The 72089-nt window shown below is 40.9% G+C and overlaps 2 protein-coding genes across 2 annotated transcripts; one reads left to right on the top strand and one right to left on the bottom strand.

The window, feature by feature from the left end:
- The first annotated feature begins 1354 nt into the window (after positions 1-1354).
- Positions 1355-2538, top strand: LOC147615821 (uncharacterized). The gene is made up of 2 exons (XM_086777976.1): positions 1355-2011; positions 2106-2538. The coding sequence occupies exons 1-2, from the start codon at positions 1464-1466 to the stop codon at positions 2254-2256; spliced, it is 699 nt and encodes a 232-aa protein (XP_086634102.1). The 5' UTR covers positions 1355-1463; the 3' UTR covers positions 2257-2538.
- A 52077-nt stretch (positions 2539-54615) lies between these two features.
- On the bottom strand, positions 54616-71431 carry LOC147615820 (uncharacterized protein At2g24330-like). The gene is made up of 6 exons (XM_086778434.1): positions 71228-71431; positions 56466-56735; positions 56188-56332; positions 55951-56060; positions 55308-55734; positions 54616-55154 (listed from the first exon to the last, which is right to left on the bottom strand). The coding sequence occupies exons 2-6, from the start codon at positions 56733-56735 to the stop codon at positions 54904-54906; spliced, it is 1203 nt and encodes a 400-aa protein (XP_086634560.1). The 5' UTR covers positions 71228-71431; the 3' UTR covers positions 54616-54903.
- Between the last annotated feature and the right edge of the window lie 658 nt (positions 71432-72089).

The following is a 72089-nucleotide window of genomic DNA, read 5'->3' as shown; positions in this document are numbered from 1 at the left end:
ATGATTTTGTAGGCTATTTTTCAACCCGATCATATTGATCCAAGATGGTGGTATGTGATTCAAATCACCCCACAATCCACCCACATATTTTAACATGAAGAAGTGGAGGAGAAAGTGGATGACAATGTATTGTATGATGAGGATCATGAAAACCATGACAATATGGAGGGTGTAGATCAAAGAGAGCAAATTGAATACCAACACATGGAGGAAGGTGTACATCAAAGAGATGGAGATGAAATAGGGCTTGAAAATGGTGATGATGTAGACGTAGACCCTGAGATTGATGGTGGCTTGGATCTTTTTATTGATCTCTCACTTGAGCTAAACATTGATCCTGCTAATCAAGTCGATTTGCTACAAGATGGGATTGATGTAACATACTAAATACATTTGGCATCATTCCAAAATTTTATTTGCCTCCTTATTTTTGGATTTTTCAAGCTATTTATACAAGATGAAGTTGGTTGTGTGCTTTGTATGTGTTGGTGAGAGAGAGAGAGAGAGAGAGAGAGAGAGAGAGAAATTGTGCCAACGATCATTGTTTAGCAAAACACACTAGCATTTTTCACAAGTAGGCCTCTATTCCCTTGTATGGAATTTTAGAGAACATACTAAGGATGTATGTGAGTGAAAAGCAAACCAATTGAAATTAATTTCTTGCCTTCATTAAATACAACAAATCTTGGTGTTCTTCCTTACACCTAGTTTTTCTCAATTTAAGCCCTGAAAGTCACCCTAAAGGATGGTTTCTTTTTTTTTTCTCAAAGTCTTGGTGCAGGTATTAATTGGTGTAGGCATCCAGGAAAACCCAAGGCCTATCTGTTATTATATTATGTTTATATCTTGGTGCAGTTTCAAAAATAAACTTTTTTTCTTATGACCAGTGAAAAAAAGGACAACCTTGAAGCCCAACTGGTTTTTATTTGAAAAATGCATAGATTAGTCGGTTTTATAATTGAAACCTCAAAAATTCAAATTGAGCCCTGAAAGCAAATTAAGCCCTGAAAGCTGTATACACTAAAGGAACTTTTTTTTTTCCCCCCCCTGTGAAAGTCTTGGTGTAGGCATCCAGGAAACCGGGGCTACTTTATTTTGGTGCTTTGAAGCTTTCAACATTGTTACATTATTTTGGTGTAGGCATCCAGGAAACCGGGGCTACTTTATTTTGGTGCTTTGAAGCTTTCAACATTGTTACATTATCTTTGTAATAATATATAAAAGGTTGCGTGTGTGTGTGTATATGTGGCGGCTATGATTGCTTGACCTGGTCGAATTGCGCGTCCGGAGATCTCCTGCAGAGCCTATAAAAACCTTTTGATTCATTAAAAAAAAACATCCTTCAAATTCTGATCTTCCCACTAATATCGCAATCCATAATTAAGCTCAATCTCAGCCAATCTACTACCGCAAAATACATAATTAAGTCTTTTAACGAGTTCGTAATTAGCCTGCAAGGAGGGATGAACATGCGCTGCACGACAATCTGCGAAAGATCTCCGGTAGCCTGCCGTACTGCACCTGCTGTTCGATTGCTTTGGCCCGTTCTTCTTCTTCTTGTGATTGCAGGCGGCGTTGACGTCGTGGCCTCTGCTCGTGTACTGAGTCCACGTACTCTTCTGCAATCTGATCAATCACAGCTCCTGGAATCCGGTATCATTATCCCGACCGCCATCTCCGTGCCGTCCGGCAACACGCTGCACCTGGCGTTGCGAGCGGTGGGCCAGCAGCACTACGCCTTCAACGGCACCAACTGGGTGCTCTATAACGCCACCGCCAAGCTCTACGTCGATGGTACTAGCGCCAACGATTCTCTGGTAGGCGCTGTTGTGGGCAGTCACTTCTTCTTGGCCCAGCCGGATGCCAGCGGCGGGCAGCCCTCATGGCAGACCTTCGACCAGCTGGGCACTGAAGTCAGCCGAGTCACCGCCAAGACCCTGGCGTCCATCACCGTCGACCAGGAGAGCATCCCTTGGAGTCTTCTCCAAGCAACCAGCTACAGCGGTAGCAAGTGAGTACTACTACTCTTATTCTTAGAAACCTCCGATCGACGTTTAATGAGTTACGGCAGATATTGACACAAGCTTGTTTGTTGGATATTGTAGGGAATCGTTGGGTGATGTGAGCTACGTTCAACGCCTCGAAACCCTGCATGGCCTGCCGCCCTCCAGCAGCACCGCCGGAGCCACAGTGGGCGACACCTACTCCTCCGAGTACTCAGCGCTCTACGCCTACTACGTCAAGAACTATGCTTGAGCTGTCTCCTTATACTATGAGGAATTCGGCTTGCTGGTCTGATCCCTTGCCTTGCTGAGGCTCCAATATCAACAAGCGGCTCCAGGCCCCCAGACAGACATTTGTCCATGTCATTGAGCTATCATATATGTATACCTAGAATGAAATATGGGAGAAAAAACGTTGTACAAATATGGAAGAATATATGATGTGTCCATATGTGGTATAATTCCACATGAGTATATTAATCATTAAGCTCCCAAATCAATCATTAAGCTCTCAGATATGTATACAACTATGGGATATTCTGTACACAATTCAAAATCTATTACAAATGCTAGAAGTCTTTGTGGGACATATATCTAATTAATTAGTCCTTATTCTCTATATGACGTACCCATATTCTGTTCTATGTTATAAAACAAAATTTCTCAAATCTTACAGAAAAATCAGTCATACTGCAGAAAAAACGAAGAGATTTTCAAGAAATCATATTCGTTTATAAATCCAAAGAAACAATAATATTCGTCAATACGAAAATCTCAAAAATCAGAGAGATAATCGCCAACAAAAGATCTAGCCAATAGGGAGAAAAGCTCAAGGTAAAATACCAAAAGAAAACGAAAGGCTGCAAGGCATAAGGTATCTCTCTATCTAGGAATTTTTAAAATCTATAAAGTATAAGGAAGGGACCTAGAAGGCTATGTCTACTAGCCTTGGCTATGCTTGTATGCATGTCTTCATCATCTCAAGGGATTTAAGCAAGGCCAAAAAGAACACAAAACTATGGAGATTTCATTGGTAGCAAAGCGAGCACATCTTGATGGTGAGCAGATGATGACATACAAAAATCAAATCCAACCGGATAAGAAAAGAAGAAAGATTTAAACCATATGAATAAGGGTTTTTTTTAAAGCTTACACAAAGGGTAATTCCTATGCAGAGAGGGAGCAAGAGGTTCTGTCTTATTTACTACAGGAAAACTGACATTATGACCATTATGGTACATTTCTCAATGAGATTGTGATTCTTCAAGATTCTCATAATCACTTCAAGAAGACAACATCTTCACAAGCAGACAACACTCAACTGATCACTTGGATGTATTAAATGAGAGCAACAATAGTCAACTTCCAAGCAAAACCAAGCGGGAAATTCAAGTCTAAAGTGGAGACTGATAACTCAAACAAAGCTGCAAATTTTGATTATTTGAGTCAAAGATAAATTGTTTCCTTTTATGTATTTTATTTTGTCACTCTTTTCTATTGCACAATCCTACATTGTTTTTAATCATCCAACTTCTTTTAAGCGTTACTCGATGCACTTGGTTGATGCATAAAAAGAAATCATTCTTTTGTGCATTTTGAAATTTTGGAAGATATGTTCTAGTCTACATGTATTTCAAGACTAGCCATGCAATGATTCATCAACATGAAACTCAAGTTTCAACTCACTAAGTTTTCTAAGAACTTTTTCAATTCGTCTTCTACGAAAACTTAATGATTTGTTTTTGTTCATAAGGTTAGTTGTAGTGTTTCTAATCATAAGGTTACTAGAGTGTTGACACATAGTCCTATTCTAAATTCAAACAACTTTCTATGTGTCAAACTTCCAGGAGTCAACCAACAACCGATTTAAGAACAATTAAATAGACTTTGCTCATGCCCGATTCAAAAGCAATTAAATAGAGTTTGTGGCATGAACAAGGGGCATCCATATGTCTTTTTGTTTGACATTAATTCCTTAGGAGATTTGAGGTTACATTTTCACTTATTTTTTGTTATAATTCAATTGATCTTTTATCAAACTCAAAGTTATTTTTGTGTTGGTCTCAAGAAACATACGGGGTCTATACATATAATAAAATGGATTGATCAGCAAGGTATTCAACATTTTTTAAATTTGTAGTGGAATGTGCAAGGGGCTTCTTATCCCTTCCTTGTTGGTTATCTTGGCTCTTATCTAGCTAGTCTTGTGAAAGACCAACTAAATATGAACATGCTAGTAGGTGCTTATTGAGGAAAGGTTTCTTTCACATATTTTGAACACCCAATAGATCTTACTTTTCTATAGACAAGACTAAGCCCATGAGTGTTTGCAATCTAAATTTGTCTTGTCCACCACTGATCCAAGGTCATATTAATAAGGTATAAATTTATGCATATATTGATCATGTAGTAAAAAAATAAATATCATTATTTGTCTCATATATTTCTCTTTATATACGAAAAAGAAATTGTATAAATGCATGTACAAATACATACATGCATATACACATGTATTCATACATATATATGTCGATGAGACAAATCTACCTTACTAATTTCGCAAGCATGCCTAGTGTGAAGGGACTCAACCCTAATCAACCCAACCAAATTTGAATGTACATATTTCAATATGTGTAGACCTACTAATTAAGAACATTTGTATGAATCACTACAGACATATGTAGACACACATGGAATTAAGTATGAAGATTAAACAATGTGCACATGTATGGTAGAAATATGGTACAATCCCATATGAGTGTATATATCATGAAGCTCCCATATGAGTGTATATGTCATCAAGCTCTCATATATGTATACCTAGAATGAAGTATTGGAGAAAAAATAATGTACACATATATGGTACAAATATGGGAGAATGTACAATGTGACCAATGTGGTACAAGTTTGTATAAATATGTTAATCATTAAGCTCTGAGATAAATCATTAAGCTCTTGATATCTATACAACTATGGGACATTCTATACGCAATTCAATATCTATTCCAAATGCTAGAAGGTTATATCACTAATTCCATGCACGTTTTGGGTCATATATCTAATTATGAATCATTAGATTATACACTTACATACATGAAAGGTTATATCACTCTCTAGATATTGAAGATCAACCAATATGAAGCGATATATACATCTCTACCTAGTCCTTACGTATGCCAGTTTTAGTAATCGATTTGGTTTTATGCCTTACTTTGGCTAATTAGGTTGGGCATTGTAATACATCACATGTGATAGTATTTTTATTTTTGGGGTGCTAAAGTAATGAGCTAAGTTTTTGTTATAAAGATAAAATCTAATTTTTGAGGATGAGGGTATTATTGGCTTTAAGGGGTTTAGAAGCAAAAATGAACTTGCATAGCCACCATGGGATACAAGCACACTAACATGATTTAGGGGGTAATTATAACTTTTTTTACAAGTCCTAGGCTTTGAGTGCGAACCATTGGGAGTTGTCCTATTGGTTTTTTATTGCTTTCAAGATGCTTCACTTGTAGGGTTGTTTTTGCCGTTTTTGAGGACCCTTACCCATGATCTTTGGCTTTTATATAGATCATGCATACATATGATTTTAGTGAGGAATATTTCAAGGAAGATGAACAAAAACAAGAAATAATGGTAAAACTGCTTACTCTCGAGTTGACCAAGAGATACGCTATGCCTTCGCTTTTGGCCCTTATTCATAAAAAGACTTCCCAATGTCATGTCCTATTCTTCCTTCTTGTCGGCTCTGCAGAGTCTACAAAAATATCCTCACCCACATTGGTGGGATCTTGCTCAAAAGCCAGATCCCCTTGCAACGTCTCAATGTCTTTCCTATTCTTTAGTCACCCCATAATTCACAATCTCATGTTAGTACATTCCATAGTGGTTGCTTTCACAAATTCTAAGATCATGACTGGTGCATACCATTGTTAGAGTTATCCTTTGGAAACATGAGGTCATCATCCTCCACTGCTCTATTCTCTTTTTGTGAGGAACCTGCTTGAGAGAATTGATTCTCTACAAGTACAAAATAAATTGCACTTGTATTTAAAAATTCAAGATCACATAAAAGGTGTGTATCTATCGAGCTACCTTCAAATGTAGTTGATGTGGGGAAGTCCGACTTAACATGTAATGGAGTCGACATTCTTGCACTTGGACTCCCCCCTGCACACACGGTGGGTTAAAAATTCAGTAATTTTCTACTTTTAATAATATATAGTCATTACCGACCATTGTTATACAATGCACTAATTAGTTCACATTCACTATATACAGCTCACTACTAGTTAGTGCACTAGTTCACTTGCAGTACTGCAGTAGTTAGTGTCCAATGTTACTAGTTAATGCACACAATTAATAGTTAATGCACAAGGTCAACACTTAGTGACCATGGTCCCTAGTTACTGGGGCACAAACTAGTGATGTGTGCAATAGTTAGTGCACCCAGATCAGTAGGTAGTGCTGCATAGAGTCACTAGTTACTAGTCCGAAGTAACTACCTAGTCAAGAAATATGCACTAAATAGTGTAAGTAGAGCACTAGTTAGTGCTCCCAAGCCACCACCTAGTGTAAATGTGCACTACTTAGTGTAGGTAGGTCACTAGTTAATGTGGAAGCTCACTATCTTAGTGGGGTTTGGTCACTAATTAGTAGTAGAAAGTGCACCTCTATCACTAGTCTCACTATCTAGTGGAAATGTGCAAGGCTTAGTGTAGGTAAGTCACTAGGTAGTGCATTGACTCCCTAGATTGTGCACCTAGGTTACTAATTAGAATTAGTAAGTGCACATATGTCACTTATTATTAGTGAGCCGCCCCACTCACTAGTTACTACACCCAAGTCACTAGTTGGTGCACTCAGGTTATTAGTTGGTGAGCCCCAACCACTAGTTAGTGCACCCAGGTCATTAGTTGCTACACTCCGTTTATTATTTAGTGACCCCTAGTCAATAGGATGTGCACCTAGATCACTAGTTATAGTGATTGTGTGCACCAGGTCACTAGTTAGTGACCCGCTAGTCACACTAGTTAGTGCACCTAGGTCAGTGGGTTATGTAGTGGGGTGCACCCAAGACACTAGTTAGTGACTCGAGTGCACCCAAGATATTAACTAGTGATTGGAGGTCACCACAGGCGAGCAAGGAGGATTTTGAGAGGAAGCTACAATATCTTTACAAAGAGGAGGTGACAGTTCATACACGCATGAAATGACGCTCTCAAACATGGAGAAAACTAGCACGGGGTGTTATGGTCTATTCAGTCATCATGGAGGTTCTCCCTTTTCCTAAGCAACAAAGAAGAATTGTTTTACACACTCTTGAAGTTTGACTAAACTGTGCTATTTTCTCATGCTCTACTGATATATCAAAAGCACAGTCAAATAAAGCTGGTTTGTTGAACTTCTTGGGTGTAGCTTTTGATCCTAGGAATTGCATGATTGCAACAAAAGTACTTGAGTTATCATGGAAAATGAGGGCCCTTCGGGTTCTTCCAATGTTTGTGTTTCCAGTCTTGCCACTTTGGTGTACTCAACTTTGGCAAGCTACTACAGGATGCGTAAGGGCATAGGAGCTGGAGCTATTTATACAAGATGAAGTTGGTTGTGTGCTTTGTGTGTGTTGGTGTTAGAGAGAGAGAGAGAGAGAGAGAGAGAGAGAGAGGATGTGTGTGCCAGTCTTATATTCTTTGCAATCTTGGTGATTTCTTGATGTATTACCCATGCATAGGCCATAAAAAAGACAAAATGAAGGTCTGAAACCAAAATGCTAGTATGTCCAGTGCTCTTACCAGCAAACAAGTATGGCTCAATACCATTAATTTTTTCACTGGTATCCAAGAATTGTACCAACGATCAGTGTTTAGAAGACAACACTAGTATTTTTCACCAGTAGGCCTTTATTACCTTATATGGAATTTTAGAGAACATGTTAAGGATGTATGTGAGTGAAAAGCAAACAAATTGAAATCAATTTCTTGCCTTCATTAAATACTACAAATCTTGGCATTCTTTCTTGTAACCGGTTTTTCTCAACTTGAGCCCTGAAAGTTACACTAAAGGATAGTTTTTTCTTCTTCTGAAAGTCTTAGTGTAGGCATCCAGGAAAACCCAGGGCCTACTCATTTTGTTGTTATTACATTATCTGTATATCTTTGTGTAGTGTTAGAAATAAACTTTTTTTAAACCAGTGAGAGAAAAAGGACAACCTTCAACCCCACCGTCCTAAAAAATTGGAATGTTGAAATTAAAGGCTAAGCAAAATTACAACCTGTTTTTGTCAAGTTGAGTTGTGAAAGTCACACTAAAAGATGGTTATATATATATATATATATGAAAGTCTTGGTGTAGGTATTAATTGGTGTAGGCATCTAGGAAAACCCAAGCTCTGCTCATTTTGTTGTTATTACATTATCTTTATATCTTTGTGCAGTATCAGAAATAAACTTTTTTTCTAACCAGTGAGAAAAAGGACAATCTTCAAGTCCAACCATCGTCAAAAATTCAAATGTTGAAATTAAAGGGTTAGAAAATTTACAATCGATTTTTCTTAAATTGATCCCGGAAAGTCACACTAAAGGACAATTTTTTTTTCTTGTGAAAGTCTTGGTGTAGGTATTAATTGGTGTAGGCATCCATGAAATCCCAAGGCCTGTTATTAAATCATTCTTATATCTTGGTGCAGTGTCAAAAATAAACGTTTTTTCTTATAACCAGTGAAAAGAAGTACAACCTTGAAGCCCAACTGGTGTTTATTAAAAAAATGCATAGATTAGTCGATTTTATAACTAAAACCTCAAAAATACTCAGCAAGGACATGGCCTTCTGCCTCCTACAACATGTCCAAATAAATACATCAAAGTTCTGTAAACACCATTCTAGAAAAGCATTTGCATCCTGTTGCACACCAACAACTGGCCACCTCTCAGGTGGAGATTCCACTCTTCTCAGCTTAATAAAGTGTATTGGGATGGGGTCTCATGCCTTGTGTCCACAGAGCTGAGCAGCAAGCCATTCATATCTATTATCAAATCCCTTCTTTCTTCCGAGAAGGACTTCCATGGTTTGTATTGCTGCTCCACTTGGTCCTTCATGATTCGTTTGTCCTCTATTGGCTGTGACATGGTTGTTTTGTCCTCTATTTATGCTTTTTCATTTGTCTCTTTAGCATGTTACATGACCTCTTTATTGTTAACTACTTAGAAGGTTCTCCTCTTTCTCCAGGATTTGTACATCTTTTTCCTCTACTAGCTATGACATTGTCACTTTGTCCTCTATTTGTGCCTTTTCGTCTATCTCTTTATAGCATGTGAGATGACCCCTTTATTGTCCACCCACTGGCATTTTCTCCTCTTCTCCTCAATTCGTACATCTTCCTCCTTCTCCTTGATTGGTACATCATCCTCTTTCTACTGATCCTATACAACTTCCTGTTCAGGGTGAATAAAAGCAGCAACATATGTAGGGCTAGGTCCTAAAGCATCATCCTCCAATGCTTCACTCACATGCATGTCATCAACAACGCCTTCATACAATGTCTTGTATGTAGAAATCTCCTCCTCTTTAACAATAATCTCCTCCTCTTGAACATGATTTACATGCTTTCTCACCCTATCATGTACAGTATAAAGACAACAGATTTAGTAATCTACTGCTCTTCATGTTCTATGTGCTTTCCTTCCCCATAATATGTGCACTAGGAAGATAACCAGATGCAGTAATCTCCTCCTTTTCAACATTTTCTACATGATTTCCCACCCTATCATGTGCACGATGAAGACGACTAGATTGCCTTTTGGTGGTAAGGGAGGGAGACCATGCTTCCTATTTTTACAAACTGGATAACATGCACAACAAAGACATGGAAATACAAGTGTCACAATTAGGATTCCATTAATAGACCATTATAGATACCATTATATCCACACCTAGTGACATTAATTGATATTTTCTCATTGTAAGTGAACAAGTGTGAAATTGGGCCACACAGAGATAATAATTTGCTCAAGATTCCATTACATTTGAGTGAACGCAACCATTAAATGAAAAGTTTAGAAGCAAAAACATGCTTGCATAGCCACCATGGGATACAAGCACACTAACATGCTTTAGGGGGTAATTATAACTTTTATACAAGCCCCAGGCATTGAGTGCGAACCATTGGGAGTTGTCCCATTGGTTTTCTATTCCTCTCGAGGTGCTTCACTTGTAGGGGTTTTTTGCCATTTTTTAGGACCCTTACCTATCATCTTTGGCTCTTCTACAAATCGAGTATAGATCATGCATACATATGATTTTAGTAAGGAATATTTCGAGGAAGAAGAGCAACAACAATACATAAGGGTAGAACTACTTACTCTCAAGTTGACTGAGAGATATGATTTTAGTAAGGAATATTTCGAGGAAGAAGAGCAACAACAATACATAAGGGTAGAACTACTTACTCTCAAGTTGACTGAGAGATAAGCTATGCCTTTGATTTTTTCCCTTCTTCATAATAAAAAGACTTCCCAATGTCATGTCCCATTCTTCCTTCATGTCGGCTCTGTAGAGTCTACATAAATATGGTCACCCACATTGGTGAGATCTTTCTCAGAAGAAGCCACATCCTCTTGCAATGTCTCAATGTCTTTCATGTTCTTTAGTCACCATAATTCACAATCTCATGTTAGTACATTCCATAGTGGTTTCTTTCACAAATTTTAAAATCATGATTGGTGCATACGATTGTTAGAGTTATCTTTCGGCAACATGAGGTCATCATCCTCCACTTCTCTGCTTTACTTTTGTGAGGAACTTTCCTGGGAGAATTGATTGTCTACAATTACAAAATAAATTGCACTTGTATTTAAAAATTCAAGATCATATAAAAGGTGTGTATCTATCGAGCTACCTTGAAATGTAGTTGATGTGGAGAAGTCAGACTTAACATGTAATGGAGTCGACATTCTTGCACTTGAAATCCCCCCTGCACACACAATTGGTTAAGAATTCAATAATTTTCTACTTAATATAATGATAGAGTCATTACTGCTGATAATTTTTATATAGTGCACTAATTAGTGCACATTCACTATATACATCTCACTAGTCAGTGCACTAGTTCACTTGCAGTACTGCACTAGTTAGTGGCCAATGTTACTATAGTTAATGCACACGGTTAATAGTTAATGCACAAGGTCAGCACTTAGAGACCATGGTCCCTAGTTACTCGGCCACAAACTAGTGATCTGTGTAATAGTTAGTGTACCTAGATTAGTAGGTAGTGCATATAGTCAGTAGTTAGTGCACTAATTAGTGCACATTCACTATATACATCTCACTAGTCAGTGCACTAGTTCACTTGCAGTACTGCACTAGTTAGTGGCCAATGTTACTATAGTTAATGCACACACGGTTAATAGTTAATGCACAAGGTCAGCACTTATAGTGACCATGGTCCCTAGTTACTGGGCCACAAACTAGTGATCTGTGCAATAGTTAGTGTACCTAGATTAGTAGTAGTGCATAGAGTCAGTAGGTTACTGGTCCCAAGTCACTACCTAGTCAGAATAATGCACTAGTTAGGGCTTCCAAGTCACCTCCTAGTGCAAATGTGCACTAACTAGTGTAGGTAGGCCACTAGTTAATGTGGAATCTCACTAGCTTAGTGTGGTTTGGTCACTAATTAGTAGTAGAAAGTGCACCTCTATCACTAGTCACTATCTAGTGGAAATGTGCAAGGCTTAGTGTAGGTAAGTCACAAGGTAGTGCATTGACTCCCTAGTAGGTAGTGCACCTAGGTAACTAATTAGAATTAGTAAGTGCACCTATGTCACTTATTAGTGAGCCCCACTCAGTAGTTAGTGCACCCAAGTCACTAGTTGATGCACTCGGGTTATTAGTTAGTGAGTCCCATCCACTAGTTAGTGCACCCATGTCACTAGTCGGTACACTCAATTTATTATTTAGTGACCCCTAGTCTAGTAAGTGCACCTAGATCACTAGTTATAGTGATTAGGTGCACCAGGTCACTAGTTAGTGACCCACCAGTCACTAGTTAGTGCACCTAGGTCAGTGGGTTATGTAGTGGGGTGCACCCAAGACACTAGTTAGTGACTGGAGTGCACCCAAGTAACTAGTTGGTGACCTCCAATCACTAGTTAGTATCTTGGGTGCACCCCAGTCACTACTTAGTGGCCCCTTATCACTAGTTAATGCACCCAAGTCACTAGTTTGTGACTGAGGTACCCAGGTCACTAGTTAGTGACCCCCAACCACTAGATAACTAGGGTGGACCTAAGCTACTAGTTAGTGATTGCACCCAGGTCACTAGTAATGATTCCCAATCACTAGTTGTGATCCCTAGTAAGTAGTTGTGATCCCTAGTAAGTAGTTAGTGCACTGATGTTACTCTTTTTTTCACCCCAATCACTAGTTAGTGCCTCCCAGTAACTAGTTAGTGCACCCACGTTACTATTTGGTTTACCCCAATCACTAGTTAGCGCCTCCCAGTCACTAGTTAGTGCACCACTTGTTAGGGTGCTTGCTAGTGGGACATGCCACTAGTTAGTGCCCCCATTAAAATATGGAAAGGAATAATTGCCAATTGGTACATTAATAAAATCATAAGCACACGACCATTTCTATTTGACTAGAAATATTTATACTATGGAGCTATAGAAACACATTAACACACTTCATCTTAGTTTTGATTGTCAACATTGAACCCATCACCATTGACTTTGTAGCATTGGAGATTACGTGGTTGCATGATGGTTCTAGGCATCATCCTGTATGAAACCAAATCCACATCCTTGGCATTCATTGTCCATCATGTCTTTGATGTCGCTAATAGGGAGCTTCATACAAGAGGAAGGAATCCGATGCATTGCCTACTATCACTGAGTCTCAAGATGTCTATAATCAAGGGAATAGGTCGTCTACTCCAATTCAGGTACATGTAGAGGTCATGATATGGGTACCTTAGTCACAAACTAGTGACTTGGGTGCACTACCTAGTGATTGGGAGTCATTAACTAGTGAGACTAGGGTGCACCCAAGACACTAACTAGTGATTGGGGGTCACTAACTAGTGACTTGGGTACACTGCAGTCACTAACTAGTGACTTGGGTACACTGCAGTCACTAACTAGTGTCTTGGGTTCACCCCAGTACATAACCACTAGGTTGGGTGCATTAACTAGTGATTCATGGGTAGCTATTGACCTAGTGCACCCAATGACTAATGATTTGGGTGCACTTACTAGTGAATTGAGGTTACTAAATAATAACATGAGTGCACACGCTATTGACCAGGGTGCACTATAGACTAGTGGCTGTGCTGGGGCTCATTAATTAATAACCCGAGTGCAACAACTTGTGACCTGGGTGCACTAACTAGTGAGTGGGGTTCACTAACTAGTGATTGGGTGGTGTCACTAATAAGTGACATAGGTGCACTTACTAATTCTAATTAGTGATCGAAGTGCACTACCTAGAGAGTCAATGCACTACCGAGTGACTTACCTACACTAAGTCTTGCACATTTCCACTAGATAGTGACTAGTGATAGAGGTGCACTTTCTACTACTAATGAATGACCAAACTACAGTAGCTAGTGAGCTTCCACATTAATTAGTGACCAACCTACACTAACTAGTGCAGTAGGTAGTACTAACTAGTGTTCTACTTGCACTAACTAGTGCATATTTTTAACTAGGTAGTGACTTAGGACCAGTAACTAGTGACTCTATACATTATATCTACTAATCTGGGTGCACTCACTATTGCACAGATCACTAGTTTATGACCCAATAACTAGGGACCATGCCATTGATGAATGTTGAGCTTGTGTATTAACTATTAACCATGTGCATTAGCTGTAACGTTGGCCACTAACTAGTACAGTGCTGCAAGTGAACTAGTGCACTAACTACTAAGCTGTATGTAGTGAATGTGCACTATCTAACAATGATAATGACTAAATATTATCAAGTAGAAAATTATTGAATTTTTAACTGACCATTTATGTAGGAGGGACATGTTAAGTTGAACTTCCCCACGTGAACTACATTTGAAGGTAACTCGATAGATACACACCTTTTTTATGCAATCTTGAATTTTTAAATATAAGTTCACTGTCTTTTATACTTACAGACAATCAATTGTCTCAGGTAGGTTCTCCACAGAAGGAAAATAGGGTAGTGGAAGATGATAGCCTCGTATTGCAAAGGACAACTCTAACAAAGGTGTGCACCAATCATGATCTTAGAATTTGTGAAAGCAACCACCATGGAATGTACTAATGAGATTGTGAATTGTGGTGACCAAAGAATAGGAAATCCATTGTCACTCAATGAGAAATTATCAATCAATGTCCCTAGTTGTTGATGTCATCGTGTCTTTAGTGACCTCTATTAATGGAATCCAAATTGTGCCACTTGTAATTCCATGTCTACGTTGTGCATGTTATGCAGTTCATAAAAATAGGAAGCATGGTCTCCCTCCCTTACCACCAAAATGGCAATCTACTCGTCGTCATTATCATGCACAAGATTGGGGTAGGAAATCACGTAGAAAATGTTAAATAGGAGGAGATTACTACATCTGCTAGTCTTCCTAGTGCACATGACGGGGTGGGAAAGTATGTAGAACATGTTGAAGAGGAGATTACTACATGTGATGGTCTTCCTAGTGCACGTGATGGGGTGGGAAAGCACATAGAGCATGTTCAAGAGGAGGAAATTACTATTAAAGAGGGGGAGATTTCTACATATGGGGGATTATATGATGGAGTTGTTGATGACATGCATGTGAGTGAAGCATTGCAGGATGATGCTATGGGACCTAGCCCTACAGATGATGGTGCTTTTGTTCACCCTGAAAATGAAGTTGTACACGATGAGCAGAAAGAGGATGATGTACCGATCAACAAGGAGAAAGAGGAAGATGTACCGATCGAGGAGAAAATGGCCTATTTACAAATTCTTTTATGATTTTGTAGGTTATTTTTCAACCCGATCCTATTGATCCAAGATGGTGGTATGTGATTGAAATCACCCCACGAGCCACCCACATATTTTAATATGAAGAAGTGGAGGAGAAAGTGGATGATAACATAGTGGATGATGAGAATCATGAAAACCATGACAATATAATGGAGGGTGTAGATCAAAGAGAGAAAATTGAAGACCAACATATTGAGGAAGGTGTACATCAAAGAGATGAAGATGAAATAGGACTCGATAATGGTGATGATGTAGATGTAGACCTTGAGATTGATGGTGGCTTGGATCTTTTTATTGATCTCTCACTTGAGCTAGACATTGATCTTGATAAAAAGATGTGCTACAAGATGGGATTTATAAAACATACTTGGCGCTGGTAGTTGTGAAACAGGATGAGTTTTACTACCACTTACCACATTTCAAAGGCCTTTAGTAACCAGTACATGCCTCATCATATAGGACCATAATGGGTAGTTAGTCCCATCAAGTTTTTCCTTTCAGCAGACAACATGTTGAATACATCACTAATACTGCCAGCCATGACTTTCTACCAAATGCAAAATCTTTCAACACACTACAAGTACTCAGTATTCATTGGATGCAACCTTGGATGGCTGCCAATTGATTGAATCACTTGCAAAGTGTATGAAAAATAACACAGAGTAGAGAATAGAGTGTTACTGGAAAAAGTATGATGGTCGATGTTGTTGAAGACACTATAGATGCTGCTACACACCAAATCTTTGCCACTACACAGTCCAAACACACAAAATCGAGCAGAACCAATCGAAAATGACGCCTCTCCAAAATGTCTGTATAAATCTTGTGGTGCCCGAAACGTCCCGTAGACCCTACAAACTTTGTATACTTTGTATGTATACTTTGTATACAACACACTACAGTATACACCTTCTTCTCATAAGAGGGTATCTCAATTGGAGACAAAAAAATAGGGTCGTGAGGAGGGAGGAAGAGTACTAGATCAAGTGTCAAGGAAGCTAGCTGTGATACCAATTGTTGGAATAAGGGTTAGGGTTTCAACAATGCACACACACAAGATAGAGAAGCTTGAGAGCACACAAACTCACTAGAATAGAATTAACAAATGTGTGCCAGATACAAAAGATAAGTACACATCCCAAAATGAGTAGATAAGAGGGTGTACATACGCACGGGGGAAAAAACCTCCTAGTGAGGGAAAAAATGCCGCGGCGGTCCTAAGTGTGTTCACACACATCACTACCATATAATGCTACAGTTCATAGATATTCTCGATGAAAATCTAAATGCATCTTACCAGACATTCGTTTAGGAGAGAAGAGAGAGCTTCAGCTCTTCTTCTTCTCACTACTCGAAAGAGGTCTACAAAAGAAAAGTGCAAACCCAACATAAGTGTTAGAGTACTATATGTAGAATCCCCAAATAATAATTTAAGGGCTCCAAATCTGACATCTCAAACGATGACTGCAAAATCAGCCTTAAAGAATGAAATTTGATCTATATTGGGTCCCATGAGCAGCATGTCATCAACGTATAGAACGATGACCAAAAATGTGTGCTTATTCATCCTAACATAGAGGGTACTCTCTGTTGGACTGTTGCAAAAATCATTTGCAAACCAAGTATGCATGAATCTTCTCATACCGTGCTCTAGGAGCCTGCTTAAGGCCATAAACAGCCCTTTTCAACCTGCATACTTTAGACTCTTCCCCTTCTTTGACATCAAAACCAAGAGCCTACGATACATACACCTCCTCGTGTAAATCACCATTCAAGAATGCGGTCTTAATGTCCAACTGATGTACATTCCACCCATGATGTGCTGCCAAAGCAATGAGACACCTAATGGTATTCATATGAGATGTGGGTGCAGAGGTCTCATCATAATCAATCCCCTTTTGCTAGGCATACCCATGATGTGCTGCCAAAGCAATGAGACACCTAATGGTATTCATATGAGATGTGGGTGCAGAGGTCTCATCATAATCAATCCCCTTTTGCTAGGCATACCCCAACAAGTCTAGCCTTGTAGCAATCAATGCTACCATCTGCTTTGCGTTTTAACTTGCAAACCCACTTAGTACCAATGGCCTCATAGGACCACATACATTACTATGTATAAGCTATGATTTTTCCCAATAAAGATATCCCCCAGTAGAGATATACACCAATAGAGATTTCCCCCACCAGTAGAGATATCCACCAATAGATGGTGTCCTCATAGCTTATACATCACTATGTATAAGCTGTAATTTCCACCAATAGATGGTGTCCTCATAGCTTATACATCACTATGTATAAGCTGTAATTTCTTAACAGCTCTCATAGATCCATCCTTTGGAATTGATACCCGATGCATTTTACCAAGAATACACCTCTCACATACATGTCTAGTAGGGGTATCAAGAGTTGGCCAACTGAGACACCATATCATGCCTTTGAAGGTGTAACAAACTGCCATAATTTAGATGGCCAAATTGTGCATGCCATAATTTTGCATCACTCATAGCACTAGTCATAGAGACTGAGTAAGCATCATGCTGCAACTTCTCAAATACATCCATCTTATATAGGCCATGAAACAAGGTACCTGAGGCAATGATAGAATAACCATCATTTCTATCCTGAAGTGTACATCTGTCATCCACAAATTTCACCCTTAACCTGACAAGGTTAAGGGTGAAACTGATAGCAAGTTCTTCTTAATGCCTAGCACATATAAAACTTTCAAAAGAGTAAATGCGCCCCCATTTGCACAGTAGTAGTGAGCACAACTCTACCAACTCCTTGACAAGATATGAGGAACCATTTGCACATGTGACAATTCCTGCACTTGGGAGATAGATTCTAGAGATGAGAACAAACCTTTTTGTGAAGTAATGTGCTTACTAGCACCACTGTCAAAGTACCAAGCATCCGATTCTGCTCTGCTGACATGCATACATCATGAACAGAAGGGTCATAACTGCAATGTACATTCCATGCCCAATCATCTTGAGCAAAACTTGTAGATTCCTTCTTCTTTGCACTTGGTGTAGATGCATCAGCCATATCCATGTCTGATTCTTTCTTTTTCTCCTTCTCTAGCCTTTTCTTGCACTCATGTATGTAGTGCCCTCGTTTCTTGCAAAATAGTGACACTTACCCTTCTTTTTAGGCTTATCACCTTCTTTCTCTGCATCCTTACCTGAGGATTATGATTTTGCCTTATAGCCACCATGCGAAGAAGCTTTACCTTTGCCTTTTTGATTGGCAACAAAAGCATGGTCACCAACTCGCATAAAAACCAGCTCATCAAATGTAAGGGCATTTGGATTTCCCTTCATCATGAGTTTAAGATCAGAGGCAAAACTCTGATAAGAATCCGATAATGCATTGAGAATTGTGGGCACCAATGTACTATGAGAATTGTGGGCACCAATGTACTATGAGAATATATCTCATCCACACTAGCAAGCTGCTCCTTAAAATCTTTGATCTTGGTCAAGAAGCTATCCATTGACTCTCCCTCATTCATGTGCTCAGACTCCAACTATTTGTGCAGATATGCAACACGTGCTTCATTGCACACCTAGTTTAATGCAGCAAGTGCATCCCATGCCTGTTTTGAAGTCTCAAATGACCGAATATGAGGAATAATTCTTCGCTTCACAGAAAGTGCAAGCAATGCATGTGCGTGTGTATCTCTTCCATCCCATCTCGTTTGAGCAGCAGTGGGAGGTACTGGTGGTGCATGTGGAGGAGCCACATCTGCATCAGTCAGGGATTTAATATTCACGTGATCACAAGATTTTTTGTGATAATAACACATGTGAACAAGTTATTCACATGTTCTCATGTTACCGTTCATAAAATAACAGGTCACTTGCCATTTGGGAACCCCTTAAAAGCATGGCTACACCTGGGAATAAGCTATTCACATGTTCTCATGTTACCATCTTCACATAATAGCAGGTCAGTGGCCACCTAAGAAGATTTTTTATGCCCGACAAAGATAAAAAAATTTAGGCCCTTGTGAAAGCTTTGTGAATATAACATGTGATCACAAGATTTTTTGTATTATTAACATATGTTATTAACATGTTCACATGTTCTCGTTTACGTCAATGAAATCCCTGGCATCAGTTTTTACTCCAGATATACCTACAACACCTGGTTACAGTGGTAGTTGTGAAACAGGATGAGTTTCACTACCACTGACCACATTCAAAAGGCCTTTTAGTAACCAGTACATGCCTCATCATATAGGACCATAATGGGTAGTTAGTCCCATCAAGTTTGTCCTCAGTAGACAACATGTTGAATACATCACTACTAATACTACCAGCCATGACTTTCTACCAAATGCATTCATTGAATGCAACCCTGGATGGCTGCCAAACTGATTGAATCACTTGCAAAGTGTATGAAAAATAACAGAGAGTAGAGAATAGAGTGTTACTGGCAAAAGTATGATGGTCGATGTTATTGAAGACACTGTAGATGCTGCTACACACCAAATCTTTGCCACTACACAGTCCAAACACACAAAATCGAGCAAAGCAACTTTGTATACAACACACTACAATATACACCTTCTTCTCCTAAGAGGGTCTCAATCGGAGACAGAAAAATAGGGTTGTGAGGAGGGAGGCAAACTACTAGATCAAGTGTCAAGGAAGCTAGCTCTGATACCAAGTGTTGGAATTAGGGTTAGGGTTTCAACAATGTACACACACAAGATAAGAAGCTTGAGAGCACACAAGCTCACTAGAATAGAATTAACAAATGTGTGCCAGATACAAAAGATAAGTACACACCCCAAAATGAGTAGATAAGAGGGTGTACATATGCACGGGGGGAAAAACCTCCTAGTGAGGGAAAAAATGCCGCGGCGGTCCTAAGTGTGTTCACACACATCACTACCATATAATGCTATAGTTCATAGATTTTCTCCATGAAAGTCTAAATGCATCTTACCAGACATTCGATTGGGAGAGAAGAGAGAGCTTGAGCTCTTCTTCTTCTCACTACTCGAAAGAGGTCTACAAAAGAAAAGTGCAAACCCAACATAAGTATTAGAGTACTATGTAGAAGCAGTCCATAATGTGAATATGCTAAGTAGGTGAGGTGGCAAGATAAGTATGCCGTAAATCGGCGGGTGAACTATGCAGGTGTAGTCTAGCTATAGAATCACTGGGGCAAGATGCACCATGTCGGCTAACGTGTTAGTGATGTAAATGTGAACAAATCACCTAGGCACACCCCTTGAGTTAAAGCTCGAGTTGAGCTTGACATCTCAACACTGCCCCTCAAGTTCAACTCCATATCTCCAAGACTCCAAACATGCTAGAAAATTTGTGAAGCTTCTCAGCTCCCAAGGCCTTGGTGAAAATATCAGCAACCTAATCCTCTCTGTGTTGACGTACACGAGATCCTACCAAGACCTTCTCTCTGAAGTGATAGTGGACCTCTATATGTTTGGTCCACATATGAAACATTAGGTTGCAACCTTTATGCTATTAAGGTTGTCATAATAAATGACAACCTGTTTATCCATATGCAACTTCAAATCTCCAAGACTTAGTAGTTTGCGTAACCAAGCTATCTCACATGCTGCCATCACGTCACCCATGTACTTTGCCTCTATACTTGACAAGGCAATTGTCACTTTTTGCTGCTCCAAGTAATAGCACCACTCCCAAAGGATAACATAAATCCGCTAGTTAAAGACCGTATTAGGTAAAGTGGGAAAAATCCCATTCCCACATTGAAAAATTTAATGCATTTAATCTAGAATCTACCTTTTTCAACCTATACAAAATTTAAAAATGGTTTGCTTTATCAAGTGATGCTAGATCGAACCTAGCTTGATCTTAGAAAAGATTTTTTAGATCCACCACTTGTACATTTTACAATTGAAGAGGATTTTTAGATCCACCACTTGGCCATTCTACAGTCCATAAGAACCCAAGATCAGATTCTACCATTTGGTCAATCTAGACCCCCAATTAAAAACAATGGTACAAGAGATTGTATATTGAGAGTCCCCTTAGAGTAGGATGCACTCTTCAATTTAAGACTTCATTGTAATGAACAAGACTAAATGAACAAGAATTTTAAAAATTGACATGGTGAAGGTATCCTTACATACACAACCACTACAAATTAACATTATTAAGGATAGAAAGAGTCTCCTTGGAGTAGGATGCACTTTGTCAAAATTACGATTATAAGATTTCATTTTGATGAAGCTTATTCTACTAAAGAAATAATAAAACTTTTGCATTAACAACCAAAAGATAAAAGGATAAAAGGAGTCCCCTTAAAGTAGGATGCACTTTGTGGATGCATAAGAGGAGTCTCCTTAGACTAGGATGCACTCCATCTATGAATTTATTTATTGTGTTAAAAATTGTTCAATGCATTGCAAAGATACACAATTGAACAGTATGCTCCCAAAGATGGCCAAATTGCAAAGACCCTCTATATTCTGTTATAATAGAGACCATTTACAAAGACCATTTACATTCAATTATAGAAGGGAGTAACAAAATGTGCTAGTATCATGGGAGCGTAATTTTGATTTTAAGGGGTTCTAGCTCCACCACATGGTAGAGCTAGAATTTTGAGCTAGCTCTACCATGTGGAGCTACAACACATTGAGGAGGATTTAAAGATTTTTAGATCCACCACTTGGCCATTCTACAGTCCATAAGAAACCAAGATATACCATTTGATTGATCTAGACCTCCAATTACAAACATCAATACAAGAGATTGTATATTGAGAGTCCCCTTAGAGTAGGATGCACTCTCCAATTTTAAAGCTTCATTGTAATTAACAAGACAAAATGAACAAGATTTTATAAATTGAGGTGGTGAAGGTATACTTATATATACAATCACTACAGATTAACATTATTAAAGATAGAAAGAGTCTCCTGGACTAGGATGCACTTTGTCAAAATCACGGTTAAAAGATTTCATTTTGATGAAGCTTATTCTACTAAAGAGTCTCCTTAAAGTATGATGCACTTTGTCAATAGATAAAAGGAGTCTCCTTAGAGTAGGATGCACTCCATCTACGACTCCATTTTATAATAAAACATTGTAAATGAAAATGAATTTATTTTTTGTATTAAAATATGTTCAATGCCTTGCAAAAGGCACACAATTGAACAGCACGCTCCTGAAGATGGCCAGATTACAAAGACCCTTTATATTTTATTATAATAGAGACCATTTACAAAGACCATTTACATTCAATTACAAAAGCGAGTAACAAAATGTGCTAGTGTCATGGGGGTGTATTGGTTGCATGAGGTATTGAGCTTCTTTTTAAGCATGTTCATTTTGTGTACTCACAAGATCACACACTTAGATTATTCTCTCAATTATTATCTTGATTGTTGAACACATTGTAGTAGCTATCATCGAGTTTCAATGTATTCTTGTTGTTGTACAAAACATGGAGACCCCAAAAGAAAGGAACTTTTTTGAAGAAAACTCGTGTAGTTATTTGTCTGAAATGGACAATGTAGCGAGATATTTGCCTTGTTGCTCATATTGAGGTGTCTAGCATGGCTAGCAGTCCAACGTCAATCACTTTCTCTCTTCACTTTAGATCTAGCACTTGTCCATTATAGAGCTGAAAAGGATTTCTTGATCCATGACTTATCCATTCTAGATCCAGTTCCACCACTTGGACATTATAGAGCTAGACTTCAGTGGATGCAAGCTCCACCAAACGGTAGATCTAGACTCAAAATTCTAGTCGTATTGTATGACTTCCATTAGTTTAGGTCTACCACACATGGATACTAGCTCCACCATGTGGTAAGGCCAAAATTCCATGAAGAGACCATGGCTGCTACCTCCACCACATGGTGGAGCTAGAGCTCAATAAGATACCACATGGTGAAGCTAGCTAGCTCCATGAAATTATACAGCTAGACTTCAATGGATGTAGCTCCACCACACGGTAGATCTAGACATAGAATTCTAGCTCTACCATCCCATATGGTGGAGTTTGATTTTAAGGTATTCTAGCTCTACCACATGGTAGAGCTAGAATTCTGAGCTAGCTCTACCACGTGGAGCAAGAACGCATTGAAAGAACCAAGATCTACCATTTGTTCAATCCAGACCCCCAAGTAAAAACATTGATACAAGAGATTGTATATTGAGAGTCCCCTTAGAGTAGGATGCACTCTTCAATTTTAAGACTGCATTGTAATAAACAAAGACTAAATAAACAAGAATTGATAATTTGACATGGTGAAAGTATCCTTATATACACAACTACTACAAATTAACATTAAAGATAGAAAGAGTCTCCTTGCAGTAGGATGCTCTTTGTCAAAATGATAGTTAAAAGTCTTCACCTACTCTACTAAAAAAATATTAATTTGCAAAGTTTGACCAAAAGATAAAAGGATAAAAGGAGTCCCCTTAGAGAAGGATGCACTCCATTTATGACTCAATTATAATAAGACATTGTAAATGAACATGAATTTATTGCTTGTGCTAGAATTTGTTCAATGCTTTGCAAAGGCAAACATTTGAACAGTATGCTCCATAAGAGGCCTGATTACAATATCATATTTCAATATATGGACTTTTATTACATTAAAAAAAAGGCCAAATTACTTGCACCCTCTACATTTGATTATAATAGGGACAAACAAAATGAGCTTCATGGTGGTGTATTACTTTCATGATGCCTCCTCTTGCTGCTTTGCTTGATTTTCACTCTCTGCTTGCCTCTCTGCCTCAGCTTCAACCTCCTCTCGTTGCTTTCTTTGAATTTCAAGTTGTTCGTGCCTCTCTGCTGCCTCAGCATCAGCCTCCTGCTGTCACTTCCACACCTCTACCTTTTTCCTATTCCCTACTTCCAATTTCTCTTCTTCAAGCCATTTCTTCATCACATCATCTGAGAATTGGTTAGGCATTATCCCATGTATAATCTTGCCGTTCATTCTGTAGCCATAAAAACAACCAATTTCTTAAATCTTCTGTCAAAAAACTATACCTTTCCTTGGAAGGTTGATGGTACAATCCTGGGACTATTAACCAGGTTCCTCGCTCATTCTTAAACACCTTATAGTAGCTATCATCAATTATCAATGTATTTTTCTTGTTGTACAAAGGATGGAGACCCCAAAAGGTCTCAAGCTTTTTAAAGAAAACTTGTCTATTCTGCACAACCCATGTGGCTTTTGAACAATGCTCTTGTGAGAGAACACCTGCAAACTTGGGCTCTTGTTGTGGAAATACTGTGTCAATTTTTCCAGAGAGCTTAGTTCTCCTACATGCACTCCAAATAAAAACATGAAAGAATTGAATACACCAATCTAAGAACTCACGTGCATCCTTGTGACATAGGACATAACGATATTGGTTAATTAGGTATTTTACCAACTCGTTGCTATAAGGAGGATCCTTCTCGTCATATTGGGTTTCGACAACATGGCACAACAAACCATTGAGGTTTAGAATAATAGCCCTCCTATCATCCTCTTTGCGTAGGGGTACGCATATTGGGTCTGACAAATACCATGTCAGTATGATAACCCCCTCAGAGGGATGCACAAAGCGCAACCTTGCATCAATTTCCCATAGACGGTCAAGATGGCGCTGAACCAACTGTCTTTGTACACTCTGGATTTTCTTGGACATGTGACGTACTAATGCTCTGTGTGACGAAGAACCTCTGCCATTTAGAATCAATTACATGACCTGGAAAAATATGAGCATGCTTAATGATAAAGGTGGGCATGTGGGGGGAAGGCATGTTACAACTACTCGTATGCAAAGATAGATTTTAAACAATTACAAAACAAATGTGACTATGCACGCTAACATTAAACTATATACTATTCCAAAATGTTGACTTTAGTTGCATTACAAAATGACCCAAGATGCAATGACTCTTTCCATTTGATTCTAAAAAGACGCGATAAAATAATGTGCTATAGCAGGTATCAGAATGTGGTGAAATTAGAATGCATTGATCTAGCTCAACCACGTGGTAGAGCTAAAATGCACTGTTCTAGCTCTACCATCATGTGGTAGGGCTAGAATATTTTTAAATCTAGTTCTACCATGTGATAGAGCTATATCAAAGTATTCTAGCTCGATTCCATGGCAAAATTAGAAATATTTGAAGTCCAGCTATAGCACGTGGTAGAGCTGTATCAAAATATTTTAGCTAAACCCCATGGTAGAACTAGAATGGTTTGAAGTCCAACTCAACCATGTGGTGACATGGAAGAGCTAGAATGCATTGATCTAGCTCTACCATATGGTAGAGCTAGAACGCTTTCAAGTCTAGCTCTACCATATCGTGGAGCTAGAATGCTTTGAAGTCTAGCTCTACCATGTGGTGGAGCTAGAAGGCATTGATCTAGCTGTACCATAGTCCAAATATGTAGGAATTAAAATCATAAGACAAAGATCAAGCTTCCATACATTTTCAAATTAGGAGGCCCCTTATAGTAGAGTGCACTCCAACATTTATAAAATTATCTAAAGAGTAATACATTTGCCACTACTTTAAAAATAGGACAAAATTTCTTGTCAATTCATGATTACAAAAAGATAAAATTCCTCCCAAAAAAATATAATCCTTGTGACAAATGGCTTCTTTAAGTGAATACTCCTTGGAACAATATCCTTGAAATAAATCTGCAAGAAACCATCATAAATTAAGTTTCTTCATTGTGAATACAAAATTGTTGTATAAAATCATGTATTTGGTTATAATTATCGTTTATGTTGGGTAGTACCTTAGTTATTTCTATCCCGTTGGAGAAGATTGTACTCATTTAACACCTTGTTTTTGAAAGCCCTTGCATTGGCTGTCTTCAATTGCGTTGTGGTAGAACCCAATTTTCTAGCTAGAGAAATCACTTGTGGTTCCCTCATGCTAGCAATACTGACTCGTTCTTTTGCCATAATTTCTTTTATCTCTTCTGAGACTCTTTTGTTTTCATATTGTCTCGCTAATACCTCTTGATCGTCTGACAAACTTTTGTATAATCTCTGATAGTGGTAGCCTATCTGTGTAGATTGTCTTCTGTGTGACCAATTTAAATTGCGCTTTTTTTTAAAAACTACCACACCTCTGTATTCATATTCATTGGATACTAGAGGTTGTCCGTAGTGATTAGAGCCAATGATCTCACGCACATCTTCACTCTCATCAAGCTACAATAAGTAAGGGAGCAGCCCATCAATGAGAATATTGTCGACCATCTTTTCTTCATCAAACTTTGCAGGATATCTACAATTATTATCAGGAGAAGCACATCCCTTGTATGGAGAGTCATCAGTAAGAACCGTTCTATGAGCATCACAATCAAAACATGAAGAGATTTTTGATAATGGCTTGAACATTGCCTGAACTGTTGGATTATCAGGTCTAGCTATTTTACCACTTTTATCCTTCTCGCAAGCCTCTTGAGCCCAAACTTCAAAAAAAGGCAATATCTCTCCTGCTCTGTCTTGTAATATTCTCAATATTTGAAGAACATTACTCTCTGTCGTCGCTGTTGACCAGATCCCAACATTAATATTTTTTAATAAAATCTTCAAGAATTGGATACATCCTGGCCTTAGTACAATATATCTTTTTGAATCCATTTGAATAGATTCATATATTGAAGATGGTTGTTGTTGACAACGTTTCAGTAATAGACCATTCAGGTCCAACACAATTGTCAACACTGATTTCCTGGAGATAGCAGTGTCGGTACTTCTTGGTACTTCTTCTTCAAGCTAGAAACTCTCACCCATTGCTTCATTGAATTTGTCAATGAACATGTTAGGATCCATAACTTGGTGATTCTAGATTCCAAATCCCAATTTGGAGAGAGCTACAAAAATAATAAAAGCATTGTATAAAATAAAAAGAACTAAATACTACTAAAAAATGAACCAAGGATATAACAAGTCAAAACATCACCAAATCAAAGTATTGAAGATACTAGGAAAGCCCATTAAGAAGCTACATACTGTCTTCAAAATCCAAAAAATCTCAAGCTGAACGAGCTTCACCATGTCTCGATCTTTCCGTGGTATTCCTTTGATTGTTAGTAATAGGCGGAACTGGTTGCTCATTTCTTGACTTTGCAAAGTCAAGAAGCCTTGTTCCCATCTTTCTTTGATCTTCAATACTCTCCACTAGGCAAATCACTTCCTTATTCATTATCTATATCAAGAAGTCCAATATCCAATATTGTCGCTTGTGTACCTGGGGATCAGGAACATCTGCTAGTCCTTCAAAGGAATCTCCCTTTCTGAAAAACACTAAGGATGTGAAGAACTCTATTGCACCAATTTATCGGTTGTCACGTCGAAAATGCAATGCCCCATTATACTGTTCCTTTGCTATGCCACTCAAATTTTTTAAAGCATTTTGCAAGTGAATAAAATCTGTTACAGTAATATTTAAAAAGATAAGCAACACATATTGGGATGGCAAAGATCTACCTGTAATGATCATAATGCCGTAAGATTGCAAAATGATTCCATATCCCAATGCATATTTCTTCCCAAATCTTCAGTGTTATCCAGAACACATAACCCAATGGAAGTTGGATTGTTGAGGTGGCACTTCAAGTAGTAACTCCCGTCAAATGGAAGACTCAGAGCATAAATACACCAAGGAAGATCCAAGGACAAGGTTGAACTTTCTTTGCTAAGGCTGATATTCCACTCCACATATTGCCTTGCTTCTACTGGAAAATCAATCTTCTTTGATCCAACCTGTAGCTTTGACTTTATATACACATCACATAACTTCAAAAGAACTGAGTATACAACCTCATTGATGCTATAGGTGATAGTCAATTCTGACCAATCTTGACATTGTTTGTCCTTGTTCACAGTGTTGAACTCTACAAACAATGCATCTTGAATAATTTTATCTTGCTTGAGCTGCTTGATACGCTCTGGCATGTCAATTACATCTACATCCTTAGTACCCTTTGAAAGAATAATTTGTCCAGACCTGATTTCTGATTGTATTTGTTTGACTTCTTAATTATAGTTATTTTATTCTTACACTTTAAAAAAAAAACTTAAAATATCATATTCAAAAATCACAATATATATCCATGAAAACACTGTGGAGGAGATGAAGAGTATTTCTGCTACAATTGCATTCGATCTACCTCTACCATGTGGTGGAGCTAGAATGCATCGATCTAACTAAGTACCATGCAGATCAACAAAATCAATTACTCCAAGAAGAGATCTACTTCACATGACAAGAACCAAGAAGCTAGAATTGCATTTGATCTAGCTCTACCACGTGGTAGAGCTGTATCCAACCTAGACCACATCGTAGAGCTAGAATGCTTTGAGGTCTAGCTCCACCATAGCTCCACCATGTGGTGGAGCTAGAATTGCATTTGAGGTCTACCTCTACCATGTGTAGAGCTAGAATGCATTGATCTAGCTGTGTACCATGCAAATCAACAAAACCAATTACTCCAAGAAGAGACCATGACCGTAACCAAGGAGATAAACAAGACTTAGTGTGTTGGCGCTGGGACCCAACTTTGACGCACTGGGAGAAGTGATTGCGATGCCCAAATCCATGCACGGAGTGATGTGGACATAGAGCAACTTCCCTAGCACAAGTCCATGTGGTATGTTCTCTGATGGGGTCCCGGATCCTCATCTTCTAACTGTCCGAATCCAAGTTCTCGAAATAGATGCACGAGCGTGGCAAATGGTAGAAATTTCCAACCGTGGCCCAAACGGCGCCGAAGAGCATGACATTCGAATCATGTATGGACAAATGTGTGGCAAGAAACCCGGATCTTTCTTATTGTGTTCAGATGCGATTCGGACTCATTTCGGACCCGAAACTCTGTTATGGCCATTTTGCACTATCTTCGCCGGGACCAAACTTTGACGTGCTGGGAGAACTGATTGCGATGCCCAAATCCATGCACGGAGTGATGTGGACATAGAGCAACTTCCCTAGCACAAGTCCGTGTGGTCCGTTCTCTGATGGGGTCCCGGATCCTCAACTTCTAACTGTCCGAATCCGGGTTCTCGAAAAAGATGCACGAGCGTAGCAAATGGCGGAAATTTCCAACAGTGGCCCAAACGGCGCCGAAGAGGCATGAAATTTGAATCATGCATGGACAAATGTGTGGCAAGCAACCCGGATCTTTCTTGTTGTGTTCAGATGCGATTCAGACTCATTTCGGATCTGAAACTCTGTTATGGCGATTTTGCACTATCTTCGCCGGGACCCAACTTTGACGCGCTGGGAGAAGTGATTGCAATGCCCAAATCCATGCACGGAGCGATGTGGACATAGAGCAACTTACCTAGCACAAGTCCGTGTGGTCCGTTCTCTGATGGGGTCCCGGTTCCTCAACTTCTAACTATCCGAATCCGGGTTCTCGAGACGAAAAAGATGCACAACCGGCAAATGGCGAAAATTTCCAACAGTGGCCCAAACGGCGCCGAAGAGGCATGAAGTTCAAATCATGCATGGGCAAATGTGTGGCAAGCAACCCCGATCTTTCTTGTTGTGTTCAGATGCGATTCGGACTCATTTCGGATCCGAAACTCTGTTATTGCAATTTTGCACTATCTTCGCCCCGCGACCCAACTTTGACGCACTGGTGGGAGAAATGATTGTGATGCCTAAATCCATGCACGGAGTGATCTGGACATAGAGCAACTTTCCTAGCACAAGTCACTGTGGTCCGCGCTCTGATGGGGTCCCAGATCCTCAACTTCTAGCTGTCCGAATCCGGGTTCTCGAAAAAGATGCACGAGCGTGCCAAATGGCGAAAATTTTCAACCGTGGCCCAAACGGCGCCGAAGACGCATGAAATTCGGATCAGGCATAGACAAATATATGGCAAGCAACTCGGATCTTTCTTGTTGTGTTTAGATGCGATTCGGGCTCATTTCAGATCTGAAACTCTGTTATGGATTTTGCACTATCTTCGCCGGGACCCAACTTTGAAGCGCTGGGAGAAGTGATTGGGATGCCCAAATCCATGCACGGAGTGATGTGGACATAGAGCAACTTCCTTAGCACAAGTCTGTGTGGTCCGTTCTCTGATGGGGTCCCGGATCCTCAACTTCTAACTGTCCGAATCTGAGTTCTCGAAAAAGATGCACGAGCGTGGCAAATGGCAGAAATTTCCAACCGTAGCCCAAACGGCGCCGAAGAGGCATGAAATTCGAATCATGCATGGATAAATGTGTGGCAAGCAACCCAAATCTTTCTTGTTGTTTTCAGATGCGATTCAGACTCATTTCGGATCCGAAACTCTGTTATGGCGATTTTGCATTATCTTCACCGGGACCCAACTTTGACGCGTTGGGAGAACTGATTGCGATGTCCAAATCCATGCACAGAGTGATGTGGACATAGAGCAACTTCCCTAGCACAAGTCCGTGTGGTCCGTTCTCTGATGGGGTCCCGGATCCTCAACTTCTAACTGTCCGAATCCGGGTTCTCGAAAAAGATGCACGAGCGTGGCAAATGGCCGAAATTTCCAACAGTGGCCCAAACGATGCCGAAGAGGCATGAAATTCGAATCATGCATGGACAAATGTGTGGCAAGCAACCCGGATCTTTCTTGTTGTGTTCAGATGCGATTCGGACTCATTTCGGATCCGAAACTCTGTTATGGCAATTTTGCACTATCTTCGCCGGGACCCAACTTTGACGCGCTGGGAGAAGTGATTGCGATGCCCAAATCCATGCACGGAGTGATGTGGACATAGAGCAACTTACCTAGCACAAGTCCGTATGGTCCGTTCTCTGATGGGGTCCCGGTTCCTCAACTTCTAACTGTCCGAATCCGGGTTCTCAAAAAAGATGCACGAGCATGGCAAATGGCGGAAATTTCCAACAGTGGCCCAAACGGTGCCGAAGAGGCATGAAATTCAAATCATGCATGGACAAATGTGTGGCAAGCAACCCTGATCTTTCTTGTTGTGTTCAGATGTGATTCGGACTCGTTTCTTGTTTTGAAGCTCCCTATTAGCGACATCAAAGCCATGATGGACAATGAATGCTAAGGATGTGGATTTGCTTTCATACAGGATGATGCCTAGAACCATCATGCAACCACGTAATCTTCAATGCTACAAAGTCAATGGTGATGGGTTTAATATCGGCAATCAAAACTAAGATGAAGTGTGTTAATGTGTTTCTATAGCTCCATAGTATAAATATTTCTAGTCAAATAGAAATGGTCATGTGCTTATGATTTTATTAATGTACCAATTGGCAATTATTCCTTTCCATATTTTAATGGGGACACTAACTAGTGGCATGTCCCACTTGCAAGCACCCTAACACGTGGTGCACTAACTAGTGAGACTGGAGGCTGTGAGATCCCTCTGCCCCCTCCGTGCATCGGCGGACTCCCGGTAGTAGCTGACAGCGAAAGCAGCCCCCTCATACGTGGGGCAGGGTTTCTCACTCGGAGCCTCGCCCACGAATGTCCGGGCACGAGATTAGGCTTGTCACTCCGAGAACCGAATCCGAGAAAATTTCCCATGCCCGAAAAGCGGGGACGATTCCACCTTTTTGAAATTTCTTAACGAATTTTTCTAACGTGATCAATTCTAAGCTATCCTTCAACTGAATAAACCAGATAGAAGGAAACTATCACTGATATAATTTGATCATTTTAGTAAATTCAACGCTTTTTTCCTGATCAAGATCAGGCACAGTCGTTGATCCACTCATTTGAGAAATTTATCAGGGAATTGACTAGCTACTCGAATCCTAGCGTAATCCTAAGATTTTTCAGTTTGATTATTAAAACTCCACTGATTCCAGTCTAACCCCATCCGGCCCATGGGTTAGCCACCACCCTACCACTGGAATCGGTGGAACCGAACAAGTACTCACCCATCCATAATTGAAATGCCATTCTTAACTTTAGCTTTAGAAAACAGATACGCACACACTCCTCTTTAAAACTTTAATCTATAAAACAATCCATTGATAAACAATTTACTGGTTACACATGTCATACTTCAAAATTTCCATTGAGTCTTTGTTTCTTCCCAACACAAAATAGTATCACTCTGGACTCTGCGTTGAGACCAGTGAGTCAACAACAAGATCCAGTGATAGATTATAATAAACATAGGTCCATCATATAATATCTTCCTCGACATACGCATGGATGTCCTCGACACCGCGAGCCCATGCATCTCCTAGTCAGAACCCTACAGGATCCTCCTTAGGTGTCCTGGAACTTCACTCAGGGAACTGCTTCGTCGGCCCTCATCCATCGTACCGGAAGCGCACCATTTTAACCATACCGAGGCTGGTCAAGACCTGGGCAGGCTTTGCCGCGTGAGCTATCCCTTGAACACTCCCCGCCAGCTGTTGCAACCGAACTTCCCTTAGATAAACATATATGCCAAATACTCCCTCTAGCATTCTAGCGTAAGACAGTCCTTTAAGAAAACAGGGTTTCTATGCAAGTTTTTAGTTTTGATTTTGTTTGAATACCATGAATAAATCTTAAATCCGAATCCCAATACTTCTAGATCCAGGTCTGAATTCCAAACAGAATTCCTCGAATTTTGTTAACTTGATTCTCAGATCAAAATCAAGTCTTAACTAGTTTCAGATTTGGTGGGTGTTTTGAGTACATTTTTCCTGAACTGATCACATCGTCATTGATGAAGGAATTAGGTCTTGGTCAATAGTCTGAATCAGAGTTTAGGTCTGGAAAGGTTCTTCCTAAACTATCTTTCTCGAAAGGTACTATTTCAATTTCTCGTTTCCTAAATTTTGTTCGATGAATATTTGCTTACAGATTTCTAAAACATGGATTTCTTAAGAGGAATCAAATAATCATTTATCTCGATCTCCGACTTCGATAGTTTAATTGAATTTTCTCACTACCATCTTAGTGAATATGAAATGGTAGAATTTCCTCACATATTATCTACCTATTTATTTTTCTAATTTTTACGAAAATTAACGAAAGATTAAAGAGAACCCTTATTTAATTATAAAGATTCTATATGCATCTAATTATGCATAAAATCCAATTTTGATGAAAGTCACACTTTTTATCATCATAAAAATCATTTATGATGGAAATCACTCTTTTAACATGAAAGAATTTCTTGCATACAAATCATTTATGATAAAAAATATATCTTCTATGCATATGTTTATGCATAAAAATCTTTTATGATGAAAATCATACTTTTAATATAAAAAAATATCTTCTATGCATATGTTTATGCATAAAAATCTTTTATGATGAAAATCACATTTTTAATAAAAAAATATATCTTTTATGCATAAAAATCATTTATAATAAAAGTAACACTTTTATAATTAAAAAATCTTTTATACATACTTTTATGCATGAAAATCAATTATGATAAAAGTAACACTTTTATAATAAAAATTAATCTTTTATGCATACTTTTATGCATGAAAATCAATTATGATAAAAGTAACAGTTTTATTAATAAAAAATAATCTTTTATGCATACTTTTATGCATGAAAATCAATTATGATAAAAGTAACACTTTTATAATAAAAAAATACTCTTTTATGCATAAAAATCTATTTTGATGAAAGTAACACTTTCATAATAAAGAAAATTAATCCTTTATGCATAAAGATCTATTTTGATGAAAGTAACACTTTCACAATAAAAGAAAGTTATTCCTTTATGCATAAAAATCTATTTTGATGAAAGTAACACTTTCATAATAAAAAGAAAATTATTCCTTTATGCATAAAAATATATTTTGATGAAAGTAACACTTTCATAATAAAAAGAAAATTATTCCTTTATGCATAAAAATCTATTTTGATGAAGTAAAAGTTTCATAATAAAAAGATTATTCTTTTATGCATAAAATAATAATAATAATCAATATGCATCTTCTATGCATGAAAATGACACTTTTAGAGTATAGAATTGATAGGAATTACTCTTTTAGCATAATAAAAGATAATTATTATTTCTAAAAATTTTGCCATAACCTCCTTTGTATGGCTGACCATTTTTCAAATTTTCCTACTTAATTTTGTCTTAAAAATCAACTCTAATTGATAATAAACAATATGCATCTTCTATGCATGAAAATGACACTTTTAGAGTATAGAAATGGTAGGGAATACTCTTTTAGCATAATAAAAGATAATACTTATTTCCAAAAAAATCTCCATAACCTCCTTTGTATGGTGGACCATTTTTCAAATTTTTCTACTTAATTTGTCTTAAAAATTAACTCTAATTGATTTTAAGTAATCTATACTAATCAAAATTCACTTATAAAAGAGAAAACATTATAAAAAGTTTAATTCCAACAATTATCACTTAACTAGGATAAAGAAGGGTTGATTCTAAGAAGAGAGAGGGGAGAAGCCTTTCGATCAAGGCATAGCATCCATTTATCACTTCAAACAATCATAAACATTAGAAAAACATAAAATCAATAAAGAAAATTATAAGAATCTCTACTTACATAATTTCTTGGAGCTTTCCTTTGGCTTGATGGTTTGAGGGTTCAACTCTTGTTTGTAACAAGAGTGGCCACCAATCTTTGGAAGAGGGAAATGTCAAAAACTAGTGAATTATTAATAAATTCATAGTTCTTGGTTTGGGAGGAGTAGAGTAACAGTGCATAAACACTATTGTTTTTCAACAAAGGGGGAGAAAAAATTGAGTTCCTAACCAACCAAACTAATTCTAGAATTTTCCAAATCAGTTTGGTCAATTTTTGACCATTTTTAGGTTAGTTGAGCTAACTTTTTGGAACTAGACTTGAATTAGGAGAGAGGAGAGATGAAATATCTCAATTTTTGAAGATTTAAAACTCAATTGCACATGTGAAGTAGGCACCTCATTCATGAGGGGGGAACCCCCCATGCAGAGGTGTCAAAAATGCATCATTACTTCTAAATATCTCCCCTTTTTAACTATTAACCTTGTCCTTAGTCAACTCTTCATCTTATGTGAGTATTTACTCGTTTTTGGGAAATTTTTCTTTTATTTCTTTATTTATCTCCTCCCTACATTTGGATGACTCTTATTGGTCCATAGGAACCTTAATTTAAAATTTTGAAAAAATCTTCACCCCCAGGATAATGCCTCTTGAACAGATTATACTTAATTTCTAATGCACCTTCTGAAAATCTTTTTGAATTTCTGTTTCAAGGAAACTTATTTTAATAAGGAGAGTTATTTTTCCATCCAAAAATATTCAAAATCTGAATATTCTCTCTCTAGAATATTTTCTCTCTCTAGGCTAAAACAGTTAGAATTAAGATCTTTTATATTTCTTAAGAGAGAATTGATTACAAGGGAAGATGCTGGAAATCTTGAGAGGCTGGGGAAGAATCTTACATTCTCTCCCACTTGAAAAATGCGAGATGTCCTCATCTCGTAAACTGGGGGTAATCTCGCAACAGATCGGCTTCTTTCTCCCAGGTGGCATCTTCAAAAGGATAGAACTTCCATTTGACCAATAATTCTCTCAGAATTCTGTTCCTGAGAATCTTTTCTCGAACATCAAGGATTTCTTCAGGTTGGAGTTCCATCTGCCCTTGGTTGAAGAAGTTAAGATTTCATCATCAAGCACATGATTCGGGCTTGGTATATACTTTTTAAGAAGGCTGACATGAAATACATTATGTACTTTGAGATGAGGAGGCAGAAGAAGCTCGTAGGCTAAGTCACCTACTTTCTTTGTAATCAGATATGGCCCACAATATCTGGGGGATAACTTCTTGTACTTCCCAAGAGATGGAGAACTTCTTTTGGGGTGTACTCGAATGAAGACCATATCTGCTTCTTCGAATTCTCTGTGTGTCCTCTTCTTATCTGCATACTGCTTCTATCTATCCTGGGCAGCTTTTATATCTTTACAAATTGACTGTATCTGCTGCTCCATGTCGTCAAGCATCTGTCTGGACTTCTCGACCCTAATCAATGGGTCGAACCAAGTTAATGGAGTTAAGCAATCTTGTCCATACAGAGCTTTAAAAGGGCTCATCCCGATACTTCGGTAATAAGAAGCATTGTAGGCGAACTCGACTAAGTGCAGATAGCTTAGCCACTTCTTGGGTTCCCTGTGCTGAGATCCAAGAAAGTTCCCACTGCTTCAAAAAATGCAGTCCAGAACCTTGAAGTAAACTTGGGATCTCGATCACTTACTATTCTCCTCGGTAGGCCATGCAATCTGAAGATTTCTTTGAGGAACACTCTGGCCACATCCACTGCAGTGTAGGTTTCTTTTACTGGAATCAGATGGGCAACTTTGGTTAGTCGGTCAACTACCACGAAGATGGAGTTGTAACCTGATTGCACTGAAGGTAATCCAGTAATGAAGTCCATACTGATACATTCCCACTTCATCTGGGGATGTCCAATGGATGTAACTTCCCAGGCATTTTTACTCTTTCAGCTTTGACTTTCTGGCATGTTAGACATTGGCGTACATAATTCTGTACATCCTTTTTTCAGACAAGGCCAAAAGAAGCTTTTCTTTACAGACTTGTAGGTTTTGATGAAACCTGGATGTCCTGCAATAAGGCTGTCATGGGCTTCATTCAAAATTTATCCTTTGGTTCCCTCATCATTGGGAATGCATAGCCTGCGATTATAATACACAATTCCATCATCCAGGCTGTACCCTTGAACTCGGTTCAACTCCTGTGGAGTTTTGCTTTCCTGCATAAGTAGGGTAGCAATAGGGTCGAAGAATCTATCCTGCATGATCTTTTCTCTTGCTTCAATAATCAAAGGATTTGACACTACAGTAATTGCAAGCAAGGAGGCTTTCCTGCTGAGGACATCTGTTACCACATTTTCTTTGCCTGGGCGATACTTGATTTCAAAATCAAATTACTGCAGGGTCTGCATCCACCTTCTTTGGCGCATGTTGAGATCCTTCTGAGGAAGATCCACTTTAAGCTCTGATGATCAGTCATCAAAGTGAATCTTTGACCCAGTAGGTAATGTCTCCACAATTTTCAGAGCATATACTACTGAAAGTAGTTCCAAGTCGTGGACAGCATAATTCCTTTCATGCGTTCTGAGTTTTCGGGATTCATAGGCCACTGCATGACCTTCCTGTATGAGTGCACCTCCCAGGGCAAAACCACTAGCATCAGTTACTACCTCAAAGGGTAGAGAGAAATCTGGTAGCTTCAGAATGAGATTGGTTACCAAGGCAGTTTTTAGCTTATCAAAAGCACTCTAGCACCTGGCAGACCATTGAAACGGGATATTCTTCTTGAGAAGATTAGTCAGGGGGAAGCTATGAGAGCATACTTTGGTATAAAAATTCTATACCAACTAGTCAATCCAAAGAATCCTCTGACTTCTTTCACTGTCTTTGGTTCAGGCCAATCTATGACTGTTTGGACTTTTGTGGAATCTAGAGAAATTCTATCTTTTGATATCATAAAGCCCAAGTATTCAACATGGTCGGCATAGAAAGTGCATTTGCTCTTTTTGGCAAAGAGTTGGTGCTTCCTTAGAATCTCAAGAACTTTTGTGACATGAGCCGCCATGGTCAGCTACATTCTCTGAGTAAATCAGAATATCATCAAAGAAAACAAGAACAAAATCATCCAAGTATTCTCTGAGAATGTCCTGCATTAAGAAATTGAATGTAGCTGGGGCATTTGTCAATCCAAACGGCATGATAGTGAATTCATAATGCCCATACCGAGTATTGATGGCTGTCTTCGGGATATCTTGCTCATTAATCCTGATCTGATAATACCCTGATTTGAGATCTATCTTTGTGAAGATCTGGGCTCCACTTAGCCTATCCAGAAGCTCATCAATTCTGGGGATAGGATACTTATTCTTAACTGTCAGTTGATTTAGACCTGTGTAGTCCACACAGAGTCTTAGTGTTCCATCTTTCTTTTTCTGAAAGAGAACTGGCGCTCCCCAAGGTGAAACACTGGGCCTTACAAACCCTTGATCCAACAGCTGTCTAAGCTGTTCCTTGAGTTTGATGGCTTCAGGAACTGGCATTTTGTATGTGTGCAGGGATACTTGGCTGAGCTCCTAGGGTCAATTCTATCACATGATCTACTTCCCGAATTGGAGGCATCTCTGTTAGCTCTGTTGGGAATAATCATCATATTCACTTAACCAATCAGGCTCTTTAGCTTTTAACTTTGAGTTTACCGGATTCATTTTGACAAGATAAATGCGTTGCTTCTTTCTAAGTCCTTTTAGTAACTTAGAAGCCTTTACTAACTGCAGACTTGGGGATCCTGAAATTCCGGTTTCTTGAACTTTGTTTCCGTGAAGGTCACGGAAGGAAATGGTTCCATTATGACAGTGAATGTCAGCTTGATTTTTGTGGAGCCAATCCATTCCAAGGATCCCGTCAAAAACTCCCAAAGGTATAACTCTGAACTGACAGTCAGTTAAATTTCCATCTAGAGTGAACTGCTAGAGTGAACTGAATACGATCTGTCTCAAGGTGAGTGAAAAGAATCTTCCCACTTGCCAATTCAACTTACATAGATTTCCCTGATTTCTGATCTAAGACTAGCTTACGCAAGCATCCAGGGGAAATGAAAGAACGAGTACTGCCTGAATCAATCAAGAGCTTAAAAGGCTTACCGTGATACTCAGCTGGAGTATTGATGACGTTGAATTGACGATTTGGCCCTTGATTTTCAATTGCTGCATAAATCTGGCCTCTTTCTTCTTCCACTACTTCTGCTATTGTGACTGCTCTGGCTAGTGCAATCTGAGGCGGAACTCTTTCTCTTTGGTTGCCCCAGTTATGGGAAGGATTTCTAAGGCTACTCTGGGGACAGAGGCAGATGGTTGAGCTGGAGTTCTCCTAGGATTTCCCTAATTTTTGCGCGGGGGACCCTGATTGGACTGATTAGAAGGAATCTATCTTTGAATTCTGGGACCCTGGCTTCCTTGGCCCACAGAAGGAGATGGACAGTCCTTGAGCTGGTGCCCAAGGATCTGTTCTCGCTTCGAAGGTCTTCTCTTTGCATTTTGGAGAGAGCCGGAGTTCCGGAGAATGTACTTCGGGGGAAAGGTCTCCCTTCATTTCTAAAGCTTCCCGTCTTCACATTCTGGTTAGGACCTTGGAATCTCTTGGGAGGCAGAAAGTTGGAAGAACTTCCCAGTGTCTGAAATCTCTTGAAGGATGAGGGAGCTGGCTTTGGCGGAACTTTTACGGAACTTTTACGATGAAGGCTTTGGCAAAGTCCTTCGCCATTCTAACAACTTCAACCATGGACACTGGCTTGGCATTTTTGACCAATGTGTCCAAGGGTGCGTTCATTCCCCGAATGAACCTGGCCATGAGTTGCTCTTCATCTAGAGGTGGTGAATATTTGAGTAGAAGAGCGAAGGCCTGGTGATATTCCTCGATGGTTTTGCTCCCCTGCTTTAGCTCTAGGAATTCGTTCATTTTGGTTTCCAAAAATCCAGGGGACAAAATCTCTTTCTCAAATAGGTTTCTAGGTCGGTGAGTATTTCTGCTTAGACGGTTGGTGTCACAGTGGTTCCTCCATGCTACCCGGGCTATTTCCACTATTTTTAGCCTGGCAAGAGCCATTTTGCTCAGCTCGTTGTAGCCTGTGACATCAAAATATTCTTACATGGCTTCCACCCATTTCTCCACAGCCTCGCCCAAGTTCTCCCCTTCTCCTTTGAAGAGCCTTGCGAACATCAGGGTCAAGCTCGTCATCTTCAGAGAGAGGGTCTGGCTGACGACTACGGTTTCCTCGTATCATGATTCTGCCAAAAATTATATATTATTAAATTTTTATTTTGATATCGTCATTAGATCCTAAGACTTAAGAGGTTTGGAAAATAATTTCTTAAACAAGATAATGATCTTATTGGAGATCTATGACATATATCCAATAACAGATTTTTCTTTATCAGATAGTCCATAAACAATCACTTATACAACAGGAAATTTTTCTCCAGAAAACATTTCTTTAATTATATATAAGTTGCAATATGTACATAGAGCAGCTCGGCTCCAGAATTCAAAATCTCCTCGAGAGACGCATATGACGACGGTACTGGGGGGCCATAGCCATGCCCTGATATAAACGTCCACTTACTGACAAGGAAGCTATTATCTTCCACTTATAGGAATAAAGCAACTAAAGAGTCTGTAGGGCATGAAAGTCTGAAATTTCAAGGCGTTGAATGATATAGAATGACACCACGCACCATTTTCAGCTTTAACAGAATCATTGCTAATGAGAGGTTCTGCCTTAACATTGCACGCCGGTCACAAGAGGCGTGGACATACTGCCCTGCAAACCACTTATGCTATCGTCTCTCCGCACCGTCAGGAAAATATAATTCCTCGAAATGGCTTGCGAGTCTTGCTCGGCTTGTTCGAGTTGAAGCGGAAGAGATGAGATGCTCGAAGGCGAACGCAGTCATATCTTGTGACTGGGTGAGGTCGGGAATACCGGATAAGTATGGAACTTCCATCTATAATTTCTAATTCAATTTATAAGTTGTCAATTTTTTTGAAGTTTACTCAACATAATATTAGCAAGCAAAAAACATTATTTCTAAATTTTAAGCAATTTATGTTATTGTTACGTAAATTTTACAACAGCACTCTGATACCAACTGTGAGATCCCTCTGCCCCCTCCGCGCACCGGGGGGGCTCCTGGTAGCTGACAGCGAAAGCAGCCCCCTCATGCACGGGGCAGGGTTTCTTGTTGAGATATCGAGCTCATCTAGTGAGGCGGTGGACACTGATGACCCGCCTGGGGGATAGGCCCCGCACTTACACCACTGGCATGGTTGGTGAGATCTTGGGTGATATGCGGCAAGTGGGATGACAGGCTGTGTGACAGCCGTTCTAGAGACTGGCGTAGTTATAGCGCCAGCTCATTTAGTTGGGTTCACACTATAGAGAACCCGTGTATGTATTGGTTGAGTACCTTTCATATTATGAGTACTCTTATCTTGTATATGTGTGTTAAGTGTTGAGTGAAGAGTGAAGAAGAAGAAGATTTTCAGCCTCTCACCTTGTGTGTTCTCTATTAGGGTTTTGTGAGTGTGTGTGTGCTTGCAAGAGCTCAAGCTCTCTTTCCCCCTGCATCTTTTCATGGTATCACAGCCTGGTTCGTGCTAAGGGCTGAGCTGCAAGCAAGAGAACCACAGGAAGCGGTACAAGGGTAAGAGCTTCAACTACTCTTCCCTATTTGTGTTGGTGACTACACCCTTGTCGGGAGCTCTACGGGAGGCACCGACAAACGATCTCTGATTGAGGAGCTTTCTTCGCGGGAGTAAAGCTATAGGGCAACTATACAGTCCTATTGGATTGTCCTATATCGGACTGAATTGTTCTGGCCATAAAACGCGTTTCGGGCGCGTCTAGACCTCCGTTTTTCAGAAAGCAAGCGATTTCGAGCACTGCGGGTAAGTCATTGATTCCTTGCAGAACTCTGTTTTAAGAACTGCAAGAAGACAGATTGGTTGTGCAGACACTGTGGGTGCTGCAAAGAGATCAACATTTGCCATTGGGGTGTATGTATGCACATTGTGAGGTCACTGGGGTTGTGACATTTGAGTGTACTGCAGTACTGCAGAAAATATAGCAGTTTGTGCAGGAAAAACCAGAGTGCAGTTTCTGGTAAATTTGTGTATCTGGCAAGATGTCTAATGATGGCATAACACAAATTATTGCTGAGAAGCTTGATAAGAATAACTTCCATGCTTGGAGGTTCAGGTTGACGAATTTCCTGATGGGAAAGGGCTATTGGGACTACATAGAAGGTGAGCATGAAGAAGCACCAGAGATACCAGACATAAATCCGACTGCTGTAGATGTGAAAGAGTTTAAAGACTGGAACCAAGGCTCTCCATTAGTATACAAGACACCATGATTGGGCACATTCAGGATGCCAAGTCCCCCAAGGAGGCGTGGGACACCTTGGTAAAGCTCTATGAAACAAATACCAAGGCACGTAAGATACAGTTGAAGAATGAACTTCATACTGTGGAGAAAAAGAGCATGTCTGTGAATGACTATGCGCTGAAGATAAAGGGTATGGTGGAATCCCTTACATCTATTGGTGTGTCAGTAGATGATGATGACAAGGTGGAAGTCTGTCTACGTGGTCTTGGGCCACAATACAAGGCGTTCAAGATGTCTATTCAGACTCGGAAAAACATTCCCAACTTTACAGATTTGGTGTCTATGCTGATTATAGAAGAGAAGAGCTTGGGTGAAGATCAACAGTCTTCACAAAACAAAAACAGTTCAGAGCAACAGGCCTTCTACACAAGTTCAGGAAGAGGACGAGGTAGAGGAGGCAGTGGACGCGGTCAAGGAGGTGGCCGAACAGGTAATCAGAATTATGGCCAGTAGAGCAACAACAACAATAGTCCCAGAATTCACAACAACAACAACAACACGCAGGTGGAAGAGGCAAATTCAGAGGCAGGGGGAGTCAAAGAGGCCGTGGAAATTGGCAAAGGCAGTATAATGATGCACGTGAATGCTATTATTGTGGTAAGCCTGGACATGTGCAGGCAGAATGTTATAAGAAGCAGGCTGACATGCAAAATGGGAAAGTGCAGCAGAACAACTATGCATCCTCAAGCAGAAACAATGAGGATAATGAAAGGTTGTTTGTTATGCAGCATGTCGTGAATGCCATGTCTGAAAATGTTGAAGCAGCACAAAAAGATGATGTATGGTATGTGGATTCAGGTGCTTTGAACCACATGACAAGTCATGGGGAGTGGTTCAAGGAGATGAAAAACCCGGAAAGACCAGGTTTTGTGGAAACAGGGGATGACACTGCTCATCCAATTGCCCATGTTGGAGATGTGCCATTGTCTATGCAGGATGGCAAAGTGAAGTACCTTGCAGATGTACTTCACGTTCCAAACATAACAAAGAATCTGGTTTCAGTTGGCCAGATGATTGAGCAGGGTTTGCAGGTTAGGTTTAACCCTGATGGTTGTTATGTTAAAGACTTTAAAGACAAGTGCAGGTTGGTTGCAAAAGACAACAGAGTGGGCAGAATGTTTACGTTGAATGTAGACATGCCTGAGATGAGTGCTGCGATGTTTGCAAATGGTTCAGGAATTTTTGCACAGGGCTGCCAAAATTTAAAGTGGAAGGTATGCAGAAATATGTGAAGCATGCCAATTTGGGAAGCAAACAAAGCATGTGTTTCCACGTAACAGATATGTGAGCAGAAATGCACTAGATGTTGTGCATTCAGATGTATGGGGTCCTACGAAGACCATATCTATGGGAGGCTGCAGGTATTATGTGACATTTATTGATGACCACACAAGGAAAGTGTGGGTATACTTCATGAAGGAGAAGAGTGAGGTGTTCACTCACTTTCAGAATTTCAAAGTTATGGTTGAAAAGCAAACAGGAAAATATGTAAAGTGCCTAAGGTCAGATGGAGGGGGAGAGTACTTCTCCAATGAGTTCTCTGAATTTTTGAAGAAGAATGGAATTCGGAGACAATTTACATGCAGATACACTCCGCAGCAAAATGGAGTTGCTGAGCGGAAAAACAGGCACATTGCTGAGATTTCGCAAGCATTGATGGAAGAGAAGAATATGCCGCATAGCTATTGGACTGAGGCTGTTTCTACAGCAGTATACATCATGAACAGGACTCCAACTGCAGCCATACATGATGTAACTCCAGAGGAGAGGTTTACTGGCAGAAAACCTGATTTGTCTCATCTGAAAGTTTTTGAATGCATTGCATATGTGCATGTGCCAGATGAGCTGAGAACTAAGCTGGATCCAAAAGCTGAAAAATGTGTGTTTATTGGATATTCCCGTGAGTAAAAGGGATACATGAGTTATAACCCTGCTATACGTGAGTTGAGGGTAAGCAGGGATGTTGTTTTTGATGAGATGAGCAGTTGGTATGTTGCTAAAAAAGAACCTGTTGGGGCTGATGTGAGTGGAAGTGTGGTTGCACAGAATGCAGGTCAGCAATCACAGTCTTTGAGTGGACCAGGAGAGTCCTCATCTAGTGGGTCTGTTGATAGACCATGGAGTGGCAGGTTGCGTCATAATACCAGCCCTACAAATGTGATTAGTACATCACGTAAAGGAAAAGAGAAAGTGGTTGAGCCCCTTGGTATGCCTGACATTTCTGCAAGGCATTCTCATGTTGATGGAGAGTCTAGTGGCTTAGATATGAGCCTTGATGAGGAGCTTGGGATCCCAGATATGAGAACACCTGGTGTAAAGAAGGCTATGGAAGCCATGAATGAAAAGCTGCGAAGATCTGGTAGAGTGAAAAATCCTGTGCAGAGATTTACCTATGATGGTTATGTGGCACATCACTATGCATATATGGCAAAGGTTGTGCAGGTTGTTGAGCCCACATGCATTGATGAGGCTGTTGGAAATGTGTGTTGGGAGAAAGCTATGGATAAGGAGATGAATGCACTATATGGAAATGAAACTTGGGACAGTGCAATTTCCTGAAGGCAAGAAAGCCATTGGATGCAAGTGGGTGTACAAAGTAAAACATAATAGTGATGGAAGCATAAACAGGTATAAGGCTAGGTTGGTATCCAAAGGATATGCGCAAACATATGGCATTGATTATGAGGAAACTTTCAGCCCAGTTGCCAAGATGGCAACAGTGAGAGTTGTGATAGCAGTGGCTGCGTCAAAGCAATGGTCTTTACATCAGATGGATGTAAAGAATGCATTCTTGCATGGGGATTTGCAAGAAGAGGTGTATATGTTGCAGCCACCTGGTTATGAGGATGTGGGTCACCCCGAGCATGTTTGCAGGTTGAAGAAAGCCTTGTATGGCTTAAAACAAGCACCAAGAGCATGGTCTAACAAGATTTTTGAATATCTTGTCACTATTGGCTTTCATGTAGCCAATGCAGATTTCTTGCTGTATGTGAGACATAGTGATAGAGGGGTTGTGCTTGTTGTCATCTATGTAGATGACATGATCATTACGGGGGACCATGACGCAGAGATCTTTGATGTAAAGATCTTGCTTAGACAGAAGTTTGAGATGAAGGATCTGGGGGAGCTCAGATATTTCTTGGGCATTGAGGTGATTAGGTCACCACATGGTATTGGATTACTGCAGAGACAGTATGGCTTGGACATGTTATCCAAGTATGGTATGATAGGCTGTAAGCCCATCTCAGTGTGCCATTGGATCAGAATGGCAAGTTGAGTGCAGATTCAAGAGAGATCTTGGAGGATCCTACTATGTATAGGCGCATAGTAGGAAGCTTGATCTATATGACGATCACCGGACCAGATTTGAGCTATGCTGTTGGGTTGGTGAGTCAGTTTATGCAGGTTCCACGGAAACCGCATTTGGATGCATTGAGACGCATACTGAGGTATGTGAGGTCTACTTTGCATTGTGGACTATTCTATGAGACTGGGACAGAGATATGTGTACATGGGTACACAGATGCTGATTGGGCTGGTAGTATCTCAGATAGAAGATCTACCAGTGACTTCATGTTTTCTTTAGGGAGTGCTACGGTGACTTGGAGCAGCAAGAAGCAGCCTACGGTTGCTCTATCCAGTACTACAGAGGCCGAGTACAGAGGAGCTGCTATGGCAGCATGTGAGGTAGCTTGGTTGAGAAAGCTACTTACAGATTTGGGTCTATCAGTGGATAGACAAGTTGTCATTTTCTGTGACAACATTAGCAGTATACAGTTGGCCAAGAACGCAGTTTTTCATGCTCGTACGAAGCATATAGAGGTCCGCTACCATTTCGTCAGAGAGAAGGTCTTGGCAGGAGATCTTGACCTTGTTTATGTCAGCACCACAGAGGATCAGGTAGCTGACATCTTCACCAAAGCATTGGGTACAGAGAAGCTCCACAGATTCAGGGCTTCACTTGGTGTACATGAGATGGAGTTGAGCTCGAGGGGGAGTGTTGAGATATCGAGCTCATCTAGTGAGGCGGTGGACACTTGATGACCCGCCTGAGGGATAGGCCCCGCACTTACACCACTGGCATGGTTGGTGAGATCTTGGGTGATATGCGGCAAGTGGGATGATAGGCTGTGTGACAGCCATTCTAGATACTGGCATAGTTATAGCGCCAGCTCATTTAGTTGGGTTCACACTATAGAGAACCCGTGTATGTATTGGTTGAGTACCTTTCATATTATGAGTACTCTTATCTTGTATATGTGTGTTGAGTGTTGAGTGAAGAAGAAGAAGATTTTCAGTCTCTCACCTTGTGTGTTCTCGATTAGGGTTTTGTGAGTGTGTGTGTGCTTGCAAGAGCTCAAGCTCTCTTCCCCCCTGCATCTTTTCATTTCTCACTCGGGGCCTCGCCCACGAATGTCCGGGCATGAAACTAGGCTCTGTTGGTCACTCCGAGAACCGAAATCGGAAAAATTTCCCATGCCCGAAAAGCGAGGACGATTCCACCTTTTTGAATTTTCTAACGAATTTTTCTAACATGATCAATTCTAAGCTATCCTTCAACTGAATAAACCAGATAGAAGGAAACTATCACTGATATAATTTGATCATTTTAGTAAATTCAACGCTTCTTTCCTGATCAAGATCAGGCACAGCCATTGATCCACTCATTTGAGAAATTTATCAGGGAATTGACTAGCTACTCGAATCCTAGCGTAATCCTAAGATTTTTCAGTTTGATTATTAAAACTCCACTGATTCCAGCCTAACCCCATCCGCTAACCCCATCCGACCCATGGGTTAGCCACCACCCTACCATTGGAATCGGTGGAACCGAACAAGTACTCACCCACCCATAATTGAAATGCTATTCTTAACTTTAGCTTTAGAAAATAGATATGCACACACTCCTCTTTAAAACTTTAATCTATAAAACAATCCATTGACAAATAATTTACTGGTTACACATGTCATGCTTCAAAATTTCCATTGAGTCTTTGTTTCTCACAAAACAATATCACTCTGGACTCTCCGTTGAGACCAGCGAGTCAACAACGAGATCTAGTGATGGATTACAATAAACATAGGTCCATCATATAATATCTTCCTCGACATACGCATGGATGTCCTCGGCACTGCGAGCCCGTGCATCTCCTTGTCAGAACCCTCCAGGATCCTCCTTAGGTGTCCTGGCACTTCACTCAGGGACCGCTTCGTCGGCCCTCGTCCATCAATACTCCCTCCACCAACATTCTGGCGTAAGACAGTCCTTTAAGAAAACAGGGTTTCTATGCAAGTTTTTAGTTTTGATTTTGTAATACCATGAATAAATCTTAAATCCGTATCCCAATTATTCTAGATCCAGGTCTGAATTCCAAACAGAATTCCTTGAATTCTGTTAACTTGATCCTAAAATCATAATCAAAAGTCTTAACTAGTTTCAGATTCGGTGGGTGTTTTGAGTGCATTTTTCCTGAACTGATCACATCGTCAATGACGAAGGAATTAGGTCTTGGTCAATAGTCAGAATCAGAGTTTGGGTCTGGAAAGGTTCTTCTTAAAAACTCTTTCTCGAAAGGTACTATTTCAATTTCTCTTTTTCTAAATTTCGCTCGACGAATATTTGCTTACTAAAACATGGATTTTTTAAGAGGAATAAAATAATCATTTATCTCCGACTTCGATAGTTTAATTGAATTTTCTCATTACCATCTTAGTGAATATGAAATGGTAGAATTTCCTCTCACATATTATCTACCTATTTATTTTTCTAATTTTTACAAAAATTAACAGAAGATTAAAGAGAACCCTTATTTAATTATAAAGATTCTATATGCATCTAATTATGCATAAAATCCAATTCTGATGAAAGTCACACTTTTTATCATCATAAAAATCATTTATGATGGAAATCACTCTTTTAACATGAAAGAATTTCTTTTACGCATATATTTATGCATACAAATCATTTATGATGAAAATCACACTTTTAGTATATAAAAAATATCTTCTATGCATATGTTTATGCATAAAAATCTTTTATGATGAAAATCATACTTTTAATATATAAGAAAATATCTTCTATGCATATGCTTATGCATAAAAATCTTTTATGATGAAAATCACACTTTTAATTTAAAAAAATATCTTTTATGCACCCATTTATGCATAAAAATCATTTATGATAAAAGTAACACTTTTATAATAAAAATAATAATCTTTTATACATACTTTTATGCATGAAAATCAATTATGATAAAAGTAACACTTTTATAATAAAAATTATACTTTTATGCATGAAAATCAATTATAATAAAAGTAACACTTTTATAATAAAAAATAATCTTTTATGCATGAAAATCAATTATGATAAAAGTAACACTTTTATAATAAAAAATAATCTTTTATGCATGAAAATCAATTATGATAAAAGTAACACTTTTATAATTAAAAAAATATTCTTTTATGCATAAAAATCCATTTTGATGAAAGTAACACTTTCATAATAAAGAGAATTATTCCTTTATGCATAAAAATCTATTTTGATGAAAGTAACACTTTTATAATAAAAGAAAATTATTCCTTTATGCATAAAAATCTATTTTGATGAAAGTAACACTTTCATAATAAAAAGAAAATTATTCCTTTATGCATAAAAATATATTTTGATGAAAGTAACACTTTCATAATAAAAAGAAAATTATTCCTTTATGCATAAACATCTATTTTGATAAAGTAACACTTTCATAATAAAAAGATTATTCTTTTATGCATAAAAGAATAATAATGATCAATATGCATCTTCTATGCATGAAAATGACACTTTTAGAGTATAGAATTGATAAGAATTACTCTTTTAGCATAATAAAAGATAATTCTTATTTCCAAAAAATTTACCATAACCTCCTTTGTATGGCTGACCATTTTTCAAATTTTTCTACTTAATTTTGTTTTAAAAATCTACTCTAATTGTTAATAAACAATATGCATCTTCTATGCATGAAAATGATACTTTTAGAGTATAGAAATGACAGGGAATACTCTTTTAGCATAATAAAAGATAATAATTATTTCCAAAAAATTGCCATAACCTCCTTTGTATGGCGGACCATTTTTTAAAATTTTCTACTTAATTTGTCTTTAAAAATTAACTCTAATTAATTTAAAGTAATCTATACTGATCAAAATTCACTTATAAACGAGAAAACATTATAAAAAGTATAATTCTAATAATTATCACTTAACTATGATAAAGAAGGGTTGATTCTAAGAAGAGAGAGGGGAAAAGCCTTTCGATCAAGGCATAGCATCCATTTATCACTTCAAACAATCATAAACATTAGAAAAACATAAAATCAATAAAGAAAATTACAAGAATCTCTACTTACAAATTTCTTGGAGCTTTCCTTTGGCTTGATGGTTTGAGGGTTCAACTCTTGTTTGTAACAAGAGTGGCCACCAATCTTTGGAAGAGGGAAATGTCAAAAACTAGTGAATTATTAATAAATTCACAGTTCTTGGTTTGGGTGGAGTAGAGTAAGAGTGCATAAACACTATTATTTTTCAACAAAGGGGGAGGCTTCTATTTATAGGAAAAATTGAGTTCCTAACCAAACAAACTGATTCTAGAATTTTCCAAATCAGTTTGGTCAATTTTTGATCATTTTTAGTTCAGTTGAGCTAACTTTTTGGAACTAGACTTAAACTAGGGGAGAGGAGAGATGAAATATCTCAATTTTTGAAGATTTAAAACTCAATTGCACATGTGAAGTAGGCGCCTCATTCATGAGGGGGGAATCCCCCATGCAGAGGTGTCAAAAATGCATCATTACTTCTAAATATCTCCCCTTTTTAACTATTAACCTTGTCCTTAGTCAACTCTTCATCTTATGTGAGTATTTACTCATTTTTGGGAGATGTTTCTTTTATTTATTCATTTATCTCCTCCCTACATTTGGATGAATCTTATTGGTCCATAGGAACCTTAATTTAAAATTTCGAATAAATCTTCACCCCCAGGATAATGCCTCTTGAACAGATTATACTTAATTTCTAATGCACCTTCTGAAAATCTTTTTGAATTTCTGTTTTAGGGAAACTTATTTTAATAAAGAGAGTTATTTTTCTATCCAAAAATATTCAAAATTTGAATATTCTCTCTCTAGAATATTTTTTTCTCTCTAAGCTAAAACAGTTAGAAACAAGATCTTTTATATTTCTGAAGAAGGAATTGATTACAGGGGAAGATGCTGGACATCTTGAGAGGCTGGTGAGGAATCTTACAGAGGCACTAACTAGTGATTGGGGTGAACCAAATAGTAATATGGGTGCACTAACTAGTTACTGGGAGGCACTAACTAGTGATTGGGGTGAAAAAAATAGTAACGTCAATGTACTAACTACTTACTAGGGATCACTAGTGAGTGGGAATCATTACTAATGACCTGGGTGCACCCTAATCACTAACTAGTAACTTAGGTCCACCCTAGTTAACTAGTGGTTGGGAGTCACTAACTAGTGACCTGGGTACCAAACTAGTGACTTGGGTGCATTAACTACTAATAAGGGCCACTAAGTAGTGACTGGGGTGCACCCAAGATGCTAACTAGTGATTGGAGGTCACCAACTAGTTACTTGAGTGCACTCCAGTCACTAACTTGTGTCTTGGGTTCACCCCACTACATAACCCACTGACCTAGGTGCACTAACTAGTAGCTGGTGGGTCACTAACTAGTGACCTGGTGCACCTAATCACTATAACTAGTGATCTAGGTGCACTTACTAGTGACTAGGGGTCACTAACTAATAAACTGAGTGTACCAACTAGTGACATGGGTGCACTAACTAGTGGATGGGACTCACTTACTAATAACCCGGGTGCATCAACTAGTGACTTGGGTGCACTAATTACTTAGTGGGGCTCACTAATAAGAGACATAGGTGCACTACCTAGGGAGTCAATGCACTACCTTGTGGCTTACCTACACTAAGCCTTGCACATTTCTACTAGATAGTGACTAGTGATAGAGGTGCACTTTCTACTACTAATTAGTGACCAAGCCACACTAAGCTAGTGAGATTCCACATTAACTAGTGGCCTACCTAATGCACATTTGCACTAGGAGGTGACTTGGAAGCACTAACTAGTGCATTATTCTGACTAGGTAGTGACTTGGGACCAGTAACTACTGACTCTATGCACTACCTACTAATCTAGGTACACTAACTATTGCACAGATCACTAGTTTGTGGCCTAGTAACTAGGGACCATGGTCACTAAGACTTAGTGCTGACCTTGTGCATTAGCTATTAACCGTGTGCATTAACTATTAACCGTGTAACATTGGCCACTAACTAGTGCAGTACTGCAAGTGAACTAGTGCACTGACTAGTGAGATGTATATAGTGAATGTGCACTAATTAGTGCACTATATAGAAATTGTCGGTAATAATGACTCTATCATTATATTAAGTAGAAAATTATTGAATTTCTAACCAATCGTGTGTGCAGGGGGGGAGCCAAGTGCAAGAATGTCGACTCCATTACATGTTAAGTCTGACTTCTCCACATCAACTACATTTCAAGGTAGCTCGATAGATACACACGTTTTATGTGATCTTGAATTTTTAAATACAAGTGCAATTTATTTTGTAATTACAGACAATCAATTCTCCTAGGAAAGTTCCTCACAAAAGTAGAATAGAGAAGTGGAGGATGATGACCTTATGTGATGACCCTATGGAATGTACTAACATGAGATTGTGAATTATGGTCACTAAAGAACAAGAAAGACATTGAGACATTGCAAGAGGATGTGGCTTCTGAGAAAGATCCCACCAATGTGGGTGACCATATTTATGTAGACTCTGCAAAGGCGACATGAAGGAAGAATGGGACATGACATTGGGAAGTCTTTTTATTATGAAGAAGGGACAAAAGCGAAGGCATAGCTTATCTCTCAGTCAACTCGAGAGTAAGTAGTTTTACCATTATGTATTGTTGTTGCTCTTCTTCCTTGAAATATTCCTTACTAAAATCATAGGTATGCATGATCTATAATCGATCTGTAGAAGAGCCAAAGATTATAGGTAAGGGTCCTAAAAAATGCATCATACAATCCCCCATATGTAGAAATCTCCTCCTCTTTAACAGTAATTTCATCCTCTTGAACATGTTCTATGTGCTTTCCCACCCCATCACATGCACTAGGAAGAGCCAAAGATTATAGACCTGTAAGGGTCCTAAAAAATGCATCATACAATCCCCCATATGTAGAAATCTCCTCCTCTTTAACAGTAATTTCATCCTCTTGAACATGTTCTATGTGCTTCACATCATCCATGACACATATTATGCTTTCTCTTCAGCCTAGTTCTCTAGATTCTCGGAGAGCATCTAGAGAATGTAGGAGTTGATTGAGGAGGTGCTTCACATCATCCATGACACATATTATGCTTTCTCTTCAGCCTAGTTAAAGGCACACCCTCATGAATGAGAGATGCTCCATTTCTCCCATTATGTCGTCAGTATGCTAATCGCATTTTGCTAGTTAATCACTTGAGTTTAAACCCTAATCACTCTTAATTATGCATAGCCATGGCTTATCTTGATGTGTTTGAGCCTCCATGATATCTAACAATTTTAAAGACTTGGAGATTTACTTCTTACCTCACTTCTTTTCACTCCAAAAATATTAGGTACTAACATTTGTGTTATATGGCAATAAAGCTCCATACATGGGGACTTTATCATAAACACATGAAATTGAATCAAATATATCCTATCAAACTTCTGGTGTTGCTTATGATCATAAACATTGACATATATTTAAGCTCCATCTAGAGAGCCCTCTCGTCCACTCAAGATAATACAATTATCAAAAAGTTGCATTTAATCTCTCCTCATGATGTGTAATCTACCAAAGCTTGTAATGTTTGTTCCTCTAGTTATTAGCCTTTGTGAATTATCTTTAATAGGCAACAAATTGATTAGTAATTTGGACTTATTCTCCTTGTGTTTCCAGCCTTCAATCAGAACTTTTGCATCCCATGAATTTGCATTCCCAAACAAATCTAAGAAATGAATATCTATCATAAGGGTCTCAATTATGAGTGGAATCATGCAAACCCAATGTGTGCATGTTACTCTTAAAGATATCTATTTGTTTGACGGATGGAAGTGTCAATCAAATCCCAAACAAACCAAAAAGGAAGCTTTAGGAACCACTAGATTCCACAGATCTAGTGTGCCAATCGACCCAGATCAAGACCTACATCAATCTCCATAACATTTCTGCACTCCCACATCAATGTTGTAACATTGCTCCATTTGTCCACACCATCAACAATTTCTAAGACAAGGTCCTCCCCTTTCAAAAGCTATGCTCATCTCAAGATTTTTCTTTCATACTATCGTGAAGCACATGACGAAGCTTGGGGTCATCCTCCACCCCTTCTCTTGCAAAGGTGTCCCATTCTTGTCTTTGCAACAAGTCCATTCTCTTGCATCTCATACAATTGAGCTTTGCTACCAGGTGAAGATGAAGAAGACCTACATCCATGAAGCTTCATGAACGACATCGCCTTTCTCAATCAAGATGTCTCTGTTTTCTTAGTCTCCTACGCCAAACATGCACAACAGATGCAGATACAAAGCCACTCGAGCCCATGGGAGCATGCATACAATCATTTGATGTGCAATGCATTCAATTATTTGGTAAGCCTATTGCACGGGGAAATGCAAATGAAGTAGCAAGTCTAAAATATAGGCATTTGAATACTTAAACCAAAAGTACAATTGGAATAACCATCTCTTGGGGAACAAAAAATTGCTCCCCTCTACAACCTTGAGGGGAAACTCCTTAGCAACAAGTGCTGAAACCAACCATACGACACTGGCAAAAAAGTCTTTGCTATATGGAGAAAACCCTTTTGCTTTGCGTTCAATACTCCTCTGCTTCCAAAAGCTATGGCCATAGAACAAGTCTCATAGCCCACTCTCAAATTAGTTCTACTGGGAGCTCTTGGATCTCAAAATTTTAAAATTGACCCAACACCCTTTCTACCCTTCTTTTTCCCAATGCACCAATACCATATCTCCCCTTTTGAGACAACCATTTGGGCACCACCAAATAATATTTTGAAGAATGTTCCTCACATAATTGAAGTCATTAAGAAATGGGATGAAAAAGTAGAATATGCAGACTATTTGTACCTAAGCCACTGAAATTTTTGGAAGCAGGCCACTTAACAAGACACGCTAAACTAGCGTTGAGAACTCTCTTACAAAATCATTTTTTCAATTGGCACACACACCATAATACTTAGCTCCATTTCTTATGTTGTTCAACCTCCCATCAACTTTTGAAATACCCTAGTCACACCTTCATTGTGTATGTCTATTCACCTAATCACATAACCAGCAAAATTGTTATCTGCCAACTGGCAGCCATCACGTAGGAATACATTACATGACACACTCATGCACATCAACTAGTGATTGTAGAGTAAACTATCCCATGTATATTCATCCAACTATCATCACATAACATTGTAGTACGCATAAAGCAAAACCTCAGCCAGCAACTTTACATAACCCATAAGCAAACCAGGCCTTCTCAACTAGCCCCCAACATTCACCTGAATGAACAACCCATACAAACATCTTCATCAACGATGCCAAATAGATTGTTCTCAACCCCACAAAATGTGTGAAAAATATAATACATATCGGAAAATGGTAGTACATACAACAGAGATGCTCATTTGTTTTGTTCTCTTCTTGTTGACCGACCCTAAACGTAGGGAAAGAATCAAGATGATCCGACATGCACCTTATGTTACACATTAGATTGCAAAATCCCAGCTTCTCTCTTCCCCGTCCCAACTTGAGACAATGTGAACCAAAAATCGTGAAAAAGCTTCACAAAAACCCTTCCGACACCTTCCTAACTTCAGAATCACAAAGCAAGCTGCAAGTCCCACATACCCTCATATTTTACTCAGATTTAAGATCATTCACTCTATCCAAGATTGCTCTATCCTTCCCAGCTTCAGCAACTAGAGCTGTTTGAGGAGCATTTGCCAAGAGAGTATCAGTTTTTAAGGGTTGCAAGGCCCCGTCTCTCGGAGTGGGCACAAGTGAATTGCTTCCACCTCCACTTTCCACCAGTTGCTGGGGTCCGTTCAAAAAATTACAATGTGGACAATAATAGGTTATAAATTGGAACTCCTCTTTTCTTGACAGCCCTGCAAAACCATCAAAAAGTCTCTATTTATCTATTGTCTTGCATAATCCATTTGAATTTATCCAGCATGTACCCATCAGCCAGAGCATATTTGCAAGATGAGATGACACCTGAAAATGCAGTATGTGGAGCCAGTGAATCAAAAGACACCCACCATTATGCATGTGACAGTTCCCACATATTAGGGCGTAACATTGAGTGGGGTCTTCACCAACCAGCATTGCTGCTAGTCGAGCCACCCACCCGCCACCACTGGCCTTGCCTGAGGGCTGCTCAACCTCCACCCTCTGCTGCCAGGGAACAGTCCTCCCAGCTTGAGAGGTTGCTGCCTCACTATGCAGCTGATTAGAGGATGAAGGTCCCAAGCTTCTGCTGGCAGTTTTCTGCTGTGGAATCCTCCTCCTCAAGCCAATTGAATCAACATCTTGGCCCGTTTCCATTGTCACTGCCTCAGCTAAGGCAACGTTAAGTCCATCAGCTTGTGATGGCTCTGGTGATAACTTGAGTCCAGCCTCTGTTGCAAGTTTTGAGGCTAGGACTCTGGCAGCAGCTTCCTTTGCAGCTGGATCTGAATCATATTTCTGCACCAACAATAAAGCATGAGTCTTATCCTCGCTTCTTATCAATCATTACTTCTAAGCTTTGCTTACACCATAATGCTCGCTTGAACATAGACAATGTGTACAGTTTTTAAGGCACCAACGTATGGAAAAATTGTTGGCCCTGTGTACATGCAACCAGCATTTGAATTTGACCCGTAAACCACTACTGTTTCTACACTTGGAAAACAGACTCACCTGGATGAGCTGCTGCGTCATGTAGTAGTTTGTTCTCTCTTTCAGCTCATCAATTTTAGCCTGCCTTTCATTGCGAAGCCGATCAAGGGTCTTTTGGTCCTTGCGCTCACCTGCGATGAGTAGAACATGTCCATCTGTTTGTTATATGACAAATTCCTAACAGAGACATTTATGGATATAATACACTAACATGTGTGTAAGCAATCTGGTTTCAGTCTTCTGGTCCTAGGCCCTTACGCATCCTGTAGTAGCTTGCCAAAGTTGAGTACACCAAAGTGGCCAAGACCGGAAACGCAAACACCGGAAGAACCCGAAGGGCCCTCATTTGCCATGATAACTCGGGTGCTTTTGTTGCAATCACTGCAATTCCTAGGATCAAAAGCTGCACCCAAGAAACCAGCTTTATTTGAATGCACTTTTGATATATCAGCAGAGTATGAGATAACAGCACAGTTTAATCCAACTTCAAGAGTGTGTAAAACAATTCTTCTTTGTTGCTTAGGAAAAAGGAGAACCTCCATGATGACTGAATAGACCATAACACCCCGTGCTAGCTTTCTCCACGTTTGAGAGCGTCGTTTCATGCGTGTATGAACTGCCACCTCCTCTTTGGAAAGATACTGTAGCTTCCTCTCAAAATCCTCCTTGCTCGTCCTGTGAAACAAGTGACCCAGAATGGAAAAACTCCTCCAAAAAACACTTTTTCTGGGTTTGTGGTCTGTTTCCCTGGGTGTTGCAACTGCTCCATTCTTGCTAGAATCATCTTCAATGCTGCTTTCAGCCATCTAAGAACAGAGGGTCCCTGCATTAGTTCTCTCTCTCTCTCTCTCTCTCTCTCTCTCTCTCTCTCTCTCTGGCATTGCAAATGGCCACTTGAAATTGCAATGGGACCTTATGGTTAGACCCTCAAGGCTTTTCAAAGACATATACAGGCCGTGATGTGAGTTTCTACACCAACTCACCAAAGCCCAGAGAGGAAGCTACCCAAGGTATAGGGAAACATGTGGGAGTCAGTATACAAAGGTGCTCATAGTGGTCACACATGACGAGGCAGCCAAGTTCATTTGGACCTGCCTACTCATGCTAGGTGCCAGGATATTACATATAGTAGTTTGCCGTTCTCCACTGGAAACATCCGCTTTCGTACAGCATGTATTCAAAAGGGTCAGTCACCATCCTGGAGCACAGAGAGAAAGAGAGAGAGAGAGACATGGAAATGAGAGCTGGAGCTCCCCCCTGTGCACCTGTCCCCCCCTTCCTCCTCGTCAGTGCAGCTTCATGCTGCCTGCCCCTGCACCCTTTGCCTTCACGCCGCCTCCCACTCGCATCTTCTGCCCGTCTGCCCACCTTTCACCCTGTTTTGCAGCGCCACCCTCCTGCCCCTTTATTGCCAGTGCCTGCTTCCCCTCCCGGCTGCCCCCACCCAGTGCGCCAGCTGCCCCTGCCTTCTCCCGCCTCCTTAGCCCTCCTTCCTCTTTCCATCGCACCCTTCGCCGGTCCAAGTTTCCTCCTCTGCTTGCCCCTCCCTCAGCCCTAGCCTGCTATTCCCCGCCTTGTCTTCTCAGCACAAGTGTTCGCCCGGGGGGTTCTCCTGTTGGCACAAGTTGGCTTCTCTGGTCCTTACCCCTTCAGGGGGACTCCATGGCAACCGCTCTAACCGAGGCCACCATCCCTTGCACAACTTTTCCAGAAGCGGACCTCCATCTCCTCGCATGGACTATCGCCTCCCTAGGAGCCTCCACCTTGGTTTGCAAGATTGTGGGGCGCAGATACTACCATGTGGAGTTTGATTCACCTGCAGCATCGGATACAGTCGTGCAGCTGAGCCCCGTCGCACTACGCATGGCCCAAGTCTTCTTTGCGAGGTGGCAGCATGGCTTCGACCCTACATCCGACTCCCTGGCACGTGTCTCAGGCTTCCTAGTTACACTTTGCTTTCCTCGCCTCAGGAAGGAGTACCTTCCCCTACTCTCAGTGATTGGTAGAGTTATCTGGAGTGATGGAAACCAACCCCCCCTGCCCCACACACAGCTACTTTGGTTCTAGCTCAGACGGCAGGGATTCCATCTCTCCACATCTGCATCGCCTCTCTAGAGTATGTTCCTCATGTCATCTTTCTATTGTGCCTCCGTGGAGATCCTATTTTGCAAAGAGTTGAGTACTGTAGCCTCCTTGCACAATGCTTCATTTATCGTCGGATGGAGCATCCTGCTAGAGTGTGCGTCCGCCATTAGTCCAAGTGAGCGCCACCAACAGTCCCTCCCCCCTGGTCCCAGCGCAACTCATCATTAGGGTGGAGGGGGGGGGATCCAACCCTTCGGATCCAGAGCACCATGCCACGGCGCCCAAGGATCCTAATAGGATAGTGGCACGCCGCCAGTCCTCCTGTGCAAGGCATGAATGGGAGAAGAAGAATTAGGTTAGAGTTCATGTGGGAGACATACACAGAGCGAAGGGAGAGAGAGAGAGAGACATATGTGGGGATAAGTCAACTCATGGGAATGAGTGTGTGACTCCCCTATCACACATGTATATTGCACTAGTACACATAGTGCACTTAGTACATTAAAAGTACTAAGTGTACTATGTACTATAACTTATGGGCTTGTACACACTATAAGGGTGGGCATAATGCCTTTACCCCAACAACCTCCCACTTAAAGGCAAAGTGCCCTTAAATGAAAGAAAAGAAAAATCAGCATGTACATGATAATATACAAGGCCATATCAAGGCTGAAACTGGCCTCATCCAATGCCCATCAAGTGTCTGCAATGAGCAAATCGCTCCGGAGGCAAACTCTCTGTCAACAGATCAGCCGGGTTGTCATCCGTATGAATCTTAACAAGCTGAATTTGCTTGTTCTCTATCACCTCTCTGATGAAGTGATACTTCACATCCACATGCTTCATCTTTGCATGAAAGACAGGATTCTTTGCCAACTGGATGGCACTCTGACTGTCACAATGCAACAATGGAATATCCCCTGTATAACCCAAATCAACCACTAACCGAGATAGCCATAATGCCTCTTTGCAAGCCTCTGTGGCTGCAATATACTCGGCCTCTGTAGTAGATAAGGCAATGCACTTCTGCATCCTGGATATCCATGACACAGCACCTCCTATGAATGTAAACACATAACCGGTAGTAGACTTCCGGTTATCTGGATGACCGGCATAATCCGAATCCGTGTAACCATGCACTAATGCATCCTGTTTGCCAAAACAAATGCACATATCATGTGTGCCCTTCAGGTATCTCATGACACCTTTCACTGCTTCCCAATGCTTCTTGCCAGGGTTGGCCATGTATCTAGAAACCACTCCCACTGCAAATGCAATGTCCGGCCTAGTAGCAACCATGGCATACATGAGACTGCCACAAGCTGAAGCATACGGAATCTTGGCCATATCAGCCCTGCCACTATCTGACTGTGGGCTGTCCATAGCACTGAGTTTCACATATGGAGGTAAAGGAGTACTAGTCTTCTTCCCCCCGTCCATATTGAACCTCTGCAAAACTTTGCCAATGTATTCCTTCTGAGACAAATACAACACATGCTGATTTCTGTCCCGAAGTATCCGCATACCCAAAATGTGATTTGCATCACCCAAATCCTTCATATCAAAGGTTTGATGCAGCCTCTGCTTCAAGGCATCCATCTCCTTACGAGATTTCCCGGCAATCAACATATCATCAACATACAAGATGAGGATCAATAGACTGCCATCCAAAGCTTTCTTGGTGTATAAGCAATGATCTATGTCACTTCTCCTGAATTTCTGGGATTTCATGAATGTATCAAATTTATGATACCATTCCCTTGGTGCCTGTTTGAGCCCATAAAGACTCTTTTTCAGCTTGCATACAAGCTTCTCCTTTCCACTTATTGCATAACCCTCTGGCTGTTGCATATGTATCTCCTCATGGAGATCACCGTGAAGAAAAGCAGTCTTCACATCCATCTGAATCAAGTCCAGATCATCATGAGCAACCAAAGCTAATACAGCTCTAAGTGTGGTCATTTTGACCACTGGAGAGAAGATCTCCTCAAAGTCCACACCATATTCATGCTTGAAGCCCTTAGCCACTAACCTGGCTTTGTATCTTGGCTTTGCATCTGGTGCAACTTTGAGCCTGTAAACCCACTTGCAAGGCAAAACCTTCTTGCCTGCAGGCAAATGCACCAACTTCCATGTTCCATTTTTGTGCAGAGAATCCATCTCTGACTTCATGGCACGCTCCCAAAGAGCCTTGTCTGCCCTCTGTAAAGCCTCTTTATAACATGAGGGCTCCCCACAGTCAGGAAGCATCAAGTAGTCAACCCCTGGAACAAACCTGTCAGGGGCTCTGGAGGGTCTTGTGGACCTCCGTACCCAATGACCATCATTTGCAGGTTGCTGTCCAGCCTGCATATCACCTATTGGTGGCTCCTGTTCCATGCCATAAGGCTGAAAAATCATGCCCGGTATCTCCTCTATCTGTGGGATATCCATAGGGATATTTTCTGCCATCTCTGGCTGTCCATTTGGACCATTTTCAGCACCATTTAAGGGCTGGTTTTGCTGCTGTAATGGCTGATTTACAGCCCTTGGTTGTTGTCCATGATGTCCATCATCATCAAAGATGACTCTGCCAGGCTCCTGTTGCCTTGCAGGCTCCTTATACATGCATGTTTCATCAAAAATGACATCATTGCTGCGTATAATCTTTCTATTCACGGGATCCCAAAGTCTATACCCTATTTCACCTTTGTCACCATATCCTAGGAATATGCATTTGTGAGACTTAGGATCAAGTTTGGTGCGCATTTCCCTGCGTATGTGCACGTACGCAACGCAACCAAACACTTTCAAGTGCTTGTATGACGGAGGCTTCCCTGTCCATACTTCTTCTGGCACTTTCCCACCAAGCCTCGTGTTAGGTGACCTGTTTATAAGGTGAACGGCTGTCATAACAGCTTCAGCCCAAAAACCATGAGGTAATGCAGCATGTGACAACATAGAACGGACCTTCTTCTGTATGGTCCTGTTCATCCTCTCTGCTGTCCCGTTTTGTGGAGGATCATAAGGAGTAGAGAGCTCCCTCTTGATGCCTTTAGCATCACAAAAGTCCTGAAACTTTTTGGACATATACTCTCCACCATTGTCGGAACGCAAAGCCTTCAGTGTTTTGCCAGTTTGGTTCTCAACAAGAGCAACAAACTTCTGAAACACTGAGAATGTATCACTCTTCAAACGAAGAGGATAGACCCACACCTTGCGTGTGGCATCATCTATAAAAGACACAAAGTATTTTGCCCCTCCCAAAGAAAGCTGAGGCATCTCACATACATCTGTATGCACAAGCTCTAACTGAGCATCTTTCTGTCCAAGAGCTTTCTTGTGGGGGCACTGGAGTTGCCTGCCATATATACAATGCTCACAAAACTGAAAACTTGAAAACTTTAGAGAAGGCAAGTAACCCAAACGAGACAATTGCTCCATTCCTTTGACACTCATGTGTCCCAACCGGCTATGTCACATCGAGATTTCCGGCAGCTCGGTTGCATTTACATTAGCATGGTGACAAACACCTGCATGCATGAAGTAAAGAGTGTCCACCTTAGAGCCTCTGGCAACAACCAGTGAGCCCTTACTAATTTTCCACTTTCCACGACCAAATGTGGTAACATAATCAGCATCATCAAGCTGTCCAGTAGAAAGCAGGTTCTTCTTGATCTCAGGCACATGCCTGACATCATGGAGCATAAGCTGTGAGCCATCTGAAAAATACAAGCCTCACATCACCTCTGCCAAGAATCTTGCATGCATGGTTATCACCCAAATAAACTACTCCTTCATTGCCAGCAGTATACCTGACAAACAAGTCTCTGCAACCTGTGACATGAAAGGAGGCACCTGAATCAATGATCCATGAGTGCATACCATGACCACCTGTAAGAAGTGAATGGGCATCAAGTGAAGACGTGAATAGGACCTCATCCTCACTGTCATCTGCATGTGACACATTGATTTCTTCAATCTTGACTCCACTTTTGCCCTTTGGCTTTACATCTTTGGCTTCATCTTTGTCTTTGTCTTTGCCTTTTCCCTTTTCCTTTTGATCATTTTTCCATTTGTAGCATTGCTTTTTGATGTGTCCCTTCTTGCCACAATAATGGCATTCCAAGTCCTTTTTGAAGCGAGACTTGCTCCTTTCCCGTTCTTGGCTTTTACCCCTTTGCTGGGATCTCCCACGTGCATTCATTGCGTTGGACTTTCCAACAGAGTTGTTTTTCCTGTTCATCTCTTCTTGAAGAAGAGCACCCTCAACATCTGCATATGACAGCATAGCATTCGAATTGCTAGTGGCTGTCCTGAATGTGTCCCAACTCTCTGACAAAGTGCATAAGAGAAAAGTGGCTTTGAACTCATCGTCCATTGCCAACTTTTGATTTATAACCTGGCTGACAATACCATTAAACTCATTTAGATGGGCTGCCATAGACGCCCCTTTCTTCATCTGAAGACCTATGAGTTTCTTCAACCAATACACTTTGCTTGAGGCACTTTGCTGGGCATACAAGTCCTGCAATCTCTGCCACATTCCCCAAGCTGTCTTCTCTTCACGAATGCTGAAAAGTAAAGTGTCTGACACAGACAACATGATGGTGGATCTTGCTAGCTCATCCATATCTTCCCACTCTTCAGCAGTAAGAGAAGCGGGCTTTACACCCCTTTCTTTGATAGGCTTGTGCTGCTTCTTCTGGAGCAACACATTATAGCACTGGGTTTGCCAAATATCATAGTTATGTAAGCCTTCAAGCTTCTTGATGTGAAGCAATGAAGAGCTCTCACCTGTGGTTGCCATAGCAATATGCAACCTGTCAATGCCTGACTCCCTGCAAGTGTGCAAACACTGCACCAAAAGCACACAAAGTGCTCACAGTTGTTCTCCCAAAGTATATCTCCCACTGCGGAAGCACAAATGCAACTTTTCTCCCACTGTATGTGATGAAATCACCAAAATCTGGTTGCTGCAGATTTAGGACAGCACCTTAAATGTGCTCTGTTGTCCTTCCAAAGTACTGTACAACAGTACCAAGTGCTCACCAATGATGTACCAAACCTGTACCGGCAAGTACAAAAGCTGAAATTGAACCTTTTCCTCACTCAAATCAGTGTACAGCCATGCCAAAACTTGCACAAAGCTGTGCCAAATCTGTACCAGCAGGTACAGTAGCAATAAATGCTCTCCTGGCTGTCCAAATGAGTGAAAATCAGACTTTTACAGTCCCGAACACTGCATACAACAGTCCCGAACATAAATTGGGCAAAAGCCCCTTTGACTGCAAGCTGATTTCTAAGGATTCAAGGCATAAGAGTCGTGCCTACTGTTTTGCCAAGCTTAACAAGCATAAAATCTTGAAAAGCCCCTTGATTTAAGATCAATTGCTGATCATACATGGTACATTGACGCACATGAAGGCATCCAGAGTCTTCACAGTGCTTCCCCCTGGCCACATATACATCCAATACATGAAAGCCCCTTGATTTACAGGCACATTGAGTGCTTGCCAAGCATCAACACGTTGCCCAAAGCATCAACTGTGAGTGCCTGCATGCAAATCAATCCAATCGGCACAAAAGCCCCTTGATTTGCACTGCAATTTGCTGCAATTTTGCCCGAATGTGCGATTTCTCACATCATACAGCATGTATGAATGCTTAATTGCACAAATACATCAAAAGCCCCAAATTTCGACATCCAATTTCCTGCAAATTGATCCTGATTGTGACCAATGTCACCCAATTTGCCAATTTTGCTCAAAAAATTGAGCAATTTGGCACCTGTACCTGCTCAATTGATGATTGTACTTGCTCAATTGCAAATCCCAAAAAAAAAAATTGAAGCAGAATACCTTGTAATTTCTGGATTTTTTTTTTGTTGCAGGAAAGGGGGGGTTTGCTGAATTTGGTGCTGCTGCAGAAATCGTGATGCTGTTGCAGAACGAGGGGGGGCGCTTCTTGCTGATGTGCCTACAGTGCTGAAGTTGTACGGATGGCTGCATCTACCACCAGCGAAGCATGTGGATTCTGCTCATGACTGACGTGGCCTCATCTCGTTCGTTGGCGGGATTCCTAATGCCATGCTCCACCAATACCTGGTGCAGCCGCTGCATCAATGGGTAGCCTGGGCTGGCGGGATCATCCGCATACGTGAACACGTGCTCGTTGTCCACCACCTACAGCAGCAGAGGTCGGGGCCGGCGAAACTGGCGAACACTTCTTGGCGAAACTGGCCGACGCTTTTGGGCGAAACTGGCGGACGCTTTTGGACCGACCACGGTACAGATGTCTGCTATCGATTTGATCGGAACCTCTCCCGTACGGCGCCCGTGCTGCTAGGTGGCCTCGTTGTTGGTGCGCTGAAGTGCGCCTGCTGGGCAGCGTGGCTGCTGCCTGCTGGGCAGCGTAGGCTACCTGCTGCGCTGCCTGCGCTTGTATCTGGTCGCTTCTGGCCTCTTCACACACAGGCTGCGCCCAACACAAGAGAACCAGCACTCACAGGCGACCAACCCCTGCTATGATGTAACACGCAGATCCATACAGCACACGCAGGTTCTCTGCAGCGACGAAACCCTAGAAAAATAACTAGCTCTGATACCAGTTGAATGGGAGAAGAAGAATTAGGTTAGAGTTCATGTGGGAGACATACATAGAGAGAAGGGAGAGACAGAGAGAGACATATGTGGGGATAAGTCAACTCATGGGAATAAGTGTGTGACTCCCCTATCACACATGTATATTGCACTAGTACACATAGTGCACTTAGTACATTAAAAGTACTAAGTGTACTATGTACTATAACTTATGGGCTTGTACACACTATAAGGGTGGGCATAATGCCTTTACCCCAACAAGGCACACCCGCCTAGCGAGCTCCAAGAGGATATCGTTATATCAACGAACTGTTTTGAACAACTATCTCAACAGGTGTCACCATTTGGTCCCTTCACCAATCTTGACCAATGTTTCACACACTGAGCGAAACCATCATTAATGAAGGACTAGACATTATTATTTTGGGCATGGACAGGTGGACAAAAAGAGGCGCCTCATTGAAACTTGGGCTACAAGCCTGAGAAAAGCATAAAGTTGACATTTTTGGGCAAGTCCAATTATTTCGAACAAAAAGGGAAAAGCACTTCAAATATAGAGCAGGTCGACTTTATAAAAAGCTGGGTGGGGCTGTTTGTATCATCAAGCGCTCGTCTCTGCTAGTCGACTGCAGCTTTCTCTCCTTTTCCCCTCAGCGCTGGCCATACAGCAACCTTTTGGTGGTCCTTCGTGCGCTGGCCGTACAACAAGAAGTCGCTTTCATCTCTCTCTATGTTCTGGCTGAACATCTACTGATTACTCGTCGTATAGATCTGGTCGTACAGTAGCAACAAATCTCTCTCTCCCTCTCTCTCTCTTCTCTGGCTGTACACACAGTAGCCACACGTAGTTTAGGGGGGCGCGTCAAAACACACAACAAGTCCTACAATTTGCCAATAAGATTTCAAACTTATGTTTGCCATTGGACATATCTGACAAGGATAAGAAAGGGCAGTCCTTTGTGGCCTTGACACAGCCACCTTCAAGGATGCACTCTCGCTTGCGCAGAGTGCTGAAATGAAGTACAAATAGTGGAAAGCCCAGGACTTCCCAACCTTCTACTCCCAAGGCACCCGTCTTCTCAAGGGAAAAAGGCCAGAACCAAACGGGGTCTTTCCCAAGACAAAGCACGAGAGCCTCTGGCTCCAAGAACCCAACCAATGCGCACCAATTTACTCCAGACCAGAAAGCTCAAGCAGGCAAGACCAGTGAGAAACAAAGTGCTAAAGAGATAGCTCTACCAAGATAATCACAGGACCGTGAGGTCGTCACGGTGTATGGGAGATATTTCTTAGAGCTGGGAGCTGCACATGGTCTCATTATCTATAACGGGATGTCTCGATGGCCCTCCTCCGACGCCCTCACCTCCTTCCCTCACTCAGGAGATACTAGCACAGTGGACTACCTTATGGGATCTCCGGCTTTGGCAAACCTTCTCCCCGATCCTGCCACCCCCCCTTTGAGGCTCACCATGCCTACCTCTCTTTCACTCTTACCTGCACACCACCCCCCATCTCACATTACACTCGGGTCCTTTTTGATCACGAGCTTGACCTTGTTTACTCCAACCACATCTACCACCAATTCCAGGATGTGGAACCTATTGTCCCCCTGTCCACCCGCACATCACAGCTCACCACCATACTCCACACATCCGCCACCACTTCTTTCATCTGCACGCGGTGGTCTACCACCAAGCCACCTTGCGGTTCCATGCCCCAAAACTGTTGGTATGATGACAAATGTCGGGCCACACGCTCCCGTCTTAAGCATGAGGTACAGATTGGGCAAATCACGAAGCGCCAAGCGCAACGGATTTCTCAACGGCTAGTTCTATGCTTGGAAAGAGGATGAGTTATACCGACTTTTCTTAGGGCCGAACTACAAAGAGGCCGGGAGGAAACTCCGAGAACATCGCCCTCCCACACCTATCACCTGCCGGACACATGGCACTCCTACGCACGCTCGCTCTATCATATCCCCCATCAGCCACCCCTACCCCCACCATCATATCCCCGTCCCACCACCTCCACCTTCTTCACAAAGGGCATGGTCCTCAAGGCCATTCGTGGACTACACAATGGGCAAGCCCAGGATCGTGAGGGACTCACTATCGAGTACATCTCGCATGCCGATGATACCCTGGTGGCCCTATTAGCCTACATGCTCAATAGAGCCCTTTGTGAAGGATTTCCACCCTCTTGGTCCACCAACACCATCACCCCCATCCTCAAAGCCGGAGCTCCACTTGATCCTAATAATCACAGGACGATCATGATTGGCCACACATTGGACTCTATGGATCAGTGCTAGAGGCAAAGCTCAGTTCATTTGCAGAGAGCTGAGGATGCAGAGCCTGAGGACAATCTGGCTTTCGGAGGAGCTACTCTACCCTTGACCACATCTTCACCCTCCGTGCCATCATCGAGGAGGGTAGAGCACGACATCAAAGGATTTACTGCTGCTTTGTGGATTTTCGCAAAGCTTTTGATATTGTACCCCGAGCCCGCCTCCTCCACCGTCTACAAGAGATAGGAGTCCCTTCTGACATGGTTTGGAGCATCATCGCCCTCTATGAGTCTGTCAATGGAGGTATATCAGAGGAGATTTCCAGCACTATTGGGGTGAAATAGGGCTGCCCTCTATCACCCACTCTTTTCGGCCTCTACATTGATGAGATCTCAAGCTTCATTGACAGATTAGGCAGGGCTTGTCCCACACTAGCAAGCATATTGATCCCCATACTACTTTATGCAGATGACATCGTCCTCCTCTTAGACTCAGCCAAGGGGCTTCAGAGACAATTGGATGCCTTGCAAGACTTTTGCACTAAGCAAGACCTCTCTGTTAACCTTGGTAAAACCAAGGTAATGGTCTGCAATACCTCTCGCCCCTTCACATCCAAATTGAGCTTCACATATAGAGGGGATCATGTGGAGATTGTCCATCCTATGTCTACCTAGGTGTCACTTTCAGTGGCCCACGCTTCACCATGCTTCCCACAGCACATGCCAGAGTGACGGCGATATGCAACCTTGAGCTTACTTGAGCGGCAGTGCTTCCAAGCACATTTTCACAAGCCCAGGACGAAGGGCTGGCTTTTTGACACCCTCGTCACAGCAGCCTTGATGTATGGAGCAGCCTTCTGGGGCCAGATTTATCCGATGAGGATTGGCAGCAAGTTGAGAGGCCCTAGGTCATGATGTTCTCCCGTATGATCCGCAACAAACCATCAATCCCACACCAAATTATCCAAGCAGAGTTTGCTATAGCCCCGATGGTAGTTGATGCACTCTTCCAGACAATCACATACCTCCATCGGATCAATCACATGGATCCCCACATGTACCCGAGGCTTGCCCTAGAGTCCTCAAGACAGCTAGCACTTGAGGGCCACTCTGGAGTATGGTATGCACTAGTTTCCACTTGGTTCTCAGTATATGGGCTCCGCATGGACCGCCTACCCCCCCTTCAGTACAGTTTGGACTCCCCTTTTCTCCGGCTCTCTCACGAGGATACCAACCGGGTTATCCAATTAGATCTTCTCAGCCTCTACACCCATTGCACATGGATCACACCTTCGGAGCTCCCTACGAAGATGCACTTCTACAAAGATCACTTCCTCACACTCACTGAGGATGGATTCATCCAGCAATCGGGCTACTTGAGTGTTCACATGTCCCATGCCATGCGGATTGCGATTGGCCAGATACGGGTTTCATCCCACTGCCTCAGAGTGGAGACAAGTAGAGCTAAGTGCATCTTCAGAGCCGAGAAGCTCATACGAAGACCCAGAGAGGAGAGGATCTGCCGATTATGCCACACAGAGGTTGAGACAAAGGAGCATTACATATGCCGCTGCCCAATATACTATGAGATCCACGGGAGGTTTCACTGTCTACTTCATGAGGGATTTGGTCCACTCTCCAACTTCCAGGACCAACGTTGCCTAGGCCTCTTCCTGCTTGAGCTCCGCAGACACAGGGACACCTTCTTGAGAGAGCTTCGGCCCCAGTCACCCCACCCCCTCCCTCGCCAGCCAACCATCACCAATTTCTTCTAGACCCAGGAGGTGAAGGACACCCATATAGTGGATCTTGTGTACCCTCCACGAGCTGCTCTGGACCTACCTTGCCCGAGAGGAGTTACCTCGAACCGGGCCTCAGCACTCCAACGTGCCCAACGCCCCTGGCCCCCCGTCGGCCACGATCACCTCATCAGCTCTAGATCTAGGACATGCTCCACCGCCAACGAGCTACCTTTCCACATGACATAGCTAAGGGAGACCTCTCCGCCATACTCATTAGCACCATGCTTGATATTTTGGAGAGTGGTATACCATCTACTCGGAGCTGATGCTGCTCTCATGTTTCTATATTCTTAGTATTCCATGATGAGTTTCCATGGACAGTTTTGTATCACCCCAATGAGATAGCCATGTTTATGTTTTCTTTCTATTTTATTTTCCATTCCATGATGAGATATGCCATGGACATTATTGTATCACTTTAGTCTCATAGGCCCATTTGGCATTGGGTCTTTAGTAGACGCTTAATCTCTCTCTCTCTCTCTCTCTCTCTCTCTCTCTCTCTCTCTCTCTCTATATATATATATATATATATATATATATATATATATATATTTCTGCACACCTTTTTCTATGTTGTGTGTTATCTTCGTCACGAACAATTGCTGAATTCTGAGCATTGAAGTTATTGATTCTTCCAACGAACTTCCGCATGTTACACCACAGCCTCAAAACGGATGGTATCATGATGAGTGCAAAGCCATGCGAGTTCATCTCTTATAGCAAGAGGCTTGTGGAATACATGTGGTTTTTTTTACTAAAACTAAAAAGCACATTAGTTTTTTAGGGAAAAAACCAAAAGCATAACAACCCTTGCACTTTAGGTATAAAGGGGAGGGCTTGCTTGTAGTTCTGCACATCAAAAGTGGGAATCTCCTTGGTCAAGACTTGAGTTCGTGGGAGAGCGGGATTTTTGCAGCACTTCATCTCTACACTCGACAGACAAGATTTTCCTAGAGCAACAGCAGATCAGCTTGGGATTATCATGGCTGATGATGCACAAAACAATCATGCAATGGACGAGAATGTTCATCTCGACAACAACCATCAGGATGACGATGTGACGATCGATGACTCGGTCACCAAGGTAGACTTTGACGCAAGGATGACCTTGCTTGAACAGCAAATTTTGAACCCTACCAAAACCCAAGTGGATGACAGACAACATATGCTGGTTGGCTAGATGGGATGCCTTACACATTCTTACTTGTCCTTCCCAGGGCAAGCTTGTTATTGAAGCCTTTCTTAAACAGCAAAAGATGACTATCAAGAAAACCCAAAATGGCTCCACAGGCCATCATTACACCTTGCAGTTCCACACCACTCATGAGCTCTCCTTGATCCTTGCAAATACATCGCTATCTGACACACCCAGTGCCGTGATGTTACGGTTCCCACAAAATTCAGAGACTCAAAGTGAAAGACTCTTTTCTAAGTCTGAAAGCCTTGATGAAAATTCAGTCATCAGGGCCCAACAGAAAGGAAGTACTCCCAAGTGTCTCGCTTCCATCTGCACATTTTCAGCATGGCCAGTGTGTACTCGCAACATATTAGTCAACTATGAGGCTTGTTACACAAAGCTTCAAAAACACCGCAAAATCAGGTACACAAGACTATTGGGAAGCATGGGCTAAGCTTGTGAAAGCTTTGTAGAAAAGCAAAAACCTACAGAGGCCTCCAGGTTATGGACAGCTATCACAGCCCGTCGTGGGATGAATATCAATTACTTTTTGTTGTTCCGCTCCTAATGTATAAAGACTCTGAAGGCCTCGACCTAACGCCCTTACATAATGGTCTGCCTAGCAGCTGATGTGGTTCCTATCTGCAATGTGCGTGGGCTGGATATGGAAGGACCCTAATCTTGGAGAGAAAAGCAGAATGTTCCCATGACTAGTCTATAAGTTTTGCTATCTCGCTGAAGCCTTCCACATCAAATAAAACATGTATGTAGTTGGTTGCACCCTATAGTTCAAGTAATATTAGTACTCATGTGCCAGGAAGGGCGAAACGCAATGCAAATTGCGGGATAAGGGCCTCAACCCAAGGCTATTCACACATCACCCTGCCTAAGAGCCTCAACTTTGGTCCATTTACACATGAGCCGGCCTAGCTTCTGTTGTGGCTCCCACCACCATCATGGCAGAAATCCCGTCCTCCCCCTAGATTTTTTTTTTAAATCCATGATTAGTCTTTAAGATATGTCATCTCATTGAAGCTTTCCACATCAGCTAATACATGTATAGCTCTGGTAAAAAGGACATACAGAAGGTTGATTAAACCCTAAAACACAATGATGCAAGCCTGAAACAGAACCTCCACCACGTAATAAGGGCTCCAATTGTGCGGCATTCTCTGTGCAGCACAGCACAAGCTATGCCATCAAGCTTATGCACTAGCTAATCGGTCTCTCACGTTGAAGTTGGCTAGTAAAGAGGGCATGGAAGTTGTGGCAGATCTTCGCCTACCTCCTCCTCCCTGGCACCCCACAGAGGCACGCCCCAAACATACATTTCTACATCAAAACATGATCAAAAAGGCATGGCATACCTTGTATTCTGTTCTTGAGAGGAAGGCAGCGAGGTCTACGAAGACGACGATCCGATCTTGCCGTGGTGTAAAAATGAAGTCAAGCAAACCAACCCACAACCCAGAGTTCTCTCTCCACACTACCTCACTCCGCGTGGCATCCGTGTAAATAGGCCCTCACCTTCCAAAGGTTCAAACTTTCTCTAGTATCACACCTTTTGCATTAAAAGAAACAATTGCACAAATCCCACAATGCTCTCATTTATACCCACCTTTTTCATTTAATATAGTATTTTCTTACCAAGTGAAGCATCCCTCATGGAATGGAGTCATGGACCAGGTAAACTCTAGGTCCTAATCCTTCCACAACTCATGGACAATAAGACCTCTTTACTGTCTAGTCTGTAAAAAAAACGATTGTGCATTAACCCATCCAAGTGCCTTGGATGTTTACGGAGCTTGAGTATAGATAGGGCCGACTATGCACCCTTACCTTCCTTGCATTTTTTGCCCTTTAGTCATGTTTTCACCATGTACCAACAATGGAGGCCTCATCTGATGTGTCCCTTTTTAAAATAAAGTGGGGAAACAAAAGGCTTTTGTTAAGCTACAAGCACACAAAATGGGTCTACCAACCATGAAATAAAATCCCTACCTCAATAAATAAAGTGGATCTTACATCCTTCAAGTCTGGCAAACTTTTTTCGTGAAACCTTTGTCTTTACTTTACAAGCGTACATGCATTAACCTACATAACTTTCAAGCGTGGTGTACATTTGGACCAATCGCCATGTGCTAGCTTTTGTGTAACTAATAATAAGTTAGGATAAAAAAGTAATCATATTTAAGTGTTTATAATAGACTATTACCATACATTTTATGT

Source organism: Cibotium barometz, chromosome 39, assembly GCF_041138505.1.
Source record: "Cibotium barometz isolate CiBa-2024 chromosome 39, ASM4113850v1, whole genome shotgun sequence".
Classification (NCBI taxonomy): Eukaryota; Viridiplantae; Streptophyta; class Polypodiopsida; order Cyatheales; family Cibotiaceae; genus Cibotium; species Cibotium barometz.
The sequence above is the reverse complement of the archived record's forward strand: the minus strand, read 5'-3'. Positions and strand labels throughout refer to the sequence as shown.

Excerpts from the sequence above, each read along its gene's own strand:
- LOC147615821 (XM_086777976.1), top strand. The coding sequence starts at position 1,464 with ATGAACATGCGCTGCACGACAATCTGCGAAAGATCTCCGGTAGCCTGC. Across the intron at positions 2,012-2,105 it reads ACCAGCTACAGCGGTAGCAA|GGAATCGTTGGGTGATGTGA; the intron begins GTGAGTACTACT and ends TGGATATTGTAG.
- LOC147615820 (XM_086778434.1), bottom strand. The coding sequence starts at position 56,735 with ATGGCTGAAAGCAGCATTGAAGATGATTCTAGCAAGAATGGAGCAGTT. Across the intron at positions 56,333-56,465 it reads TCTATTCAGTCATCATGGAG|CTTTTGATCCTAGGAATTGC; the intron begins GTTCTCCTTTTT and ends TCTTGGGTGCAG. Across the intron at positions 55,735-55,950 it reads TGACGCAGCAGCTCATCCAG|AAATATGATTCAGATCCAGC; the intron begins GTGAGTCTGTTT and ends TTGTTGGTGCAG.